General features: G+C 41.4%; 1 protein-coding gene across 4 annotated transcripts; it reads right to left on the bottom strand.

Moving 5' to 3' along the window:
- Positions 1–3,165: 3,165 nt before the first annotated feature.
- ZCCHC2 (zinc finger CCHC-type containing 2) lies at positions 3,166–44,761 on the bottom strand. 4 transcript variants are annotated; one of them, XM_069853542.1, is made up of 14 exons: positions 43,807–44,761; positions 30,716–30,827; positions 27,330–27,406; positions 25,629–25,700; positions 23,593–23,705; positions 21,586–21,680; positions 18,172–18,255; positions 16,427–16,484; positions 13,688–13,823; positions 12,173–12,237; positions 11,214–11,308; positions 8,399–8,527; positions 6,187–7,695; positions 3,166–5,164 (listed from the first exon to the last, which is right to left on the bottom strand). In XM_069853542.1, the coding sequence occupies exons 1-14, from the start codon at positions 44,701–44,703 to the stop codon at positions 5,097–5,099; spliced, it is 3,510 nt and encodes a 1,169-aa protein (XP_069709643.1). In that variant the 5' UTR covers positions 44,704–44,761; the 3' UTR covers positions 3,166–5,096. The 4 variants fall into 4 exon arrangements, with proteins under 4 accessions (XP_069709643.1, XP_069709642.1, XP_069709644.1 ...); XM_069853541.1 differs by having other exon boundaries at positions 13,688–13,826; positions 43,807–44,760; XM_069853543.1 differs by lacking the exon at positions 18,172–18,255 and having other exon boundaries at positions 13,688–13,826.
- Positions 44,762–60,948: the final 16,187 nt, after the last annotated feature.

The raw sequence follows: 60,948 nt of genomic DNA, 5'->3' as shown, positions 1-60,948 counted from the left end.
CAGGAGGAGTTAATTCTTAATGTTCTCTCAGCCATCAAAATCCTCTGTTTCAGGAAAGAAATAGACTTTAGAAATCAATAAAAAATGGCCATTTTAGATCAAAGAGTTCTAAAATGAGTGCACTAATGGTTAAAACACAGCTGTTCTATCCTTTTACCGAGTTGAGCACTTTTTTTCCGCCTGTGCTAGTGTACATTGTTTTATTGACCCATTCATCCAACAGTGACCCTTCACGCTAGTCAGGGAGCGCGTATCTGTATTAAAAATAACAGCTTTATTAGGTTCTGTCTCTTGGGCGACATGTTCCTGAGCATGAGACAGCCCAGAAAAATATCTGATCTGTGAACCTCCAGACTAAGTAGAGAGAGATAAACACAAGACATTATCCTGAAAGATAACTAGACTCCTTCAGGAATTAGTCTAGTTTGGGAAAAAACAGCGCTACCTGGTCCTTGGAAAGCATTCTTCATTGTATGAATACAAGTAGCTAGAACCACTTTAATGCTCAGTAGCTCTTAAGACACAGCTTAAACACGTGGCTGCAATTCTCTGGGTCTTCAATGCTCACAATGAGACCTGGGCTATTTTAGCTTTAGGTATTTGAATACTTCAGATCTGCATTTAGTGTGCTTGTTCTTTTGAGACGATTCGTGTGCTTTTCATGTGAGAAAATATAGGAACATGACAAAACCCTACAGAAAAACTTACTTATATGGCACAAAGACGATGAAACCAAGCTTCTTGCTGGTACCTCAGAAGCGCCCATATTTTCCACTGGTGGAGTTATGCTGCCACCTATTGTGAAGATGACCTTAAGAGTCTCCTTTCATTTTGCTAGGCAACCTTTGCAAGACAGAGAGAGAGACAGAAAGAGAGACAGAGAGAGACAGAGAGACAGACAGACAGGGAGACAGACAGACAGACAGGAAGGAAGGAAGGAAGGGAGACAGGAAGGGAGGAAGGAAGGAAGGAAGGAAGGGAGACAGGAAGGAAGGAAGGGAGACAGGAAGGGAGGAAGGAAGGAAGGGAGGAAGGGAGGAAGGAAGGAAGGAAGGAAGGGAGACAGGAAGGAAGGAAGGAAGGAAGGGAGGGAGGAAGGAAGGAAGGACCCTGTTTCTCTACTCTGAAGAGCTGCCGAGGCTCACAGCAGCCATGGGCAGAGCCAGCACGTGTTTCCTGCGACAGCACTCTCAGATATGCTCTTCCTCTTGTTAGAGGAGCACAGGACTATCACTAGTTAGTACCTGGATCCTGTTGACATAACCAAGACAGCAAATGAGCCCTAATATAAACTCAGGAGTACGCCTTTAGGACGCCTCCACTTCTTCCTCACAAGCACAAGTGGAATCCACATTCTCTTTATATACACTGCGCCTATTTCTAGCAGCCGCAGTTACCAGCTGTGAGCGGGACGGCAGCTGCAGGAGGCTCAGGCCAGCACGTCTCCAGAGGCAGCCACCACCAAAACTGAAACAAATTGTGATGCTGGTTGAGTTTTGCAGTTCTCAGTGAGTCTTTCTGCACCTTTACTTCCCATCCACCTTGGCACGGCACACATGCCTTCTGTTCCTTCACCTCTTCAGAGGATCAGCGAGTCAAGATCTAGGCATTAGGCCATCACTGCCATCCTAATGTCACTTAGCTAGGAAAATGGGGCCATCTATTCACTCATAAGCCAGAAGCACGCATCATCACACACTTACACTCTCATCTTTTCAATCCTGTCCATACCTGCCTCACCTTCCCTTTTTTAATTCCAGCTTCAGGCACCAAACAGTTTATACAAACAATAGGTTTCTGTCTGCAGCAGCATCGCAGCAGGCAATACAAACCAGGGGCAGTGCAGCACTCGGGGAGTCACCCCAGCACAGCGGGATAGCTGCTTTGGCCAACCAGCTTGCAGGACTTTCTCATTTGTCTTTAGGGTATTCAACATTTTCCAAGACACGTACCAGGAGAATCTCTCCCTTGAATCGCAGTTGCAGCTGAACCCGATGACCCAGGTAGGAGTGACGTAGCCAAAGAGGAGAGCTAGGTATGAGTGCCGTTAGGTCTCCAGCTAAACAAGGATCAGAAGAAGGGGGCCTTTCCTGCTGTTTGCTGTGCCAGAGAGCACACATTTTTAAACTTTTTAATTGATAGATCCAGCCAGAATCTATTCAAGTCAAGGTTGCTTGCAGCACACACAGATGGTGTCAGTCAGGCAAGCAAGAGTATCAGTAACTCAAATGGCACAGCAAGTAGCATATTTCATTTTCAAAGTAATACGATAATTCACGAATTCCTTGGATAGGTGTGCGCGCTCCCTTGTGTCCAAGAAGGGGACATGAGACACACAGAAATGAGAGCTGTGTGATGATGTTTGCGTGACAGCTGCGTTTCAATACCACCCATTATGGACTAGAAGACCCTATAAAGGTCCCTTCCAACCCCAAGCACTATTATGGGAGTTGGCTGAAGGGGTTGGGTTCATTGGCAACTTTGAAGCTTCCATCAGGTTACCTGGTTTTGCAGGAAGGAGGCTGTTCCGCAGAGTAAGTGGCGATAGTCTGTGGTCCTCAGCTCTGTAGAGAAGCTGCCGCTAAGCAGCAGGAAGAAGTGCTGTCTACACAGAGTGAGGTGACAGAGTAATTGGTGCCCTCCCTTTCTCAGGGCTACCCAAGCACATTCAGGTACTACTCTCCTATCAGACCCTTCAGCTGCAACCTGCACATTCCTAAGCCACTTCACTACTCCGACAACTCTTGTTCTCCTTCAATCTATTTTAGCACATGGATGAAAGATTTCATTTTCCAGTTACTACATAACTCTATGACACACAAAATTTGTGTTGCAGTCAAAAAAAGCATGTTTAAGTTAGGTTTTAGCCCAAATCCAGGAGCTATCAGAATATAACACAGGCTTAAACTGTTCTGAAAGAGCTTCAGTCAGAGTCCCGGGTCATCCTCTTGCTCTCAAGAGGCCTCTCTATCTAACATTAAGTTTAAATCACGAAACACTCTCTGCTTTGTCTTAGAAGTGACAGATTCCAACCAGAATGGTGGTTTGCCAAAGATTTCTGCAACCCCATCCCCTATACCCAGAGCCAGGGCATCACACTTATTTCGTTGTTCTCGCTGACAAAGGACAGCACTTGCACACAGGTACTTTTTTTTTTTCCTTTTTTTTATTGCTGTTAATTCAAGGAAAAAGGTTGCATAAAATCCAATCTCTTCTAGAAATATAAGTGACCTTTCCAGTACATTTCAAATATCAAAGTATATGGTAAACATACAAATAAAGAGAAGGTAACATACCTCCTATTTACAGTACAGTATTTTAAATCATAAAATAAGTTCCATAAAGTACAACTGGCAGGTAATTCACAATACAAGTCCATTGGTGGTTTAACACCCTCACTTCAACTCAAACGCAGTTCATTCATTTCAAGTGGTCCAAAAATACCCAGATCAAATAAAAATTTTAATCAAAATAATTTTCATTTACTACTTAAACTTTTTTTCTTTTTTAAATTAAAGCTTTCATCTACCTCCCACCCTGTCCCCCCCTCCCTCCCCCCCAAGAAAAAAGTTTCAAAATGTACACTGGTGCTATAAATATAAATGCTACCTATGAAGAAATGTAGTAATCAAGCTTTTTTTTTTTTCTTCAAGTTTTTTGTTTGTTTAGCAATTTATGAGATGGCTGAACCAAAGATTGATTTTATTTCATCCCTCTACCGGACACCAGGTCTGACTTTAAGAAAAAACATTTCTGCCATGAACTGTGAGGAATGCCAAACCCTATGGATATACAGTGGTAGTTGTTCACCGGTGTTGAATGCAGCAGTCAAAAAATACACTCATCTTCCAGATAACCTCAGTGCACTTTAGGAAATCAAATATTACCTGGAAGCAATTTAGTACATATATTGGCTTTTAAAAATAAAATAAAAAATACAGCAGCATTAAACTTACTTACTCATGATACTGACATGATTAATACCATCTTAACACTCATTTCAATCTTTCACATTATACCGTAATTACGCATAGTGGTAAATTGTTATAAAATAGTGACTTTGCTATTTGGTAGACAGGTTCTAATACTAATACCTGACTATTTTGTAGAAAACCATAGCTTTTGTTCAGTTTGAAATAAAACATTTACATTCTAAGTACAATGCAACACTGTAATAGTTTAGGAAAAAATATTCGATCAAGTAATGTTCATTCTGTGTTGACACGATGTAGAATAGCTTTAAAAAAGGAAAAAATGCTGTCAACTTTCATTACAAATGCAAACACACGGAGTACAACATTCATACCATTTTCTTCACCTTTGTTGCTGAACATACAGGCTAAAAAGCTACAAATGGAAGGAAAATCTGTCAATTTAAGCTCGTCCATTTTTTAAGATCTGTTCCAGTCCACACAGTTTCAGCCCCTTCCTGCTCTATATGTTTTCTTTTATTTGGGACTCTCAAGAGCTGTGTCTATGTATTATTATGAGATATAGTACACATACAGCATTGTGTGTTCCTTTGGACTCTCCTAACAGGACGTTTGAACATCTCCCCTCAATTCATAAGCATTAATTTAGAGTATGGGCAGGGTCTGTATGAACTGCTAAACACTCATGCAAGTCCAACGAATCCACGTGGACAAACAGGGAAAGAAAATAAAACAGCAGCATAAGAAGAACAGGGAGGGAGGGAAGGAGATTGTGGTGGGGAACATGACCGGGTTTCTTCTTTCACCATATGGCTGCTCCACCAGTGATGCCAGAGGTCAGAGGACTATTTTTTTTTAAAAAAATGCAGTAAACATTGCACATGTCTCAAGTCTTCAGTGCAAAAGCATGGTTCGAATGCTCTTTTTGATTGTTTGGCTGTGTGTTTGAATTACATGCATTATGCAAGCCTTTTGTAGAACCAGGAGGAGACCAGGGACTTGGCTTTCTTCTTTTGTACGGAACAGAGGTGCAAAAGCAATGAAAAATTCCAAAAGAATATAGAACCGGGAATGTCCCAAAACACAAAACCAACCCCCACCCTCCCACACACACCTTCCCCCAGTTTCCCAAGCTTCAGTTTAAGTAGGCAATGTTTACTTGTTTCAGTCTGCAGAATCCAAGGTATCATTGGAAGGGGGAGGGGGAGGTGCGTATCTCAGTCTGTAAGTGCCTAAAACAGGAAAGAGAACTACTAAGTCACTGCTCACAATTAAAATGGATTACAAAACCACTACAAGGTATCAAAATGGACATGCTCTTCAAAAGGCACTATCATCCTCCAGGCCCTTTCAAAGTAGGTCCTAAGATTTTATACAATTTTCTTTCATTTGCTGGCTAAAACTGTACGTTTTAAAAAAGGTATAGACTGCAGACACAGGACTTAACCTTTAATGGATAAAATGCAAGGAAAAGACGACCCCCATCAAGGCTGTTTCTTTCCTGTTCCAGTCCAACCAAACAAGTCAAGTCAGAAGGGACACAGGCCAAGAATAAAAAATAGTTCATGCTCTATGCAATCACTGTGTTTTCCCCATTCTTCTGGATGGAGAGAGAAATAACATAGAAGACTGAAGCCATTCTTTTGATTTTTAGTTCCAATTAGTTTCTGCCTTTTTGCTGCAACTTGCCTGAATAGTTAAAGTGTGTTTCCTTTATGAATTGTATGATAGGGCACAGAAGGATGGCTGATTGTGCAAAGGTAAGCTTTAGAAAAGTTAAATTATCAAATGCCCAGTCTGTTGCTTTGTTTAAATTCTCACAAGTTTTGAGAATCCACATTCATATCACAGACACTAATTGGTACCTTTCACTCTTTGCCAATGCTCTCCAAAAAAAAACACTGAACAGGAATGGAAAAACTGAAACACCATGCAAGCCTCAACATAACACCAAAACCAAACCAGTGAAAAAAGAATGACAATTTAGGACTGATACAGTTTGACTTCCCAGCTCCGAATCATGCCCATTTTCAACTTCACACCGCGAACCCCGTTCCCTTGCACTGTTCTACAAAATTTTCAGGCAGAGATAAGATACTTTGTGGTTTTAGAGCAGGTCACTAGTGCACAACCATTTACACAAAACATACACACGCACGCACACCTTTCTGCAAGACCAGAAACAGCACATTCGGAAAGGTAAAGAGAAATTGGTAAACTCAAAAGCAAGTCCGCTGGGAGTTATCATGATTACCTTGTTGACTGGCCTCCATGGATGACTGCTTACAGTCCTGCGCATAGTGTCCACTTACACCACAATTGTAACATGAAACGTTCCCATTCTTCTTGGGTCCCGACCCATTTGTGTTGGCAACTACGTTAGGTGCTGGATATACAGGATAGAACCTCCCAAATCCTGCCATCTGCTGCATACCATAGTTGGCTTGGCTCCCCATCACTGGGTCATGCATAAGCCCGTTTGCATATGGAGACTGAGGCAGGAAGAAAGGAAGTTGTGTTCCATTGCTTTGATGTGCTTGATTGAGGTAGCTGCCATTGCAAAGTGATGGCAGAGTGAAGAAAGATGGAACTCTGTAGACTTGTCCATGAAGTGGGTTATGATAAAAATAGCTATTAATCTGAAGGCTTCCATTGGTCCCACAGCTACACCTACGTCCACAAGAACCGCAGGGACCAGATCCCAACTGCTGTGGAGGTAACATTGTCCCGTTAGTGTTATTATTCCCAACAGCATTGATGTAGGATGTGCTGTCACTCTGTGCAGTGCTGTGTGTTAAAGCGGGGCTCGGGCTAGGGGCAGGGCCTGGCGTATGCGTAGGTATTGCGGGAGGAACAGTGGACTGCACCTGACCAACACCTAAACCAGCAGACTGGGGCGGTGAGGAAGTTGCTACAGTGTTTAGCACATTTGTATTCTGGTTGGGCAACACACTGGTAGCATGAGGGCTGCCTGGCAAAGCGTACGAAGCTGACGGAGGTGGCGGTGCTGCTGTGGAGAGACCAGCTGCTGGAAGAACTACCTTTAGATTGGTAGGTTGAGGGATTGCTCCTGGGTTTCCCTCAATGTGAGGCACCATTTGATTGAGTCCTACCACCTGGGATGCAGGTTTTGTGATGGGATCTGTAGTAGGAACTGGGGATCCTGGGAAACTACCTGGATTGTGGACTGGGATAAAGGCAGTATTTGGTGATCCAATACTTAAGTTTCCTGTCGGCTGCTGTGGTCCGTTAACTGTGCAACTTTCCGATGAACCCTGTGGAGAGGGTATTTTCAATCTATGTATAGCCAAATGCAAAGCAGGGCTACCAGGCTGGACAGAATGCGGAAGGAAAGTGGATGGGACTGGCAAAGGGGAAGCCATGAGCTCAAGACGTTTCTCTGGTTCACCAGTGGTCACTGGGCCCATTCCACCAGGAGGTGAATTTGCAGACTCTCTCACTGGCGAGACAGCAACAGGCGTGGTAACAAGCATTCCCATCGTTTTACCATCTGCAGATATGGGTGGTGGAACAACTGCTTCAGGCTTCTGTGCAGCGCTGTGCATCACACAGTGTAAGGCAGGCATGAAGGAAATATGTTGAAACTTTGCATTCAAAGGATCTTCTGAAAGGCTTCCATTTTCATTATTCACTGAAGAGATCTGCGCAGATGATTTGTTCATATTTGATGAACTGACAGCACTGTAGCCTGTAAACCTGGTTGTATTTTGGTTCCCAGAGTCCTCAGAATTGCTGTCTGTATCTGTAGAGAGAAAAGCATTTACCAGTCAGAAGAACAAATCTGAAACAATATACTGCCATCCCCTGGCCTCATTTACCTATATAAAGCTTCCCAATTTTGAGGACACAAACCATAGATACATCTTCCTGAATTAGAATAACTTTGTGATGATTTCCATTCAAATAAAGTTGGGTCTAACTCCATCATTTGCCTGTACCAAACTGCCTGAATAACACACAAGTCAAAGACACGGTAGCATCAGCACGTGTGAAGAGCAGGGCACAGATCAAATTAGGAATTTGCTTCTACCTACAAAGATGTCAACCCAGCTTATTCAAAGTTGGTAGGAGCGGCAAATTAAACTGTCAGTACAAAAAGAAGGGCCTCTCAGACAGGCCACAGATAATTTGATATAAACCCAGTCCCTTTCATGCCAAGGTTTTTCTCATTAATCTACTGCTGAAATTTCTCAAGGTCGCTATGCCACTGAGGTCAGAAAATCACTTCATGTACACAGTGATCTAAAACTCAATGGCATTTAAACAGGCCTGATATTTGCTAGAAGCCTTCAAAGCATCCAGTCACAAAACTCACAAAGCAAAGCGTGTTCTGCGGCTAGTGCAGAAATAAAAGCAGCTAACAAAAGTGAGAAACTAAAATTAATACAAGAAAGAGACTAATCTAGGAATAAAAAAAGTCCATGCACACTTTCCATAAATACAACCTCTGTCCTTTTCTTCTTCACTATCAAAGCTTTCCCTCCCATCATGCCGTGGACTAGAAGGAGAACTGTAACTTTCGGACGATGTTTCTCCACATGTATCATGACCAGATCCAGCGTCCAAATTTAGATCTAAAAATAAAAATTAGCATTTTTATTTTTAATCTCAGAATATGGAAGTAAAGTTATTTTGGTTTGCTCACATCACACGCTAGCTGAGATTTTGTTTGTTCCCACTTCCATCTGTCGCCTGTATTCCTAATATCCCCACTCCCAGCATTCAGGACTAGTCTTGTCCCTACATCTACCATGACTGAACCCTTGGTGTTAAAGGAGGTGACACCGAAAATTGATATTTATGCAGAGCAGTGAAAAGAATAATTACTCTTAAGTTTTTTGATGCTTATACCAAACTGTACTAAAGTACAATAATAATTTCCTCTAAATGGTAGTGATCAAAGCATTCCCAAAGAGCTGCAATGCTCCTTGGTCACATCAGCAAAGGCAGAAAGCAAACTCAGCAGGTAACATGGAAATAATAACATTTTCACTTTATTTTTTTTTTTTAAAGCAAACTGTATCAAGAAAACCTGTCTAAAGGAAAAGTAGTCAACTAAAAACAAATGTAATATTGTTTTCTAAATTCTGAATGGGATCATTGGAAACTCATTTGCAGGAAACCAGCTGTCAGAGTCGGTTTAGATGTGAAGTAGTATGGTCTGGCTTTCAATTTCAGCCTCAGAGGTAAAGGAGCAAGACAGATGCAGCTTGTCTCAGAATGTAGCCAGACACTAGCTTGGAGGAGGAAATTCCAGCGAGTCCAGAGAAGAGCAACGAAGCTGGTGAGTGGACTGGAGAACATATCTTACCAGGAGCAGCTGAGGGAGCTGGGGTTATTTAGCCTGGAGAAGAGGAGGCTGAGGGGAGGCCTTATTGGTCTCTATAACTACCTGAAAGGAGGTTGTGGAGAGGAGGGAGCTGGCCTCTTCTCCCAAGTGGCAGGGGACAGGACAAGGGGCAATGGCCTCAAGCTGCACCAGGGGAGGTTCAGACTACATATCAGAAAGAAAATTTTCACAGGAAGGGTCATTGGGCACTGGAACAAGCTGCCCAGGGAGGTGGTTGAGTCACCATCCCTGGAGGCGTTTAGAAGACGGGTAGACGAGGTGCTCAGGGACAAGGTTTAGTGGCAGACAGGAATGGTTGGACTCGATGATCCAAGAGGTCTTTCCCAATATGGTGACTCTATGATTCAAACTTACAGCTGTAACTAACAAGTGTAACTGTCTGAAAAACAAAAATAGGGAGGAAAAAATGGAAGAAAACATGACACAGTCAAGAGTTGACTGACTCAAAACAGTGTTTCAAACCAAACCCGGACAGAGACTCAGACTGCAGCATTAATTCTTTTTCTTTAGACTATGTCTCCAATAGGGTATCTCAAAAAACCATTTTGATGTTAGTACACAAACGTGCAGGTAGACAGCTCATCTCTGAGTAGGTCTTAATTGCTTCCAGCCTCTGTGGGTTGCAGTTTCTTCTTGAAGCGGCCTTTAACTAGCTAACAATATCAGACACAGTATCAGTTTCACATCCATGGAGTAGTGGGTAGGGAACAGACAGAACTCTTATGGCAAAGCATTCCTAATTTAGCTTTGCACTAAGTAACACAAAATTGCGTCACCTCTTCAATACTAAAATCACCAGGTTGGAAAAAAAACTGAGATCATCAAGTCCAACCATTCCTATCTGCCACTAAACAATATCCTTAAGTACCTCATCTGTCCGTCTTTTAAATACCTCTAGTGATGGTGACTCAACCACCTCCCTGGGCAACCTGTTCCAGTGCCTGATGATCCTTTCAGTGAAAAATCTTTTCCTAACATCCAACCTGAACCTCCCCTGGTGCAGCTTGAGGCCATTCCCCCTTGTCCTATTACCTGTCACTTGGGAGATAATCATCAGTTCATGAAAGCTCAGTGTGTTTTGCTTGACAAGAACAATAATCTATCAGAAATTTATGCGGCAAAGCTGTCCTGCAGAGCATGTTTTCTGCTTGTATAGCTCCTAGCTAAAATTGCCTGGTTTTGCTAAGCTTGTGAACTGCGAATTCTTAAAGTTTTAGTCAAACACAATTAGTAGAAGGTAACAGAAACTGGCCATAAAACATGTGACAATAATTCAGAACTGGTTCCACCTGGAACTCTCAAAGGTGAGAAAAGGTGAGAAAAAAGAAACCTTAATAAAGATTCTACCCCAACTGGCAGCAACAGCAAGACAAGGCACTTTGTAAGAGTCCTTTTAACACTTATGGCAGTAAGGTGACGCAGAAAAAGGCAAACTATTTGTCAAGTTTCTGTCACAAGAACTGAGTAAAAGAGAAGCAAGGCTGCAACTGATACTGGGAACTTAGAAAACATCAAGATGGCAAAGTCGAAGGGTAACACATCCCTTCAGAAATCTGTACTGAAGCTTGGAAACTCAGTTTACTAAAGAAGCACAAATATAATTTTGCCTTATAACTGATGTACACAAGTCTTGGCCTAGACACTGGATTTTGTTAGATTACTCAGATTACAGACATATCACTAGGATTCTTCCAGTTATGCATGAAAAGAGACATACTCTGAGCAACTGCATACAGAAGACCAGGCATTTTCTATACAGTAAGTCGAAGCACAGATTAGACAGCCAGCATGCTGACTTGCACCAAACCACATTTCAGATTCGTGATTCCCCCTCTACTGCAGAACAACGAATATATCAGCAAGGCTGGAAATTCTGTTTCTTACGAATAGCTTGGGAAAAAATGCATTACCTTTTGCTGTCCCTGTACGGATGTGCTGTGATGTTGCAACTCTAACACCGTTAGTCCTGTTATTCAATCGGCAGTCGGTTTTCTTTGCTTTCTCCCTGTGTAAATAATTTTTGCAGTTTTGTGTTCAAAATGCATGGGCACAAATAACAAACCATGAATGAACATATAATACCACTGTAAACAAAGGCAGTGACTCCAGGCCAGAAATATATATTTAATCCTTATAACAACAATTAATAAATAGGTAAAGGCTGTTAGTGCAATCTACCAGAAACTGAACTGCACGTAGTGTTATTTAACACTATGAATAAAGACTTAAAAATGAAAACACACAAAAAAAGCAATGCTGCAGCTGAATCTAAAGTCAGCTTTGAAAGCTGATGTGTGTAACGCAGTCCTATACCAGACTGGCATTTGACTAGAGAGTAACAAAATGACAGCAAGGCATCTTGGAAGCAGACAGAATTACTTAAGAGTGGAAGTGTTTTCACTTCCTCAGTGAGGGATTATGTAGGCCACAGGAAGTTCTGGAGCCCTCTGATGTGCAAATTATCTTCAATAAAACATTTCAGCAAGTTACCACCCTCCGCATAACGTTAAAGGCAGCTGTCAATCCTTATTTGATTACCAGTGTTCTCTAGACAGCTTTACACCGTTTAACTTGCAAATAAATATTAAAGGAAAAAGGTAAACCAGTATTGGTTAAAAACCTCCTTCTGCTCCTTCACATTTTTGCTGAATGACAACTGATACTTTGAAAAATGAATGCATACAATTACACTGTATATTTCAAGTTACTACTTTTCAGAAGACGAAGTAAGGATTTTTATGTACACTGGCCTCACACTATGCCAGCTTTTGTTCCACAATAGCAAAACAAAGCACTTAAATTGACTGTAGACTCTGTTTATCAGAGTGAATGCATTACATTTCGTTCCTGCATTACATCAGAAACCTACTTTTCCAGGTGTGGCTTTCCTTTCTTCTTGCTTACTGTAGACAGACTTCGTTTTTCCCCTGTATGCTAGACAGAAAATACAAAGATGCCAGTCAAACAACAGAATTGGTATCACAAGACTGCAAAAAAACCGTTTCTAGCCTGAAAGGTCTGGATGTCCAGGACTAGTGTGCTCACAGGTGATATAATCATACAAAGAGTACAGTGCATCCAGGCCTTTAGAATAATGCGTCTTGTCTTGCGTTTATGATGTTATTAGCAAAACACTCAGCAAATTACTAATTGTAAATATTCTGGAGATATCAAATTTATGTTTGCATGCTGTCTTTCCTCTTGAGGATAAAACCAATTGTATTTCATCACATACCCACTGAAAATGCTAATCATGAGCTTTAAAGGGGCTACCAAATTTATCGACTTATTTGATGGCTGGAGGGTTGGAAGTACGTGTGTGGCAAATTATATTGACATAATGACAAAGCAGGTACCCAGTCTTAAAACTGAATTCTAGGACATAGCCTAGAAGCACATAAGAAAAAAACAAAGCATCTGCATAACTCCAAGTATTCTATTGCTAGCTGCTAGTAGTATCTCATGTTTGGCAAAGAAGCAACATTTATGAAAACCTAGAAATCATCTCTGTACAAATACACTATATTTGGCCATACTTTGAATAGGAAGTAGCTTCTCTGCTCTGGTATATGAAATTTTCTTGCCTCAAGCTTGTGATATTTCAAGATTTGATACAGTCTACCATTTCATCTTTAGAAGGAAATCTCAATTCATTACTCTGCTTTGTGTAAAAATGAAACTGGTTTTGTTTACTTGTTATTCCCCGCATAATAAACTGCCAAATAGTGCATGTAGAACAAGATTAATATTAAGCAATTCTAACATTCAAAGTTTTTCAGATGTAAGCAGTGAGCAGCCTTCCTCCCCCCCAATTTCAGCTGATGATTTTATTTATAAATCTTCTCAACTATACTCACATCAAAATTGACCACTGAAGTCTCAAAAAGTGTAAATGCATCTAGCTATTAATTTTCTCTACAAAGATTAATACGAAAGTTACTTAGATAATGCAAGTAAGATAGAAAGAATATATTTAACACTTTTTCTCTACTGCAGTATTAATACAGCTTTGTTACTAATACAGCCTCTGGTTTGTTTCTTGCAATAACAGAAATTCCCCAGGCATTCTGAAATTCTCTCCAATGACAATAAGTTACAATAATGGGAAAAGTGTCTGATTATAAATGAACATTAGACTCCTTCGATTACTTAAACCTTACTGGGAAATTTTATTTACAAATTCATACACAGAACAACTTTATGAGACAGTGGTAAGTCTAAGAACTATATGGGATCTAATCAAGCTAAGTCAATAGCAACGTGAACTTTGACACTTATTTGTACAATTTTAGTAGCGCTCTTGATATTTTAAAGCTAAATCTAATAATGTCTAGCACAGTCAAATGTCTCAGAATATTGCTTTAAAGAGAAAACAGCAACACACCTGGTCAAGTAGGTCAGTACAGTGCTCTGGGTGCTGCTGGACAATGCAGCTTTTTCTTCTCCAGTCCATTACCCCGTTTTGCTCAGAGTGCTGTATGTTAAGGCTATCCAGTGAAGAACTTTTTGCACTGCTAGTGCTGCTGAAAGGAAAAAAAATAAATGATGTGAAAAAACTTGCAGGCTTTGCTACCAACATGAGCATTTTTGCATCACGTTGGGAAACTATGTTAGTTTGCTTTCAGAAAACCCTAGAATTGTTGAGAGATTTGAAAGATGTATGTTACAGGAGTTCTAGTGCTCTAAAGTTATATACTAATGATCTGAACATAACTGGAGTTTCATTTGTCTACTAAAATTTGAAGCAGAATTCAGAACAACAGTATTTGCGGAACACGGTATTTGACAGAAGAGTTTCCATGGATATTTCTGCACACAAAGTCTTTTTGCTTCTTTTCATACCAGATGTGGGGAAATTTTCCAGATAGAAATGTATTCTGAATTCATCTTGTTTCTTCCTTATCCTTAATGACAAAGCTGGAATTACTTTGTAATCCCTCTTTCAGAAAGCAGCACGTGGCTACTTACAGATCATACTGCAACTGTATGTGTTTGAATTTCAAAATGGCCATCTTGCTTTACCTTCAGGATTGCTAGTTTTGAGTAGTGCTGGGAAAGGGGAGTGGCATTTGGCACTTACTTGGAGTGTACAATGCCTTCCACTAAAGCTTCCCTAAACAGCAGCCAGTTAGAAGCAGTTATTTAACTAGATCTGAGAGCACTGGTCAACAAAGATTGCTGAAAAAGTGAGGGTTGTGACAGAGTCAGTAGGGCACGCAGGCCAGTAAACTTTTCATCTACCACCCAAAACCATGCCCTCCTACTGACTGGATGCCAAAAAAAAAAAGAAGGGGTTAACGCTTCTGAATTCTTATCAAGATACTATGCTGATAATTGAAAGTGCCTTTTAATTCAAGGCTGTTGACAAGCTGCCTTATGAAGGTTATAGCATATAAAATGTTATTCAGCTCCCATGATGGCAGAAATCTAGTTCACTCCAAAGACTTGCTAAGGTTCCAGCAGCTACTTACCAAATACCTCTGGAAATAGATGCTCAAACCACTTAAATTATGTACAACAGAATATTAAAACAGTGAGAACTCAAGAAGGTCCCAAAACACAGACATGAGCTCATAACTGTAGAGATATAAGCAAGGTCACTTTAAAAACTTCTGCCAAATGGCATTAAGTTAATCAGCTGCCAAATTTGCACTCATTTCATGTAAAGCTGCAATACTACTGAATTTTTTATTTTGTATGTCACATCTCATTCCTACAGGTAAGTTTTTTTGCACCTTTTCAAGAGTAAAGCTGCCATACTGAATAGAAAAGTAGATTTTTCCTGAAATATACCAATGCTATTTGAGATGAACTGCTCTTGACTTCAAACTTTTATGTATATTGAGGAGAGAAAATTTTCCTTCAGTGCCATTTCTTTAGAACCCAAAAATAGCAGGCACGTATTTTAAGAAGACAGATACATAACTCAAACAACAGAGGACTAACAGAGCTCTAGCAGTCAAGTAGGAAACACATTTTCCCCAGAAAATAACAAGTTAGCAAAAGTAGTTTCTATCATGGACGTTTGGAAAGGTCTGTCCCTGTCTTTCCTACCTGAAAGACAGATACAGTTAGCTTTAGTGTACTTTACTACACAATGAATAAAATGCAATTTCCAGTAACTGTATGTTAGCAAGTTTGGATCCCCCTCTTATGACTTCACAGAAGGCTGTATCCACTGACATAATCAGAGATCTTGTCAAGATGACATTCTACTGGAGAAATGTTAGTTGTGAGTAAGTAGGAGGATTAAAACACAAACCAGAAGCAAATCACCAAGTCTTCCAGTTGATAATTTCACAAGAATCTTGCCTGTTAAAGAACTGTGAATCTTACCCAGTGTTGTTTTGTGCTATGTTTACATTGTAACTACTGTAATTCCAGTTAATTCCTCCTCCGCCTCCTCAAGACAAATACATCTTACAGATAAAACAACACAAAACCCAACTGCAAAACCACAATAAATTTTCGATCTATTTTTTCTCTCTTAGCATAGCTGAAGTATTGCACAACCATGAGCAAAGATCTCTGAAGTTGCTGATCAAAATACATTAATGGCTGAATTCACATTACATATGTAATATATCTGAAAGCATATATAAACTAATTTAATATGGCTAAGAAGTGCTTCCACTTAGAATGGACATAAACCAGCAAGGTATACATGGCTTTGCTACTAAGCATGGGAAAGAACAGACTACCTTCTCCTGCAAAGTCATACTTGAAGCTACTAATGAAAAGCTTAACATCAACAGCACTGGAAATTTTCAGTAAACATATGGGGAGGTCTGGGGGGCACATGGGAAAAATATATGCAATACAAATTTACGTTACTCAGCTTATAAACACAAAGCAAAACATCAACTCAAGTAGTGAAGATTCACAAAATTTGAGAGAGTGTTCCTAGACCTATAGACTTAGAAATAGGATCTTTTGAAGTATTTTTCTAATACAGATTAAGTTAACAATGCCCTCTCAAGCAACAAAAAATTAAACGAGCACCCCACCCCAACCAATGAAAAACCCCATAAGCAAGATTCAATCTAGAAGGAAACATACTGTCAAAGCACTAACAAATGAAGTTCAGAAATGTAATGTGGCCACATTACATCCCAGTACCTACTTGGCAACAGGACTTTTTCCATTATGTTTCTTGTGAACTGCTGTGTGTTGCACTACATCTGGAAAAAAATAAACAAAACATAATTCCAACAGCAATTCTAATTTCCTCTTTTCAACCAACCCAACAAATTCTTGTTTCCATCCCTATAAGACACACAGCAGAAGATATCTTGTTAAATACGCTAGTCTTAATTTACAGTGCTGAAATTAACAGTTGTTACACAGAGGACAGATCAAGTTGTATAGACAGTGTAACTGAGACTCCCTACCTTCCATTTCACAGAAGAATGAAACAGAAAAATGAAGACTATAACAACTGTTTATGTTTATGTGTGACTAAATATCACCCAGTATGAATGGATGGAGAGAAGAAAAGATTCAATCAGCAAAGTACAGAATTTGTAATTTTTTATGAACTGCTAAAATTAATCTCAAAACTATGTCCCACATTCTGAATAGTGAAATAAGACAAATTTCATACAGAATTATTGCACTCCAAACCTAAAATTCACTATGCAATTAAAAAATTTACATTTGACCTAAGAAGAGATACTGCCTCAAACAAGAACTTTAGAGATACTGTCTACCCTCTTCTTTAATGCAACGGTTAAAATGTTAACAGCAACAGCAACTTTTTCTTGATTCCAACTGTTGATGGACTTGGCCCTCTTGGTAGCCATCATTTTGCCTGAACTCCCCTCAATGCCACAGGTAAGTCCGAATTATGATTTTTTGGGGGAAAAAAAAGTCAGTTTTTAAACTTTTGGTAGCACTTCACTAAAATGGCAGCAAGAGTGCTCTGAAATTCATTTGTAGTTTCACCTCATGAATAGATTTTTCTTTTTAAGGACACTATATAAAATACCATCTGAGCAATTCCTAAAAAATAGTCCAGGTTTTCTAAATTAGTGTGTTCTGAGCTTTAAAGAAAAATATGGTAATGATTTTTTTTTAAGAAAAAACTTTCTGTATCGCATATATGGATGACTGATTGCACGTAAGATCAACTGCAAGCTTCTCAATGTGTAATATGATAAGACTGGTGTCATTCTGTGAAAACTACTGTAAGTGTTTGGTGGTCCATGTTCACCTATCAGCCCCATTTCTCATCTGTTCCACTTACCAGAAGCTTATACTTGCTTGCTACTGAAAACAAATCAAAATGGTCTTGCCACTCCTTTAAAAATGAAATTACTAACCAGCCACTAGGCTGCTGCTTCTAAATACGAACTCTTTTCAGACTGTAATCAATAGCTTTCAGACTGTAATCAATGTCCACTACAATCCCAAAAAGTTAGAGTCCTAATTAACAGTCCAGAGTATAAAAGCAGCATAGGTTAAGAACAAGAAAAGGAAAACTTGAACTAAATGTTAAACAAAATTGGCACATTTTATGCAAAAATCTTGAAATGCTGCACTCAACCTCTAACCCTGGTAACTGAAAAACAGGTAAAGACATGAAAAGCTACAATCAATCTCTGCTCAAGTCAACTGCAAAGTGAATCTTCCTGGTTGCTCAACACAGACGTGAACTGCCTCTGAGCTAAGAACACTCTCAGTCCTTGGATTATATTGCAACCCCCTAAGTAAAGTGCTGACAGGATAAAAAAATTCTCCATTTACATAGCACATTTCATTCAAATCTGTCAGCTTTGTACCAACGAAGAAATCAGTCAACTGCATGATTTCAAAAACTGAGCGTGGTAAAATTTCTCAGAGGAGAACCACCTTTGAGTACACAACTACCTTCCTCCTGACTTGAAGCTTCTGAACTGTCCTCCTTGAAGTGTTCTGGTGCCTTAACCGTCTTCAAAGAGGGTTGTAAGTTACCTGCAGAGAATAAAGTTCACGTAGTAACTTTATACATCTTGAACAACTAGACAGTTCCTGAATGCTTGCACTAAAATGGAAGCTAGGGAAATGGAAGACTGAACTTACTGATGTGCATGTAGCAGTAATCTGCACACTATGTCCTTCAAAGCAGGACATCTCCAGGAGCAAAGGCTCTATGGAGACACTTTTACTTTGAAGAAAAGAGCGTACAAAACAATTTCAAAGCTATGGTACAATTTTAAAAAGGCTGATATTGTAATTATAGAATTAGAAATATTTCTACTATTGTGCAGTTCAGATTTTTTAATAATCTTTTCTGTGTTACAGCAGAAAATAGGAGGAGACCAGTAACAGTTACTAGAATCCTTCTGCAACAAGCTACACTCCTCCATTGTCAAATCATCCACTTGCCAAAGGAGACCTAATTTGGGCTAATGTCTTCTAGTGTCTTTAACACAGATTTCATGCACAATTTTTGCCAATTTATGTCAGATGGGAGAGGAAAAAGTAGGGGCAGTAAGATTTACAGTTTTGTTACAAAAATACCACTGCCATGCACTAAAAAAGGACTAAGTTTGGTAATGGATCTAACTATATTAGTCTACTCTTTCCCGCTCAAAAACTTCCAAGTTAGTCCATCCATAAGCTGTTGCTTAGGAGCCTGAAACATTGATAGGAAGACGCTTCTGAATATTGTCTTCATTGAACATATTAAGCCCCCAGAAATCATGCTCTAATAAAGTCTGTTGGAATCAAACGTCTACTCCAACTGTCTAAAATAACTAATGTTATGAACCAGGATTTTCTCTGCAATGGAACCATGGTGGCATAATTACACTTACTGAATATATTATTCAGTGTGAGACACCAACTATTACTTAAGGTATGGAGACCCCTCACTGAACACTGAATTTATTTCCAAATAGTTTTACTAAAAACATATGTAAAACACTCAAGTCCTTCAGAATGAATATTTTTCTACTTCCATGAAGAGGTATTTTTATTGCCAACTCTAAACAGAAACTAAAGACCAACTTAAGCTACAACTGCTTTGCCATCTATTAATTCTGCACGTGCAATTTGAGAACTATACTGACATTTTTCGTGAAGATACACTTCCTCCTACTCTCCGGACACTATCATCACATTCAAAATATGCCACCATGGGCTAAACTGCAATTGCAACTACTATCAAGACTTCAGGGAACCCAAACAAGAAGCCGAGAAAAACAGAGGCCATCAATAAAAAATTCACTATCTGCTTAACTGTGGTGATTTTGGCACTAAGCAGGGTGACTAACTTTTAATATTGCTATTAGCCTGCTCCATAGGAAATGTGATTGTGAGTTACTCTAGACAAGTCATCCAGTCCCTTTTCTCAAAAGGAAAACAATTATGCTTAAATTTATTGCAGTATTTGTCTTTATCAAACTTTTTCTTTATATTGAACTCAATGGCAGGGCCCTGAACCACACCAATGGCTCTGCAACCTCTATCCTTGCCCTCCCACGGGTTTTACCTGCCTGTGCTCAAGATCCAGTCTAATACAGTACAGTTTTGCAATTCTGGGTGAGACTGCTGGGAAAAGAACTGAGAGTCTCCTCATCCAGGGCCTCCATCCTTTGGCTTGGGAGTCACATTTGAACTCGGGTCCTTGCACAGATTGCGCTGCAGCCATGACCGTACCTGGCCACATACCTTGCTGATCCTGTTCTTAATTCTGACCTATTGACTTGTTGTTCTGCCTTCATCTCAGGCCTGTCTCACTGCTTTGGATTTGTCAGTTTATTACCAAATTCTTGTCTGCCTCTAGACCTAACCTCCCCCACAGCAAGTTAAGTACAGTGCTTTCTGTCTTATCCACCACAGAGAACAGATCATCCTCTTCACATTATGGCTGTTTGGTCTTTGAAGTTTGGAGTTTTTCCTCCTCTTGGGTAAACACCTCATCCTATCTGGCTAAACATCTCATCCTATCTGTTCCTCATCTTATCTGTCCTGCATTCTAGATCTAACAAATCCTCATGAAACTTCATGTACCAAATTATTATTATACAAATTATCTCCCATTCATGATTACAGTATAATCTGCAAGACTTCCTGCAGAACTGAAATTTGTCCATTTTACCCTTCTAATCTACCTACCCCACAGATAATTTCTGCCCTGCACTAACACAGTCGAGCCTAGCTCGATGGAACTCAGCACTGATTCTTTTTCAGCCTTTTTCAAATTACAATCATGTAAAACAATGCATTTCCAAGCTTTTCCCGCTTAGATGTAGTCTACAGACTAAAATATGCTAACCCTGTGCAGCATGCCTGTTATTAACATCAATATCTCTGGACTTTATAAACACTTCCCTCCCCATGCAGCCTTGCAGTACAACAGAGTTGTCAGAATTTTCACAGCAGTAAATTCCAGCCAGTTTCACAACCATCTGGGATCTCAATACCGTAACTTTTTCATGAAACTGCCATGTAAGAATGTCCCAAGTATTACTAAAACCAAACAAACAAAAGAAATCACAAAATGACCTACAGCCTCTCCCTTAATCAGAAGGCCTCTATCTGATCACACACACAATTTCAAATTAAAGTCAGTTGTCATTTCTCTATTTCCTTCCAAGCACTCGCAAGCAGCCTGTTTGAAACTCAATCAATTCCCAAGATCTTCTGCGAGTTCCGAGGCAATAGCCTCACAGTCAGTGCCTTAACTGTCACAGGGTATAACACGCACTGAATGACTAAAAGATTCAACAGGAGCAAAGACTGCATGCCCACATTCTAAAGCACCCTTACAGACGAGCTAGTCTGAGGTTGCACAAACACGTTTTATTACACAAGTAGGTAAGAGGTCCACCAAGGAAATCTCTGCAACGCAAATGCCCTGAACAAGATTCTGTAATGTTCTGAAATTGAGGCCACCCCACTTTTCATGTACTATGTACCCAAAATGAATCTTTGATAAAAAACAGATGTGATTTTTTTGGGTCAGCTCAAGCTTTTTTCCCAAATTTTAAGATTTCTTAAAAGGAAGAAGTCCCAAACTGTTCACATGTTCAATTCATAATTCCTATTTTAACAGCATGATGGTACCAAGGAGAAAAGTAGAAAGAAAAGAACAGAGGCTGATAATACATAGCACGTTCCAACTGTCAAAAGCAGGAGTAGTAGTTGCTGAAGCAACTATTCATTGGGAAGGAAGTCAAATATGACCAGTGGAATACAACGTAACATGAATACATAATTATATACACATAATTAAGCATAAAGGAAAAACAGCTTTTTGTATATAAAAGTCTATACAAGTATTAGGATATTTCTTACTGTGAGTGTGCAAAGATTCTGATGAAATTGATTGGAAGAAGTTGTATACTCTCTGATTCTGCAGAAAAGCTTGTGATGTATTTGAAAATAGCTGCCTGAAAGATAAATTAGAGTTGGTTAAACTGTAAGTAACATTCCATAGAAAGAATACAAAAATACATTACAGTAGCATTTAAGAGTGAAGTAGGTAGTTCTTAGTAAATCCAAACACTTCAACTTGCACGTTCAGTATAAACAATGTCAAAGGCTACGGTTGAGCTTTGCTGTTCAGTGCCAGTGTAAGGTCAGAGTACAGCCGGCACAAGAAACTTGTACAATGAATTTTTTTTTAATTTAAAAGGTAGGTGCTTTTGAGCCATTCCAATTCCAACATTTTAGCTGCCGTAATGTTTTATTGAAGAGGAGTTTTATCTGAGTCAAAAAAGCACTGGACTTTGTATTTTAACATTTAATTTCCCAAAACAACACACCCGTTTCTTAAATACACTTATTTGGTTACATACAAAGTCAAATACACCTATAATGTCAGTATTTGAGTTTCATTATTATCCCCAAGAGCAAAAGGTGGGATTCCCAATTCTACTCTGCACTGGTCTGAGTCTGTTCCCAAGAGGTCAGTGACAACTTTATTAGCTTCAAATAAGAAAATAAACCCAGAATTAATTGTTTTTACATCCCATACTGAGTTTTCAGTTCCTGCTTGCCAGAAAGCACTACTCAGTTCTATTTTTTCCAGAGGGGAAGTAGGGGAGAGCAATTTTTGGCAACTGGGCATATATTCAGGACCTCTAACTAAATACGTGTTTATGCTAAACCAACACAGTAAACAAATGAAATTTGCATACAGTAATGGTATAATCATGATATTATTCACTTAACACTTCAGTATAGTCAACTTTGCTTGCGATCTATAATAATAGTTCCATACTATAACAGGGCCAGATATGATCAGAGGTTATCCTCGTTCTGAATCTCTTGAGTTTCCAATTACTGTGCAGCGAGGCTTCACAACCTTCCTATATTACAGCTATGTTCTCTGCAGTCACCTTCTATTTAACAAGTTCATCCATTTGATACCACAAGGTTTATTAGCCAAATGTTATTTGCAGAGATGTAGTTTTCAGCTTCACAATCAAGCCAACAAAGACAAACAAATAATACTACAGATCAAAATAAAAGAAAATTGGGAAGACGAACGTTGAGGCACAGAGCAGCTCCCTATCTTCTAAGTAATTAGGACAAACCCAAAAGATCTAATATGCTTGGACCAGTGGCATATTCTGAGCAGAGGCTTGAAAAGCAGTACCCTATTCTTCAATGAGCACCCTAACTCAAGAGACAGGGCCTAGCCTGATAAATTTAAGTTCTTTTGAACAAGGTTGAACAAGCTTGTCAGGAAAGAACAAATGTAACAAGAGAGCTGTAACAAACAAAAAGAACAGGGAGGCCCACCCAAATTCACATTGCTGTTCCCTGTTACAGCATGCAAGCAACATGTCCCACATCCCAGCAAGCAGCCTCATTGCAGGTTATGAGGTATGGGCCATTTTCTTACAAATACATGACCTACATTTAATGTTATACACGTACTTCACTATTACTGTTTATTCTTTTCCAAATTCTGTTCTGTCACTCTATGCTGTCATAAAAATAGAATATATTCGCTTTGAGTTACTGTTTTTAATGTTTCTAAATATACCTTTGTGTAACAGAGGTAAGATGACCAATCTTCACTATATAATGCTGCTCAGGACAAATATTTTCATAACTGTGTAACTACTTCTAAAGAAGTAATCCATTATAGTTCAATAAGATTTTCAGTTGAAAGCTAGGGGGTGGGGAGGGGGCTGGGGGTGGAGTTCAGAGTATTTATTTCATCACTGCCTTCCCATTTTCTTTGTAAATGTTGTTTAGGCAGTAGAATTTCCACACTCCCTAAACATCACATAGTTTTACTTCAATCACTTTTCAGGTGATGCATTTCAGGTTATTTGCTAAAATACTTACCTGATAATGGGCTCAAGATCAGCGTGCCTTCGTTCTTCCCTCTTCTGAAAACCCTGATTTAGTGCTCTTAAAATAGTCTTGTCAAAAGCTTCAGAAGACAGTTCCTTTGGGAGCTGAGAAAAAGGTTAATGTTGAGAAACAAGTAGTTGACATTTTCAAGACTGTTATTTGTTCACCATCAGTCTTCATACCTTTTGGTATCAACAAGAAACTCTATTGTTCCTGTTTGAGTAAGGTAATTTACAGACTAAAGGTACAACAAACCATCATAATTCACATTTGCTAGAGGAACAGTTCACTGTAAAGCCTCCCATCAAATCCAGGTGCAAGATGGTTTAAAATTCTATTTGAAAGAACTACATTCAGAAATTTACCAATACTATGTTCTTTTCAAGAGTAATTTACAGCCTTTTTTTATTTATGTCTTTAAATTTTTCACACACAGAAAGTAGGTCTGAAAGTAACAAAATTATATAGTGCATTCAGGGAGGACTGAATGCACTATACTGCAATTACCACTTAGCTAGATTAAATTATTTTACACAAACAGGAGTATAAAGGAGATCGTTTAAGTTGTATTTTACGCTAGACTTCAGTGGGCCATACTGAGACTAGTCACTAGCAAGACCACCTCCAGTTGCTCTTAACACTGAAAATTCCTATGATAATTCATTATAACTGTGTCCAATGCCAGTATTACAAAGTGAGGTCTTCTGATGTTCTAATTGAGAACGCAAAATACCTGCTGCTAAAGAGCGTATCTCTTTTAAAAGAAAAATATTCTCTAGAACAAAGGTTTTTCCATTCCATTTACCACTTCCATAATAATGTACTTAAGAACATGAAAGCTGATCAAATTTGTTAATTTACATTTTTAAAAGTCACTTAATTCTGGGGCAATAAGAAGGACAGTACTATCGCAAAAATGCCGTTTCCTAAAGTTAAAAGCTATCGCTGATCTGGTTAACATCTGCCATCAGTTACGATCAAGCACTAAGTAATTTACACTAGAGTAGCATCTTCCTATTGCATATGTGGAATACACCCAATCCAGAGTGCCAGCTGGATATTGCATCCTGCTAATGGTACAACAGTAAAGCACGAAGTAATTATTTCACTGAATGAAGTGATACTAATAGAGAGACACTACGTCTAATGTAGATAATTGCTTAGTTGAATAAATAAAAAGAACTTTTGGAATCCAGACAGTCAGGTGCAGTTAGTATTAGATTAGTACAGTGCTGTAGCACCAGAAGCGTATTAGACATAAAACTAGAAAGAAGTGGTGAAAACAGCTTTTTTTAACTGACCCCTCTGGCTTTAATATGTGCCATTGAGGGACTCTGACTGAATTTGTCTCCAGCAACAACCATACATTTTTTTCTTTAAAAGTTTCATTAAAAGGAATTCAATTCCTTCTGTAGCTAAAGATTCAGAGTTACACAAACTCAAAAGGAGGCGCTTACTTCATTTCAGATAATGAGATAACTTTGTTACTACAAGTTTGTCAGTCCTTCCACATACGTGGCAAATTTCCTACACGCAAAGAACTTTTTATGCTCCGATTTTCTCAGATTTAACTCCTTGTGACAGTGAGTATGCCTATCTTTGTTCTAGTGAAGAATACAGCAGTAAAATTAAGAACTATTATGCTCGTGGATCTGTCTCACCGATTAATCCCAATAAATGATACTCTTGAGGTCATTCTAACAGGGACATCAATAAGCAAATGAGCAGTGCTTGTACTAAGAACTCATCTGGCAGTTTTAAGTAGTTAAATTAAAACTAAGAATAATTCAGATGAGCAACTATCTCCTCCTTGGAAATTCCCCAAACATTCTGCTCAGTTTCTTTATCTGTCAAAAAGCTCCACCATAAAATATACTATTTAAGTGTTTAATACAATTGTTAAGTACAAAAATCTAGTTGTATGCTTTTGTTTCTCTAATTACATTCCAGAAATTACAGATCTTCTAGACTACTTCTGAAGTTATAAACTCAATGCGTGAACACTATGTTTGTATTTCAATACCTACTTTTAGCAGGAATTCCTGAAGCTCCTGGTGTGTTTTTGTTACACATGTTACCGAAAGATCAGACCAGACCACCTAGTAAGGAAGGAAAAGAGAATGAGGAAAGTTTCTTTTTCCAAATATCATGCCAGTTAGCTGATCTTGACATTTCCATAAACCTGACAATCTCAATGCAAGAGTTAACACATGCAGTTAAGTACATACCAGGCAAAACAGGGATACTGGTGTAACTTCTTTAAAGACTTTTGCTAATCTTGCATGTACATTTTAAGATGACCTTCATGTTATTTGTGGCTAGAGTATGAACACATTCAGGTTACTGCGGTCAAGTCCCTGAAGATTACTAACTGACTAGGAAAGAAGCCAGGCAGGAGGCTCTGTAATTACAAGACCTGTATCAAACAGATATCATTCACTGCCAAAAGTCAGGTACCAGAGAAAAGGCCTGTTGGTCAGATATACTGGATTGAGCTCTCGCTGCCATCACCTTGAATCAAATCAAAAAAGGGAAAAAACCAAATCTCTCTTTGTTTCCATTAGTTCTAAAACAATTTTATCTTCTTGACTCTTATATGGTCATAAAGAAGTTGTTGTAGGGTATAATTCATAAAAAGTACTGCAAGTTACTAGAGTTACTCAAGTATCAGACAACATTTTGGCAAATGCTTGTAAAAAATGTCATTACCTTATCACTCTGACACAACATGCAAGTAATAAAACAGCACCTTCACATGCATATTTTGAGAAAAATAATGCAATATCAAATTTTGGGATCAACACATCAGTTTCCAGTTCAAATCAGCATTTTTTTAGGTCCACCTTTTCACAGGGCGCTCATGTCAAACGGCCAGTTACAATGTTTGATCTAAAACATTCTTTTATTTGGGGAAAAAAAGATAACATTTAACTCTGTGTTCAAATTAGTTACACCACCAGACTCGCATCTATTGGCCAAATGATTCATAATGTTAGTCAGTCCCTGCTAAGAAAATTACTACTTTGATTCAATTAGAACATCACCACCAACAGCCTTAGCAGCTATTATTTAACACCTACAGCCTTTAATACCAGAGCTCAATACCAAAAGTCTCTTTTCCAAAGTAGTAAGAAGCAGTGCTTTGGGCTTTTTAAATTCCCTCACTAATTGCTTTATATGTTGCCTCTGGCTCTTGTAATACATGAAGAATACAGTAGGTTGGCCTTCAAGTTAGCTGACTTCTTTTTTAGCTTGTTTGTTTTACCTTAACAAGCAAAGCAACTCCAGTTTTGTCAAAAGCCACAGGAACCCTCCTCTTACAGTAAACATTCATGAAAGAGATCTACAATGACCATATAACTCCAAGCAATATCTAATTGCAGACACAAGAACTGAGCTCCTATGCCACTTCAGCAAACAATCAACTAGATTTAGAATTGTTTGTAATGCTAACCCCGAATTAGCAATTGTCAAATTTCCTGAAGTGATGTCACACATTCAGCTATGGCTGGTATTTCACACCTTCCCACCTTATGCCCACAATTACTTAAAACACCTGATCTGCACACAGAATCCAGGACAATTATAGGGTAATTCCAAGACTCTCCAAAGACTCTAATGTAATTCAAAATGACCTTCTGAGCAGATATTTGAAACAAACCGTATATATCTGCAGTATATATATCACGAAGACAATTACTTTAATATTCGGAAGGTTATTCACTTACTTTGAACGTGTACTCCAAATGTTTGTCAGCCCTTTTTCTTGGTACTCCTTTCAGGGTTATCTTTTCAATGTGTACAGCTGAAAGAAAAACACCTTATTGTATATCAACTTGCGTAGCCACTCACCAGAATCACTGTATACTCTCTACAGATTCACACATACATGATCTTTCTTAGATGCTATTTTATTATAACAAACTGCAGGGGGCAGGTGGAGCCTTGTTCTCTACATGCTTCTTTGGCCTGACAACACCACCTTCATTACAGATCATGGGAATCTGTGCATTATCCAAAAGCTTATTTAGACTGAAAGTCACACAAATACAACAATATAACCACTGTAAGCAAAAAGACAATGAAAGGAAGCCAAACTGCATCTTTAATCCAGTAAGTAACAAGCACTGATAAAAGGCAGTGACAGTGCCTTCCACATCCGTGTTTCTGAAACATCCAAGTAGTAACGACAGCAAACTAAGGCAGAAGAAACACATTTCCAAAAGGCGCTTAGGTGGAAAGAAACACTTGGGGAAGGCCTGAGGGAGACAGAAATGAGTGCTAGCAAACAGAAAATGAAGAGGAGAAACAGAAGGCTACTACAGTCATACTTCAAAGAGTATCATCAAATTGAACTGAAAAGAAAGAAAGGCACTGCAAAAGTACTTGTTACTTCAACGTTCTTTTTCCCTTCGTCTAATCTACTCAGGAAGAGGCAAGTTCTATCTGTGACTTAGTAAGAAGCAGCACAGTACAGCTTTGAGGGTCTGGAGATTTTCTTGAGGGCACGTTACATTTTTCAGGTTATAGTCTATATAAAAATTCTCATATAGGTAAGATAGGCCAGCACAGAAGAAAAACTGAAAAGCCCAAGAATTAAGCAAAATTTTATTCCTTTACAAGCATGAATACATCTTTATCTGTAAAAAAAATTATTTAAAAAACAGTTCAACCAGCCCTACGCCATTAATGCTTCCTTTCAATGCTTTTGAAACTTTTTCTTTTTTTGGGGGGGATATGGGTGGTGATACCAGCTAATGTTTTCATTTCAACTGCATGTTTACATGGGATATATTAGTAACTACTCATAACAATTAAAAAAGAAAAATCAACCTCCTACAAATGTACGTTACTAAGCTTATTCTTCTCCGGAGATTAGCTAATCACCATTTCACGTACCTTAAACATCTTCAATGAATTTTGTTAAAAGTTACAATTAAAGTACCATTCCCATCAAACACACCAATTCTAAAAAAACCTAAACAATAGTAGTTTCCCATAAAGGAATAATAAGCCAGCATATAAACCTAGCGATAGTGTTCTTTCAGTAGTAAGACTGACGAAGACTGAGTTTGCTGGTGTATGCTGGGTGTAACCACCTACTTAGAAGTTAGAGGGCTTGACAAGCAGTTTGTTTTCATTAGTTAATGAAGATTAATTACTGTAAGCAAAGAAATCTGAGATGAGCTAAGGATGCCAGACAATAACATATATACCTATATACCATGAAAAGACGAGTGTTCAGCAACCGTAATTCCTACCTGTCTGGTATAGATAGAAGTACTATTAGAAAAAGGACTATGGCTAAACATGAGTCCTGGTGCAGTGAAGTTTCTTAAGGACTAATGTTAAAATTGATACCATCAGCTGAGTTGATATTCCTAAATTAATTACAAAGTTGATTCCCATGACTGCAACTGAGAATAGTGGTTTAAATTACATTTGACTAAATGCATACATTTAGCATATGTTATTATGGAAACTAACACCATTAACATTCACAGACAAGCTTCTTTACTAACGAGGTTGTGTTTATTTTAAACTACTGAATTTTAACAATGCTAAATATATTTGTCCTCACGTATAAAAAATTTTACTACACAATGTAGTCTTTTCAGATTCCTTAACTTCTTTTTCTTTCTGCTGCATACTAAATCATAATGCATGATACAACAGGTAATTACAGTGTTGTTGCTGCACAGCTTTAGTTCCACAGTTTCAATAGACTGCTTTAAAATTCTGTTTCCACAAACATGTTTTAAATATTCGCTAGACCAAGAAGAAAGTTTTGGCCGTACTAGCCAATGAGGAGTGTTACATCTCTACACCTATTTTGGACAAAACATATGCATTCAGGAAGATTAAGTCAAGCATGTATACACAACATTGCTTCCATTGTAAGTATAAGTTATAAGATTTCTAAAACCCATATTCATCCCAGCTATGAATAAATAAAATGTTTTATTATCAGTGCTACACCTAACCAAGCAAGGACATTTTTGTAGCGGGAACTCTTTCTATCACACGCCTACCTAGCAAGTATCACAAAATGATTCTGATCCTTCACTGTAAGTTCAAACTAAGATAATATGAATGACAAGAAAAGTTTAAGCTCTTTGCTAGAGTCAACTATTCAACTTTCCTGTGCTTCTATTACTTAATTCAAGAACATTGCTAAATACAGTCTCCGTTTTGTGTTTCTAATTTGTGAATATGAACACTTTCAATGGTGTAAAAGCATTTGAAATAGGTTTATTGTCTGTAATCTGCCACTATTTTTGTCCGTGTTTTTTGCAAGGAATTAAAACTCTCACATTGCCTGCCTTCAAACTGGAATTAAATCTCCACAGGAGAGATAATAAGACATTTATGATGACAAAAAGAATAGCAATAGTTTTCCCAGATTGCCAGCTTTTCACTATCTGCAGGTTACTGTAGACTAATTTTGAGTAGGCAAGTGATTTGCTCTTCTTGAAGGAGAGCAAAGGGTAAGAATAAACCTGTTTTCAATAATGCTTATTTCTTCAAAGACAAGAAACTGCTGGCACTTGCACAGAAGAGTTTTGTTTACACTCTGAAGCCTTGCTCTCATTTCCCCAGCAAAGCCAAAAGACGACTTACTTTTACGGAAAGCTTTTCGCTTCTCCAAACTACCGCTTCTACAAAACCTCTCAAAATGTGGTTTTTTTATTTCTTTGTTTGAGTTTTTTGAGACTAATTACATACAACTGAATCAATTAGCAAAAGCTGTCCATTGTTTCACAGCATCTTCATGTTTAGTTTTGCTTCAAAAATCTAAACATCGTTAATACAAGAGTGTTAAATGTTCCTATTTTGTCCTAAATCCCACCTCATTATTCAGGAGGAAGCCCATTTGCAATCAATTTTTGTGCATGTAGTCACTACTAGTTAGCACCTAACGAGAATGACAACTTATTATAATAAGGAAAAGACCACGGTGGCAGCAGAGAAGCTATTATACTTACTAATTGCTGCAGTTTTTCATTCAGATGAACAGCAAGACAGATGCAATATTTCTATAACTCTAGGTGGAGTTTAGCATTCAAAAAACCTACCTTCAAGTGTTTCTCAAAAGAATCCTCAGACAACTTACCTTCTCGCTGAGGTCTATGGGAAGCCATCGGTAATCCATCATGAGGTGCTGTGGTTTGTTCTAGCAAACTAGTCTCATTACTTGACATGCAGTCACCATGGGAAAAGTCATTCTAAATTGAAAAGGAAAAAAAGAAGTGTCTTAATAGAACATATATTATCAAAGCTTGCTCTAGACAACAGAAGTTTAAAAAAAGAAGCTCCTTATTTAGTATTCTATTGGGGAAAAAAAACGAAATTCTTGACAGTGGCAAAAAGGTGGTCATTAACCATTTCAGTTCTTATTTTTGTTTATTTAGTAAGTGTCAGCTATGGTCTCCAATGTTTCATTGACCTTATTCAAAAAGCTGAACAGGGTGGGGGACAGATCACGTGCTTTCTGGGTAGTTCAGCCTGGATAATTCAAGATCAGTAGCTCAGAACTTCAGTGCTCCTTTACTGCTAGTATGAACTAAACAAGTACCAACTTGTGAAGTCATCTACTCACTACACTGTAAACATTCTCCTCCATTATATTCATGTCCTATATCTTTAGCCTGCCATCTCTTCTATATAAGAAATCACAAATAACTGTTGGGCATGTGGTCCTAACAGTGACATTCATGCATCTCTTACAAACTAAACATTCAGAATGCAACCAGTTGCCACCAACGCCCTCTATTCCATTGAGAAAAGGACAGACTGAAAAGCTCACCTCACTTTGCATGCAGACTTTAAAATTATTTGCCAAGAATAACTATTGTTTTAATACAGTGCATAAGGAGGGGCAGAACAATCATACAAGACAGGTAACATGGACAGATAAGTAAAAGAAGAAAGAATAAACTGGGCTAACATTGACAACCAGAGAAAAGTATTAAATGAGCACAGACTTCAAGCAGTTTCTCTAGGGTAATGAGCCTAAATAATTTTTCTCACATTAGGATAAAACATTAAATGTATGAAGTTAGATATTCTTCAATGATTAGGTCCTATTAAAAGAACAAAACCAACCAGCAAACCTAAAATTCAGAAATGTTTTAAAACATCAGATGACTTCAGATGCAACTGGTTTTGCCAGCTGACCAGTATAATTCCATGTTTGAAGGAAATGACACATTGCCTTAAAAAGATATATCCAAAAAGAACCAGGAAATACTGGAAGTGAGTTTCTGGATTAATCTTTGTCACATCAGGCACCCCTACTTATCTGTAACCAGTAGAACATATGAGCTTAGCAAATACCTAAATCCTATCAATATGCAAATGCCATAGCTAGTGATAGTAGCAGCACCAGCACAGAGGGAGAGAGAAGGTCGCTCTGTTAGTGCCACAGATCAACAAATACTGTTTCTGTTATGCTCTGGAAGCTAAAACAGAGGGTAGGTCACTTGGGAAAGCTTACAAAAGAAGATAAATAGAGGACATTCAATGAACTACAAATATATAGCAACTGGTCTGCATGAAAACTAGAAGGCAACTAATTACCTATCTTATTAGCATCTTCATAAAGCAATTAAAATTCCTGGGAGAAATGGATACTTTCTGGAGTAGACACATATTGAAAATTCAAAGTCTGTTTCTTCTCTCATTGGGAATGAAAAGCATCACTCCAGTGATGAAAGACCTTCGTAAAAGATGGGTAAAGGAAAACCACAAATCTTTAGACAGTACTCTTTTTTTCCCCCCAATACAGAAAGCATAAGTTTCTGGAAGTAAGTGCCAGTATATACATCATCTATTTTTTTATTTTCCCCCAGAGGACTTGTGCAACACGATGGGACAAAACATCAGCTGAGTCTTGTTTGGACCCTAAGACCATGTCACAGCAGGCAGACCAGAAAGAGGAAACACAGAGGTGCCAAAAGACATCAGAAACTCCTTGCAATTTGTGAATGCTTCAAATAACTTCCAGTTCAACACATGTAAAAACTAAAGATTGCATCATCTTACTAAACCACCATTTTACATCATCTACAGTGGGTACAAACTGTGGCAACGCTCATACATTCAACTCATTCAGGATCCAGTAAGTAGTTAGGCATCAATCTAACTTTCATCAGTCACACAAACAGCAGCTCACAACCAGCAAGCAAACATCCATGTGCCTTCAGACTGCACTGCAGATGGTCTGAGGAACTGCATGGTGTTTTAGCTGTCTCATCTAAATCAGTGCAGTTTGTGTTCTACACTAAGTGTCAGTAATTTCAGGTTTCAAAGTAAACAGTTTTAAAATATAGAGCATGCTTTGTTTCCCCAAGATAAAACTCACTCCAGTCCTTAGTCACTCAGTAAACAACCTCAGCAAACTTAACTGATCAAAACAATATTTCACATTTCAAATATCTCATAAATTATGAGCACAATGTCAGACATTGAATATAGCTGTATATCAATCAGATCGCATTTTACAGTGTAAGCATATTTCCAAGTGTAAAAAAAAAAAAGGGAATAAAAACAACAACCCACAAGCATGGTCTGGAGTGAGCCACATTCACATCTCATCAAAACTCCCCTTGACACTGTTTTGTCATACACTTCATAACAACTGTGGACATAACCAAACACAAGGATTCCACTTTTAGTGTTAACTCCTGGTCATGCATTTTTCACAAAAATGTTAGCACGTGAGCATTAAAGTTGCCTTGTTAAAACTGATTCATTTAACATTGTCCATAAAAAGCTACACTACTATGATTAACTGGCTGCACTCAAACTACATAAGCTAATGAGTTTAGCACATACTTTGGTATGAGAGTCAATATCTTCCTGACATGAAATCAAACCACTGAACCAAGATTTCTAGAGAAGATCAATGTCAATTCTCTGGAAGTTAGGTCTTCCTTAAAGTACAGTCACACGCTTTGCCAAAAGCAGCTTTGATATCTTTTCTTTGTACTGCATACAGAAGACGACAGGCATTTGGATTAACTCTGACAGAGGCTCTCAAACTATTCAGTTTGGTTTGCTTTTCTAAGATGTCTTTTTCCACCTGTGAAATCATGATCATAAGAGCTGAAGGCAGCACTTCTTTCATTTTAAGGAACAAGTTGAGAATTCGAGCTCATCAATTACCTTTTTTATTTTTAAATACACAAATGGATCCAAACCAAACTGAACTTAAAGTCAGACCTTCTTTTGCTTTGATTAATGGAAAAATAAATTACAGTCTATTCTAATAAATAATTGCTAGTTAGGAAGTCAAGGAAATTGGGAGCAGTATTTAAAAGAGAGGCATGGAAATAAGAATTACTTTGAAGATGTATTCTTTTCAGTTCATGCCAAAGGAGCATTGAATACTGCTGGTACACCTCCTAGCACTAGAAAACTGCTTCTCACCTAGCCATATACACAATCTTTGTAATGTATTCAAATGTATTCAGTGTTCAAATATTTTTGCAGAGAATTATTCTAGAATGGTTACTTTTCTACCCATGGTTACTTTTCTACCCATTTCTACCCATAGTTCTGTACCAGGCAAACTACATCCACATTTGAAGGTTCCCTGCAACTGCAAAACATTATATGGTTCAAACCTGTACAAGTCCAGACATCAATGATTTTATAAGTCCATAGTTTATTCACTTGAAAAAATTCTTCACCTAGAAATTCAAACTAGTAACATGTACTGCGTGCAGTCTGTAAATGACAGCTTTCACAGTACACAGTAGAGTGCAGCAGGCCAACAGTAGGGTAATCCAGGGCAGTCATAGCTTTACCTTACAGCTCACAGCCTGCAAGGATTGCTTCCGTGCCAGCTCCAGATCCTATCTTAAGCTGCATTAAAACTCTTCACTCTTGTTAGCTACTGTGACAGTCCCACACCAAACACTTGCAAGTAACTAAAATACACATAAAAGGTCAGAGCGGACAACTCTATCACACAAGTGAGTGGGAAGTCAAGACAGTCCACAGGGCCAATGAACATTCAGAGTGACATGGTGGGCTGCCACCTGGTGCCAGTCACACCACAAACACAAGTCCTTTAAAACTGGGTATGCTGCTGAGGAGTTCCTGTTGATGGTGCTAATTGTGCAAGTCATCTCCTGTCAATGAATGAAATGTATTCACACAACACATGCAAGCGTAAGCTTAATTCTTGCATAAGTCTGTCACATGCAAGGATTCACTGCAGCTCATAGTGCTAGTGCTAATGATTAAAATAGCGAAGCAAGAATGTGGGCAGCCCTAAACCAGTTGACAGATAATTGACTTGCTAATCACACAGATCTTGGTGATGGGCTAGAGGATTACCCACATTTATCCTTGAAAGTGAAATGAGCTAAGAGAACACTCTAAAAAATGTCTGGTCTCACAATTTAGACCAGAGTTTTGTATCAAAGACATCTTTCCCCATATGGCTGAAATCAAGAACCATATTAAGAAAACAAAAAAAAGCAGCTATCCCTAGAGATGTTTCTCATGACGGTAAATGGGGAGTCATCTGTATAACTACTGTATGTGAGCTTAGCAAATATCAGCTAGTCTATGCATGACAGATGTCCAAACTCTACCTTCTTAATAGATGGCTGACAAAAAAAAAATGCACGCTGGTATTGGTTTGGCAATATGTAATGAAATCTATTATTGGATAGCCTTATTGTCATCATGAGCAAGTGACTGATGCACATGAGCCTTCTCATCTTTAAATTGTTCATATGCATCAGCTCCAGTGACCACTAATGAAGGAAACCTGCTTACAGCAGCTGGACAGCACAATGAGTTCTACATGCCCAAATAGGAAAGCTTATTTTTCTGAAGACTTCAGTATACGTGCTGTTATGGACGGCACTACTTAGCCTTGCAGGCTGTGCAGACGTACACTGGCACAGCTCATTCATTCATGTACAAGTGGCAACTGGCAAACAAAATCAGATGAAGAATCAAGATCTAACACGTGATCACGAGTTATCAACTATAGTATCTGTACCTTAAAGAAACTTGAGTGATATCAGAATAATCATTAGTAAACGTGGTGCCAAATACGAGACCAAAGCCATGATTTGCTCAAAACAATCCTTATAAGCAACCACCCTTACTGCTTCACAACTATGATGCACAGAATCATAGCTACACAGCTCTATTAGCACCACAGCTAAATATCACCTCCTAAGAAGTAACAATCAGTTGAAACTGCATGTGTACTTGAGAGCTGCTGAACCCTCCCTTGAATACAACGGCAGCAAAGAGGAAGCCTTGCTCAAAGCTGTGCACAACTATACCCTGCACCCTATCACGTAATCCTTGCTATTGTTTGGATATAGGCATAGAACATCCATACCATTCAATACGTAAGTGGAAAAAACACTAAGTTATACCTCAGTTTGCAAGCTCTGGTCTATGCAGTGGGACAGTCCAACTGATCTCAGATGCAGAGAGCTGTCCTACAAGACTAAGAACAGGATCAGCCTCAAGATCTAAGACCACAAAGATCTACCAAATTATCTCTCTTTTGGTCACAGACAGCAAACAACTTACATGCTTCCTCATGAACTTATCCTTTCACATGCAGATTCAACCTCCAGAACAATAATGCTTATTCCATGTAGAATCACAGGCTGAAGAAATGGGGAGACAGCATGTGGGGAGGAACATCAACAAGCAACACACAAGCGGGGGTCCAATGAGCTAGAAAATAGCTTTGCAGAGAAAGACCTTTATACATAAAAATGCATATAGATGCATACACCTGAAGGGAGGGTGCAAAGAGCCAGGCTCCTTGCAGCAGTGCCCAGTCACAGGCCTAGCGTAAATGGGCACGAAGTGAAACATCGGAGGTTCCCTCTGAACATCAGGAAATGCCTCTTTCACTGTGAGAGGGACTGAGCACTGGCACAGGTTGCCCAGAGGGGTGGTAGAGTCTCCATGCTTCGAGATACTCAAAAGCACGGTCCCGGGCAACCAGCTGTAGGTTGCCCTGCTTAAGAGAGGGTAGGGGGATGGACAGGATGACCTCCAGAGGTCCCAGCCAACCTCAGAACCTCCAGTTCTGTGACCGGATATAAAATCCCAATATATGATATACACAAGCTGGACTGGATGAACATACAGTTCAAATGGATAATCTGTAACTGCCCTATTAACTCATATCTATTAAGCTAGACTGCATAGCAAAACCACACAGTTACCCAGGAGTATTTTAAAGCCTATTTGTTGAGTGAAACTGTCTTAAGAGCTCACCTGTAAGAGGCAGTAACACTGTGAAGGAGACAGAAACTTTTTGAAAAAACAGCAGCTGATTCAGGCAGGAAAAGCAAACCATATGACAGCTTCGACAACCACGTATCAACCAACTTGTATCACTGTGAAATCATGACAACATTGAGATGAAGGGCATACCAACCTCTTACACAGCATTAACAACTTCAGCTATCAAGGCCTCTGGCAACTACACTCAAAGTATCAGACACATCAGCTGCAGCAATGGTTTACAGTGCAGGGGAAATAGCGCACCTTGTGTTTGCTAGGAACACAGGGCATTCTTTCTCTAAGCCCCACCAGCACCTGAGCTTTTAACTGTACTTCAAATTCAGTTTAAGTGGATTTTAGTTTAAGTCCAGCCTAGCTGGCCTGTGACAAAGTAAAGAACTTGAAGCTAGAGCCAGCAATGCAAGCTTAGACATTACTGCATCACCAACTGGTTGCTCATCCAAGAACTTTGTACAACTTCAGTACCATTACAATTGCGTGTAGATTGATTAAGAAGAAAATTACTTGAATGTATTAGTGTAGACTGACAAAAATATTATTCTCAAAACAGCCTAGAGTGTCGGCAAGATTTAAAAGACATTTGTTCGTTAGGAGTAGTTCACTGAAGTGCAGTTAGTACTGAGAGAAGGCAATGTCTTTGTTACTACTTTTAGCTACTGGCAGAGGGTGATGTGTCATTTTGTCCAATTTCTGAACTCAAGAAGTCTAAGCACCATAGTTCAAAAGTATTCTTTCACGTTTAGCAGTTCCAAATAAAAAAATAAATATCTCTGGCATGTTTTCATCTCACTCCTACGACACTTACCAAGGCATTAAATCTCCATTACTAGAAGTCTATTTACTTTCTTCTCCCAAAAAGGACAAGATTAAGAGGTTAAGGAAAGGCAAGAAGTTCATGAAGGAACGTAGTTTCTAGCTGAATGTCTAAGGTTGTTCTCTGCAAGCTTTGGTCTTTAAAAGTATAAACCCTTAAGACTTGGAAGGTACTACAGAAATTCATGACATATTTAATACTAAATGTCTACTTTTCCTTCATTACAGTTAATGAAGACTGAACTGTAGTGTTTCTAGGGCAGCTGTCGCTAGACATTGATATTGGCAAGTAAGTGAGGCTACAGAGATATAGGCAGACAGAATCCTGCAGACTTCAGTGGTTTCATAGACACAGCCATCTTACTGCTGCTGTCTGCATCCTTTTTTGCTGCTCTTTAGAAAAGAGCAGAGACTCCTCAGTACTCCAAGTCCAGTGAGATCCTGCTGTCTACAAAGAAGTCAACACCTGGCAACACTGAAAACCAGACCGCAGCTTAACAACAGTAATCTAAGTGCAAGCATCAGTAAGCCATGGGTTTATTTTCAATGCCCTTGGTGCTCGCTAAATTTGTCGGAGAAGAAACTGGCATGGAAAGCAGGGAGGCTGATTATCCCTGGTATAAAAGGACTGGGCAAGGCTACAAACTTCTCTTGTAAACAACTTAGGGCAATGGAAGTTCTTACTCTGCAGTTTCCTGGAGTAATAGCACGGACATTTAGATAGAGGCCTTCCATTTTTGCGTTGTCTTTTATCTAATTACGACCTCTTTTCTAGAAGGCTTCCAGTCATGTTTCCGGAAATCCCAAATCCTGCTTGGAGTCAGAGAAATCCCTGTTCAGAGACTAGTGCATTGGGCTCACCAAGGGAGGCAGAATACAAGTTTTGCATACTGAGATAAAAAGTGAAACATTAGTACTTTCCTAGAACGAACCACCATTTACAGTTTTCAGACTCTGAAGACACACTTCTCCCTATACTCAACTCTATAACACTAAATAGAGTGCACTGCAGCTTTGAAATGGGGTTGCTCCTGTTTTTCTTCCCACAAAGCTCTTAGAATCTAAAATAAAGTACTACTACCCTGTTCTGCTGCAAGCCACTGAGGATCAATTATAAAAGCACTCTACTAATTTGCAGACAAAATATCCTATAAATAAAAGCCTCCTAAGAAAAACACCCTGTAAATAGAAACTTTGCTTTGCTTGTAAGTAGAGACTTTCTCTGTAAAGAATTCTCCAGCCAGCTAATTATAATACTGTTCAGTAAACCATTATATCCAGGAGATTGCCTATTTCAATAGAACCTTAGTTCTATTACTGTCAAGCATGCCTGATTAAATGTTCTACTCCCTAACGAAAGTCACATTTATTATGTTAGCATATACTCAGACCTCCTTCAATGTCTCAGCATTCTGATCTCAGATCTTGGATGGGATGGAACAAGATAGGCAATAAAGTCAAATACCTTTGATAGTGATGCACTTACTACGCAAATATAATCAACACAAGAATTAAACTATGTGTTCTGTTAAACTAATATATACAGTGGTATCAGCAGGCTCTGCACATTAATGCTTGCTTTATGATTACAGATGTGAACACTGCCCATTTATTCTTATACTTCAACTTTAGATTCAAAGTTCATATTCTGCACAGTTTAATGTACCAATGACTGTTTTCCAAAATGTGTTATCTACACCTTCATTTAAAAAACAGCAAACATTATCACGTGTTTCTACCTTAAGTAAAAAAAAAAAAAATTCAGAACACTTTCTTAGAGAAACAAGTTCATGCACTTACAAGGTAGTCCTACCTCTGGCCTTCCCCCTCCAACAGTCCCATCTTCTAACAACTTTTGAATTTATCAACCATTTCCAGCTAAATTTGTTATTATGCATCACCACAAAACATTAAGTTCTTACAGGATCATTGAAGTAGGAGGCCAAGAAGAGCATTAATCCTATTAATCCTTTGTCAAGAAACAACTTAAATGTGAGCTCAGTGTTATCAGATGGCACAGATCCTATCCAGAAAACATAATCCCGATCACGGGTAAAAAGCAAACTGCCTTATGTTCTAGTAAATCACCCACAAGTTCTTTGTAGGTCAACCTCTCAAGCTCTGCTGCTCATTATAGCTACATGTTGTAGCTCCTGGAAACCTCAAACCAAGCCATTGTTAGATACACCACGTGCAATTACACAGTCCTTGCACTAAGGAATTTGTAATGTAAACTTGACAAATACGCAGCCCGGTTTAATTCCAGGTCTTAACTCTATCACCTCCGTAGGTTATTTCACATCACCTTCACTTGCCATAGATCCATATTATTTCACGCAAACAACAGCTCTCCTACCACCTTTAGGCTGTCGAGAAGACACGAGCTGCGAAAGCCCAGAAGCGTTAAGGAAGGGAATCACAGACCGGTTTGGGAGAACCACGAAGGTCACCTGGTCTGAGCTCCTGCAGGAAGCAGAGGCACCTTCAACTAGAAGTTGTGGAGAGGAGGGAGCTGGCCTCTTCTCCCAAGTGACAGGGGACAGGACAAGAGGGAATGGCCTCAAGCGCCGCCAGGGGAGATTTAGGCTGAACATTAAGAAAAAATTTTTCACAGTAAGGGTGATTGGGCACTAGCACAGGCTGCCCAGGGAGGTGGTTGAGTCACCTTCCCTGGAGGTGTTTAAGGGACGGGTGGACGAGGTGCTGAGGGGCATGGTTTAGTGATTGATAGGAATGGTTGGAGAGGGGACAGGATGAGAGGGAATGGCCTCAAGCTCCACCGGGGGAGGGTCAGGCTGGACATCAGGATGAAATCTTTCCCGGAAAGGGTGATTGGTCCCTGGCAGAGGCTGCCCAGGGAGGGGGTTGAGTCCCCTTCCCTGGAGGGGTTTAAGGGACAGGTGGACGCGGTGCTGAGGGACATGGGTTAGTGATTGATGGGAATGATTGGACTCGATGATCCAGTGGGTCTTTTCCATACTGGTGATTCTATGATTCTATGACTCGATGATCCGGTGGGTTTCTTCCAACTTGGTGATTCTACAATTCTATGATCGGGTCGCTCAGAGCCCCATCCACCCGACCTTGAACGTCCCCGGGATGGGGCACCTACCACCTCTCTGGGCCACCCGCGCCAGGGTTCCACCACCCTCAGCGTTAAAACTTTCTCCGCAATACCCAGCCCAACCCTCTGCTCTTTTGTTTAACACCACCGCCCCTCGCCCCGCTGCTACAGGCGCTGCTAACAAGTTTTTCCCCCTCTTTCCTCCGCTCGACCCACGGCGCCGCCCGGGCTGGGGGGAGCGGGACTCGGGGCCCGGGGCGCCGCTGGCGCGCGGCAGCGCTCGGCACGCGCCGCCACGCCGCCCTGCCATTGGCGGGCCGGGAGCGCGGGCCCCTCGGGGGCGGGGGGCGCAGCGCGGGCCTCGCGCCGTTATGCAACGGCGGGGAAACCGCCCTGCCGCCACGTGACCGGGCGCCGCCGCCGCCATCTTGAGTGGGGGCGGGAGGCGGCGGCCACCATTAGTCCCCGCGTCCCCGCCCGGGAAGGGCCGTGCCCCCAGGGAGGCGCCGCCACCGACCAGTCCTCCCCGCGAACAAAGCCGGAGGCCGCCGCCCCGCGCCCCGGTTCCCCCGCCCCCACAGTTAACGGCGAGGGGTCAAGCCCTTCTTCCCAGCCCGGCCCCGCTGACCCCGGGGCAGCCGAGGAGAATTCAAAGAGGTCTTTACGAACCGTCCCGGTTCGCGGAGCCCTGAAGGCACTTAAATTTCAAGTGATTAAAGGAGGACGAAAAGCCTGCGTTCACCTGACGGGATTTTAAATCGAGGCTAACTGAGCAGTACTGCTGCGTTTTGCCAGGGAAGTTCCTAACCCTGCTGCTAACTCCATGTCCTCCGGCGTCTCATTCGCAGGCGTCCCATGAACGTGAACTGAAAATGCTCAGCGGTCCCTCTGTTCCCTTGGCAGCCATTACTTCCCAGATGTGGTTTTGCTGTATTTACAATTTAACCATTAGAAAGGAAAAAAGCCCGTGGAAGGGATGCCACCTCATCCCTGCAGCAGAGTAGGGAATGTGTGACATGCATGTTCAGCCAAGCTGACTCGGGTCTCTCAGCGTGCCCCGAGGAAACAAAACCCCCACAGCTTGGAAAGCTGCTTTTACATGGAAGCCAGACTGCTGCACAAAACAGACTCTGATACTCGCAGGTCATGAGAGTCTGATCTCCTAACGCATCTGGTGGGACACACTGAGCGGCTGTAACTACCATGCCAGTTTCAGGCAGGAAGTGCGTTTCCAGTTATTAGCACTTCAAACCCAACAAGAACAGTGTCCAGTCTTACCACTTCCTGCAACTCGATCTCCTCCCTAAAGATGCACTTCCAGGATTCATTTTGGGATACAGCTAGACTTGATGCAGGTCAATAAGCCAATATAAACACTTTGTGGACTTAGACTGCAAATTGGTTCTGATTTCAGCACCATAATGTCTACACCACCAGTTCATGATCTGCCATATGTGCTTTGGCCTTAAAACGATACAAGCATTTACTTAAGGTATTTGGAGGCTTAGAAAGTCATCCCTGTCTCCTCCAAGTTCTCCTCAAGAGCACAGCCCATCTTTACCAAACAGAAAGAGGGACCATTCCTTTCCTATGGCAGGCACCCTTAAAGTTTCCTAGGAGTAAGCAAACACAGAAACAAAACCTCAACCCTTAACTCTTCTGTACTTTTTTTCTATTAAGTACCTGATGAAAACCCGATGTGTTCAGTTGAGCAGCATTAGGAGCACCTCTTTTCCAGCCCTTTCTCCCTCTGGATGACAGGCCATCTATAGACCAAAAACTGCAGATCTCCAAGATGACGGATTGGTTGCACAAATACAGGGCAGACTTTAAAGCCAATGCTTGTCAAGCAGGCAGCAATGAATGGCACTGGGGTAAAACCTTAGTTTAAACGTAGCTGCTGCATAGGAGAACACTTCAGTGCCACTCACTGAAAGCCTTCATTTGTGGTGACAGCCACCTTCTAGCAACAAGTGGCACATCTGCTTTCAAGATGTGCTTTGCTGTTCCCTGACAGCCACCCAGAAAACCAACTCCTCTCTGAACAGAAGCTCCAGTTCTGACATTTTAATTTGCTGCTTTAGCAGAATGATTACCACTTCTTCCCAAACGTCTTCAGCCACCTTACTGAACGTGGCTTTTCAGAGAACCAACCTTATAGCCACTGACCCCTGCCTGCTGCCCTAACCCTTGCCAATTCCAAGCCTAGGTCTCCATATTTTTTTTTTGGGGGGGGGGGGGGGCGGGAAACACGGGAAGGGAGGGGAGGAGGGAAGCGGATGGGGGATGAAGACAGGTTCCACCTGAAAATTATACCAACGCGTTCTGTCATTGTGAGCCTGTAGAGACAGCTCTGTTAGGCCGTATGGTTTCTATCCAGCACTATGACTATTTTTCACAAGTTTAGCCAAGCTGTCGCTTGTACGATGCAGAAGCACTCCACATTACAGTCAGGCACTGGTACCACAAGAAATTCGTACTAGAAACTGCAGCTGCGGGGGTGGCTGGGGCCTACGCTGCCGGGGGCTGGGGGACACGCTACGAGCGGCGCAGCAAGACGGGAGGGGCCTCATCCCCACGGGGGGGGGTCGGAGAAAGACAAGAGGCCGCCCCCAGCTCCTGGAAAACGGGAAGGGGGAAAGGATGGAGGAGGAAACGGCCCGACGAGGCGGCGCAGCGGGAGGAGGCCGGAACGCGGCGTTACAAGGGGGCCTACAAGAAGGCTGGGGAGGGACTTTCTGCAAGGGCACGTAGCGATAGGACGAGGGGGAATGGTTTTGAATAGGAAGGGGGAAGATTTAGATTGGGCATTGGGAAGAAATCCTTCACCGTGAGGGCGGTGAGGCACTAGCACGGGTTGCCCAGGGAAGCTGTGGCTGCCCCATCCCTGGAAGCGTCCAAGGCCAGGTCGGATGAGGCCTCGGGCAGCCTGGTCTGGTGGGACGCATCCCTGCCCGTGGCAGGAGAGTGGAACCGGATGGGCTTTAAAGTCCCTTCTAACCCGATCCATTCTACGATTCTACTACCTGGGCCCGGTGGCGGCCAAAGCCCTCCTCTTGCTGGTCCCCGCACAGGGCCCTCCGCAGCCGCTCCAGGTGCTCCCGCAGGGTGACCCGCTGGTGGAAGGAGAAGGCCGGGTGCAGCGAGGCCATGGTGAAGAGCAGGAGCAGCTCCTCCTGCGCGCCGAAGCCCAGGCCCTGGGCGGCGGGGAGGCCGGGCTGCCCGTTCTCCCCGGCTCCGTCCATCACCACCACCACGTCCTCCTCCTCCTCCTCCTCGGCCCCTTCCTCCGGGGGCCGCCGCGCCGGGCAGCTCTGCAGGATGGAGTCCACCTGGGGCAGGAGACGGTGGAGGCGCCCGGCGGCCTCGCGGTTCTCGGAGCCCAGCAGGGCCAGGTACACGATGAGCTTGGAGCGCACGGCCGGGTCGCGGAAGTCACCGAGCTGCCCGGGGTCGCTGAGCCCGTTGGCCTTGGCCTCCGAGTCGCGGAGGCAGTGGTAGTCCTTGCGGGCCAGGTCCTCCAAGCAGGAGCCCAGGAAGCGCAGCTCCAGCGGGTTGCACAGGTCCAGCAGCCCCACCATGAACTCCAGCCGCTGCGCCGAACCCAGCACCAGCCCGAACCACTCGTACACCGTCTCCTTGTCCGTGCGCGCCGCCGCCGCGCCGGGGGCCGCGCCGCCTCCCGGGGCCGGGGGGGGCGGCGGGCCGGGACCCGCGCCCGGACCCGGGCCCGGGCCGTGCAGCCGGCTCGGCCGCTCCAGCCCGCACCCCCTCCCGACGGCGGCGGCCGAGGGGGCCGCCCCGCGGGCCCGGGGCAGCGTGAGGGGACGCTCCGGGCCGGGCTCCTTCAGCCCCGCCGCCTCTTCCGCCGCCGCCGCCGCCTTGTGGCTCGTCTGCTTCAGGGGCAGCTTCATCTTCAGCATCCTCGGCGCGGGGGGTACAAGAGCATCCGACGCGGCGGGCGCTCAGCACGAGCCGCTCATCCCGGTGCCGGCGGGGAGGGGAGGAGGGAGGGGGGGAAGGCGGCAACGGTCCCGCCGTGTGCGCGCGGCGCGGCGCGCGGGGGGGGCGGGGAAGGGCGGGCCGCGCGCGCGGCGGCTCCCGCAGCGCCGGCCCCGCCTCCCCGGCGCGAGGGCGGCCGGCGAGCGAGGCCCCGGCCGGCGCGGAGCGAGCGAGCGAGAGCCCCGAGCTCCGGCCTGGGCGAGGGGGGACGGAGCGGGACGGGGGGAGCGGGGGCGGGGAGCGGGAGGCGGATGGGGGGTGGCGCGCAGAGCGCGGAGCGAGGCTGGGGGCGGGGCCGAGCGCGCCTCTCCGCCTATCGGCGCCGCCCGACGTCAGCGCGCTCGGCGGCGGCGCGCGGGGCCCGCGGGGGGGCGGAGCCTCGGCGGGGGGGAGGCGGCGCTGGGCGGGGAGCCGCCCCCCCTCACCCACCCTAATTCCCATCCCTGGGGCTGCGCCGCGTTCGAGCTTGGGGGTTGAGTTCCCCGCGGGTGGGAGCCGCTCAGCACCTCGCCCAAGGCCCCTCGGGAAGCGAGCCTCCCCGCCTCCCAGCTGCGAGGCTTCCCTAGGTGTGCCGTGTGCGCGTGGCTGGCTGGGGTGCCCTGGAACAGGCTTCCCAGGGGCGCAGTCACGGCACCAAGCCTGACAATATTCCCGAAGCGTCTGGACAACGCCCTCAGCCCCATGGTGTGGATGTTGGGGTTGTCCTATATGCAGGGATAGCAGCTGGACTCTATAACCCTTGTGGTTCCCTTCCAGCTTAGGGCATTCTGTGATTCTCTGATTGTGTAATGCGGTTTAAAATGCTCCTATCATAAGGTGTCTCATTTTTAAATTGCTACTGTTCCAGTACCATGTAGCTCTCTACCAGGGAGTTTTACATTAGGGAAATACAGGGGATATTGCAGAAATAAAGTAACATGGCTTAGGGATGGTCTATCATGAAATAGCAGGCTTGCTTCATTCTCATTCCCTCTGTTCTGTTCCCAACTGTTGCGATCCAACAACGACAGAAAGCCTACGATTACAACATTAAGCAGTGCTCTGAGTAATCGGTTGCAGTGCTCCTTGCCTCAGTTCCCACACATTTACAGAGAGTATATTTGAAAACAGAATCAAGCCCGTGGCTTGCAGAACAACATAGTGAAGAACAAAATGTGCTTTAATTACAGTTATGCAAAGCAGCATCCCTGAACTGCTTATAGCGAAGAAGTATGAATTGCCAGTGCTAGCTTCCCCTTATCTATTGGTCCAGAAGCCGATGGTGCTACATGGAAGAGCCTGCTTAAAAAACAACACAGTAAATGTCACACGTTATAATGGTCTTGTACGCATCCCTCGGATTAGCCACAGAGCAGTCTTCAATAGTGGGTAAACCACATTCTGCATTTTTATATATATGCAGCAAGTGAATGTGCTTTATTTTTTAAAAAAATTAAAGTAATAACTAGTAGGTAGCATATGTTAGGTTTATATGTTCCTAATTGCTGCTCGATCCTCTTCCAGTAACACAAATGGATTTGAACCTGAGTCACTGCAGCTCTCGCCATTCATTAGCATCACAGCAGTGCTGTCACTGTTGTCACAGCCTTTTCCAAGATGTGTGGCTTCAGGAGCGTAGTGTGGAGTGGGAAATGGTTCGAGTCCTACCCTTTCATCCTGATGGCCAGCAGTTATTTGCTGCTCCCAGGGGCAGGAAGGTGAAGAACAGAGACAAGAACTCTCACGAACACCTTTGATTCTCTTTTATTTTATGCTCTGCACTGACTAGAGCCTGGCTGGACCTGTGAAGCATTCCAGATCCCTACAGCTATAAGTCAAAGCAACTATCAGAATACTCTAGGATAATATTTTCTTACATTGTCATTATGAAGTAGTAATTCTAGAATTAAAGCAGTTCCTGTCATATTGTCGCTACGGCTTTTTTTTCAATGAAAAATTACCATGGCTGTCTCAGGGGATGTGCCAAGCTGGAATCGTGGAAGCACAGACACTAGGCTTGAGGTTTCTGCTTAGTAATTAAAACTGAATTTAGTAATTTAGTCTGAATAGCATTTGCAGGATCAGAATTACAATGATTGGAATGTTAGAAGTAACAATTCTTACCTTAACAGTATGATTCAAATAAAACGTGACATAGTTCCAAACAGAAACACCACAGAGAGTGAAAAAGGAATTTCATTCTGGGGTAAGAGGAGGAGAGGGATAACAGGAAGAGACGGGATGCTGATCCATTAATAAATCCACAGAGGTAAGATAAGTTGTGTATGCATGTGGGTAGTGGTTGAAAGTATACCCCCCTTGTCCAGAAATTATTTGAGCCGATCCCTATTTATGATAGTTCACAAGCTCCTACTTAGTTTCACAAATAAGCTTATAAATGTGATTAACTCAGCCCTTCATAATTTCCCCTTTCTTAATGGCTTAAGCTATGATACTTGAGAAAAACAGATTTGAAAGATGTTAAGGCAGGAAAGAGGGAGGGAAATGAACAAAAAGGAATAGCATGAGAAAGCAAAAAGAAGACAAAGATATTCCAAGTGGAATCAAAGTATTTCAGTAGCTGAGGGAAGTTGCAGCAAGAGGAAACAGTACAACGTGGAAAGAGAACTGAAACTCTAGTGCTCAGGAGAAATGAAACTGAAACTCAGGGCTGTGAGTGGAAGAAGGATGCTGTGGGGAAATGCATGAACACTGACAAGCTGGCACTACTGAAGAGAATTAAAATTAGCCAGGGCAGCTGTCCTTCAGGGTTTTTTTAATCCACTTTTCTTTGAAAAAAGGATAGCTTGCATAGGTCTTTAATGGCTGTCAGGCCCACAGCCATGCTGATTTAGTGTGAGCGCAGTACAGAGCCTTAGAGGGAAAAGAATGTCTGTAATCTCTAAGTCAAAAGCCAGATGAACTCTGATGCAACACAGAGCAGGCAGAGCAAAAGGCAGAATGGTGCTGCCAGCTTGGGAGTCCCACACCCCCACTCTGGGAAGTGGCACCTGTCAGAGTACGGGAGCGGTCTGGTCTCACACCCCACTTGAAGGGCCAGAAATGCACTACGCAGAGGAAGATGCTGTGCTCAAGAGTCACCGTTGCCACAGCTGGTTTTGCAGTAATAAGACTGGTGACTTTTCTGAGTCTTCCTCCACCTGCTCCCTTTTGATCTCTATATCATAACCCTTGCTCAAATTATCAATGCTTTGGAGCCTCCTGAGTGCATAGAACCTTCATCACCAATCTGCAAGCGTGGTCATTATTGACAGATCCCTCCATGGTTGATGGAGGCTGCTGACTCAGCTTTATGCCTAGCTTTGACCTTCTCAGTTTGGATGGATAAACTGTAGAGAACACCAAGACGCAAGCCAAGAGCCCCCGTTTCTTATACTTCGTGTATCACCACTCTTTGTACAGGAAGCCACAATGTGTCTTGAGTATAGCAGCCTCCCTCACTAAGTTCTTACAAAGAGGTCATTGGCAATTTTGAGGGGTTTGTTCAGCAGGTCTACAACTATTCCATATATATATATTTCATATAAAGCAGTATATAGATATATTTCATATATATCAAGATACATATATTTTTTCTATATTGATACTGTTCCCCAGCTACCGTTTCTGCTATTAGTGTTTTCACTTTTACAAAAAGCTGTAACAAATGCTCAGTGAGGATCTTCGCACGGATTACTACAGGGTAGAAGATATGTAAACAGAGAAACAAAAAGCTTCCTTTCCTCCTTTCTTCCCTTTCCTAGACTGTTGGAAGATCAACTGCCTCTCTGTACAATGTTTGCTAATGTGTTTAATTCACTGTCAGCAGTGTAGGCTATTGTCAAGTCTCTCAGCCAAACTCCCAAGGCATAAGGGAATCATTTCAGGCAATGTCACACAAATGTCGCACAAAAAACAACCTGGAAGGAAAGATAAATTCCCTGATAAAGCTTTGGAGCAATTTTGCTGACTCATGATTTGCTGTTTATCTCATGATAGCTGGCATTTTTTTGAGTATCTTGCCTTTTCTGAAACAGGAGATCATTACCTTTTAGCCCTGAGACCTAGAAGAATATAGTCTTGAGAACATGACAACTTGAAATTCTCTAAAAATAAAACCTGACAAATCAATAGGTTGTTACTACTTATTCTTTTATTCTTATTGCTTTGATGTGTTTTGAATGTTTGAGCTGGTTTGTTCTTTCTTTGAGCCTCTTTTTCAGCGTGAGTTGAACAAGCTTATATTTGAAAACTAAAGATATGTTTAGGATACTATGTTTTTTCAATATGCATTCATGGAATGAAGACAGACATTTTTAGGACTGGTAAAACACAGAAGATGACTCATAGTCCTAATTGTGTTAGAGTCCTGTGCAGGAATAAACATACAATTTTAAGCACAGTTTAAACAATTTAAACATAGTTTTGGATTTGAAGTTACTGAAAAATAGGTTCAGTGTAGGCAGAGGATGTGTTCCCAGGATTAACTTCATTAGGAAAGACTATTTCTAAAGTCAAAGTTGTTGGTTATTCATTTGCAAAGGTCACCATCTATCCCAGGCCTCTTTGGCAAGCTTGCTAATAAAGGTACTATTACGAAATGTGGTTGCAAATTTCAGCTCACCGTTCAAGGGAAGAGGAACAGAGGCCACAGTCTCTTTTATGTAACTGTCGAAGGTGAATTATTACTATTTTCAGCTGTATGCAGCTCAGAAGAGTGTGAAAGATGGAAACATTACCAAGCTGCTAAGACAGGCATCCTATTTCAACCTGTGGGCAAACGGAGCGTGTTGTTTACCTGCATGGAATTCCAGCGTGTGGTACACGTGGCAGTCTGTATCTGTTTGCTTTTCTCCATGTGTAACAATAAATAAAAGTTATCAAGAGAATTTAAGGAGAATTAAGGATAGAGTAGCACTGGGATAGTCTTATCATTTGGATCTTCTGGCCGACAGTTTCCCTGCGTGATGGAAATTCTCAGTGGTATTCTACTATCACAGAGCCCAGCCTGCACTGATTCAGCTCATGCTGAGATCAAGCTGGTGTAAATTGTGGGGTGCCAGGATACACATGCCCAGAACTGAAATTTTCACAGAAAGCTACTCCCTGATCTAGAGAACAATTCAGTTTTGGGAAGGTAAAGCAATGAGATTTCCAACAGCATTCGGCATCAGGCTTTCTAATATTCCAGTAAGGACACTGGTGAAATGCTGGTGGCTCCAGGGAATTACAGGTAAACCATTACTGTGTGCTTCCACAATGAGCAACACACAAACTCGTGCACATGAACAATCTCCACACACAGCTCAGCTAACACCGGGGTTTTGCTGCATGGGGAGTCCCACTTAAATTTGACCATTAGGCAGATGACCATTTAAGTACATGCCCAAAACAGTCTCTTGTCTAATAAACAGTGAAGTACATTCTTAAGCGTAAGGCAGTGAAATTTAAACACCTACACAAAGAAGAAAAGACTTAGGCCACTTTAAGCATCTGATGAAAGTTAATTGAAATCTGTTCTGAAATAAGGGCTCACAGGAGGAATGTGGGTGTGGCTCAGGCGGGCAAGAGCCAAAAGCACCAGGCCTGTCTGATATTATTAGTCATGTATGTGATTATTATGTATGCAATGAGCACCCAGGAATCAAACTCTCCCAAGAGGTTTATTGGCTAGATAATTTCATAACCTCTACACTTGGGCCAGGAGGACAGCAACCTGCTGATCAAACTGTAAGGAACCGTTGTATGCACTGGACATTCTTCAGAGCAAAACTCTTACCAGTATGGACTCAGAGGTACTGGGGGAAGAAGCACTACATCCTGACCTTTAAGATGTGCAATCATAGTCACAAAGACCAAGGGATGCCAGCATAAGCTGCAGAAGAGTCATGAGTCACTTGTGAGATTTGTGCTGCAGAAGGAACACATTATCCCTTCGCTCTGCTGGTAGTGCCAGTCTCCTTCTGTCTTAAATGATCCATCTGCTGCTGCCCAAATTAGACACACAGTTCTCCCCATCACAGTTCAAAGCAGTTGCTGTCAGTGCTCAGAGCGTGGTGTTCTGTGTAGCTCGAACCTTCCTTAGCATCTTACCTACAGCTGAGGAAACCCCTTCCTACCAAGTGGTGGCTTATGTCCCATTGACACCCTCAAAAGAGGAACTGTTCATGTGACTGCCAGAGCCAACTTGTCAATGCTGTGACCCTACAGGTCTTTGCCAGCAAGCCCAGCTGAAGGATGAAAGGAGAGATATTCCTTGAGTGGGAGTTGTTGTCATAAGCCTATGGATGAGATGGGAGGTCTGGTGGAAAAATGAACACCTTAGCTCCACGGCTCGCAGCATTTGAGGTGTAAGGTGGTCAGCAGCTACTGCTCATTTGACTGCTCATTTGTCTTCCTCTCCACACACTTTGTTTGGCACAGGGCACACAATGTCGCTGTTCAAAAAAAGATGAAGCTTCAGGTCTACTTTTTACACCATTGCGCTTTGTTTGAATCCAGTGCATGCACAGACCTGAAAGTAATGCAGTTGTTGCACACGGCCATTTAATTATTTTAAAGTAGGTTGTGAAAATATGTAATTCCAAAGAAGAAATCTTCACTTTCCTCGTCCCTTCTCTCACAATATGTGTATGTGTATTGAGATGTCAGTAGTTCTAACTACCTTTCTTTGAAAGCTTTCCTATTTGCTCTATGGGGATGTCCAGTATTTGGTTCAGTTGTGAATCCCTGCTTGTAAATCAGGAGTTCTCAATTTGGCAATCTCTTGGGAATAAAACAAAGACTTAGAAATCTCCTGATGGGTGGGTGTTTTATGCTGGAGGTTTTTCCGTCTTTCCACTTCTGAAGAATGAATAGATGATGATGAAAAAACCCCAATGATGGAGGGCTTAAATTGGAAAACATTGGAACTGCACAGTCCACAATGCAGCATTCTTATCTATCACCAGCTTTATCACCTCCCAGCGAAAAGAAAAGTTATTCAAATGAATAACTGTTGCAGCCTTTTGCGGGATCCCTAAAAAGGCACTCCAGCTCCTTGGGAAATGTTCTGTGCCTGCATTTTAAATAATTTCAAGAGTTTAACTTTTTACCTATTTGATTACTAATGAGTGTTAGAAGCCAGTTGCAAGATAATTTTGCCAAATTCTTTTTTTCTTTACCATTGTAAAGGCTCTCCAGGGATTGCCCTTTTTCAGTCCTCAGTACTCTGTTTAAATATTTCAAAAAAAGATCTTTGAAATGTGAACATCTAGTGTGGATATGTAGCTTAAATCTGGCATCTAATGAATTCCAGTGGGTTCTCAGCTCCTTCAATTCCCCTGAACATCATGCTGACTACTTTAAAAATTCTATTGGCCTAGAAGCTTATGTATTTTAAGCATTTAGAGACCATAGTAATGAACATGAGAGAAAAGCCAAAGGAGTGTGACAGAGACGTGAATTTCAAACTGCAAGAGCCAAAAAAAGTGAACACTTCCTTTTCAATGAACTTGCAACCATAAAATAAAAAAATAAAATAATCGTCAAAACTGATTTGAGACATGCAGCTTAACAAGAGGTTTCCTCTTTCTGTCTCTGAAAATGTTTGTACTTTTTTGCCATCTGCAAAGTGCTTTTTGAACGTTGTTTATTTAGTCTTAACCCTCTCCTGTGGGACTGGTGGGAAATTAATGCATTCCTTTTCAAGGTGTAGAAGTTGAAACAAACATGGTTAAGCCTCATAATTTAGGAATTTATTCCCAGCAGATGCAATCTTTTCGGCAACTCTACCTTCAGGAGTGATGGCTGGAGGAAGTAATTGGAGAGGACAAGAACTGGGAAATTAGAAAGTTTCTAGAGGAAGAGATCTTTAACGGTGAACAGAGACCAAGGAAATAAAAAATGTAAATTGGAATCATGATCAGGAGTGGGAGCATTTGGAATCCCTGTAAAATGGTTGAGAGGTAAAAATCTGTGGGGCAGGAGGAGGTGAAGATGGTGCCTCGGAGGAGCATGCATGCTGTGAAGGAAGCGAAGAGCGAATCACAGCCTGCTTGGGGCTGTGGCACTAAACCTCTCTTGTCTCTGTCTTCCTTTCTCCTGTCTGTGAAATGGACCTAATACTTAGACAGATTTCCCCAGGGAGACGTTGAAAGAACTGTGGAAATATTGAACAAAGGAAGGTGTTTAATGACACAAATGAGAAATGCAGCTGCACCTTATTTTCTCTAGTTAGCCAAACACTGACCGACCACCATTTACCATTGCCCCTACAAAGACATATATACCTAGTATACACGTTTTAGCACTGTCAGTTATCTTGTTTAGTCTTATGTCAAAGTATTTGCTTGCAATAAGAAACCACAGAGGCCCAAAAAGCCTCACCAGTCTGTTTGAAGAATACACGCTTACCCTCTTGTGCCACGTCTTCGGAACAGTAGTGTTTTACTTGTTGGCTCCAAGACCTAGTAGGCAATGTCTAATAGCTTGCTTTTCACTGACTTGTCTTTCCTGCAGCCACCTCAAAGCTTTAGCATGAGAAGCTTGGCAGTATTGGTCCATAGTGTGCAATCAATTGATTAGAAATACAACTTCACGAACTTTGCCAGTGAGAGAATGTGAGACAGTGCTCCTAGGTGCTCAAGTAGGCCAATTTATCCCTAAGCAGTATATGACCTTTCAAAGACGATCTGAGCAAAAAAAAAAAAAAAAAACAAAAAAACCCCAAACCAATAAAAGAAAAGCAAAAAACAAGAAAGAAAAAAAGCAAAGCATTTGAAAATTATACTACATTACCTTCAGTACAAATTAGAGAATTATTTCAGACCTGAAAAGTATTGCTTTTCAGAAACCAAATTATTTGAAACAGATGCCCTATCAAACTGTATTGCAAGGGGGGAGATGGGGCAGTAGAATTGGGGCAGTAGAAGCAGGGCATTACGTTAGGAATTCTATATTCCTAAACTGAGTTGGCTGACCTTGTTAATGGTCAACATGAAGATCTGTTTTACTGTACTGTAGCCATGCAAAAAGGAACTTAAAATGGCAGTCAGATGATTTGAACCAGTGAGAATATGCAACAAAATGAATTTTCACTGAAAAATGTTGTTATGTCAAAATTGAAATGATTTGTAGGGATGCATTAGTTGTGATGAAATTATTGATAGTCTCAGAAAATAGCATTACCTTCTTACTGCTGACCAGAACACAAACAGAAATAAAACACTGGGATTTTTCAATCTTGCAATAGATGCTTCAACACAATTTTGTTCTGTTGAGTAAAAATCATTTCCAAACCTAATGTGCTTGGTAGCACATTTTCGGATAGTGGGAGGGAGTTCTTGTCCTGGGGCTAGTTACAAATTGTACTCGTGTCTTCTTTAAAGCCCATTTACATGACGACAAGGGTGCAAAATTGCTGTTGTATAAATGAGACTGACTCAGAATATGGGGAGCATCTTCTCAAAAGAGGCTTGCATATGCACCCACAGTGTAAGTATCAGATACTGTTTGCTTTTATGGATGCTGCTTTCTGTGTCAAGAAGCCTATAAAGAAGACCTGCCTAAATGTCATCAAAGGAACAGCTAATAAAATAAGAACCGTTGAAAAGACAGAGCCTGCCCCATCCTTTGGATCATCATTTTACATATCAGAACTCCTGTCCTTCTGGAAAGTCTTTAGAAGTAGCAAGTTCTGAATACTGTTTATTCTATAGGTATAATAGCGGTGTATATTTTTGGTGGAAAATGCTGCCTATTAGCTTCATGCTGTCTTTAGCATAAGGGAGGGGAAAAGCCTTTCAAAATTTCAAACTTCACCAGAGGGAAAAGTAGCTGACAGAGAAGCAGGCTGCACCAGTTAGAGGAGGCAGTTATGGAGAACAGGGTTGCAAAAACAGGGTTCGCTCCTTGAATACTGTGTTCAGTTCTGGGCCCCTCACCACAAGAAGGATGTTGAGGCTCTGGAGTGAGTCCAGAGAAGAGCAACGAAGCTGGTGAAGGGGCTGGAGAACAAGTCTTATGAGGAGCGGCTAAGAGAGCTGGGGTTGTTTAGCCTGGAGAAGAGGAGGCTGAGGGGAGACCTCATTGCTCTCTACAACTACCCGAAAGGAGGTTGTGGAGAGGAGGGAGCTGGCCTCTTCTCCCAAGTGATGGGGGACAGGACAAGAGGGAATGGCCTCAAGCTCTGCCAGGGGAGGTTTAGGCTGGACATTAGGAAAAAATTCTTTACAGAAAGGGTCACTGGGCACTGGAACAGGCTGCCCAGGGAGGTGGTTGAGTCACCTTCCCTGGAGGTGTTTAAGGCACGGGTGGACGAGGTGCTGAGGGTCATGGTTTAGTGTTTGATAGGAATGGTTGGACTTGACGATCCGGTGGATCTCTTCCAACCTGGTTATTCTATGATTCTATGAAAAAGAAAAATGCAAACCGGAGAGGTTTCAGCCACACCAAGTGAGACAAAGTGGAAAGGCTGTGAAGGAGAGCAAGGTTAAGAAGGCGTCACAGGACAACAAAAGCTGCCAACTAGTTTCTAGTGCTCAGGAGAGAGGCCTGAGCATTGCTCGCATCTCGCCTATCCACATGCCTCAGCTGTATAAGGGTGCAGGACAACAGTGTCAGCTGCTGGTATTTTCCTGATCCCACTGCAGATTGGTTCAGGCAGCTGAGTGAGCAAAAATATTACTAGTTTTTTTTTTTTTTCAACTTGGTAATTTCAGTTTTGTATCCATTAATTTTCGGCTCTGCTCTTTGAACTGTCTCGCCATCAGACAAGCTTCATGTTGGGGAAAAGTGAACGCCTGGATGGAACTGGACTTGTTCTAACTCTGACTTGGGGCTGCTTACACTGCACTAAGATGTTTTCTAAGCCTAGGGTGAAATCTTCAGGCTTGGGTCAGTGTTAGTTGCTCTAGAGCTATTGCTGTATGCCAGGAATATCTTCGTGTTCAAAGCTTGTTTTTCACAGAAACCACCAAGCAGACATCACAGACATAATAGTAATTAGATATCATGTTTGAGCTTGCTTAAACTAGCTATTGATTTGGCAGAGACCTCATCCCCTATTAAACATACTTTGAACTATTCAATCTCTATTTTCAATGTTCTCTGCTTAAGTCCAAGCAAATCCGGAGTCTTTCCTAAATTCCATCCCACCCACAATACTGAAAGATCAGACGTCTTAAAATATTTTTATTTATGCTCCCTTTTCAGAGACATTAATGGAAGGGTGTGGATATAGGGAGAATTTGTATGTGCTAATATACTGGTCAGTTATCCTGCTCTACTTAAAGACCTGCAAGAGGCAGTTACTTGATTTAGACAGGTTATGAATGCATTGCCATTCTGAGGCATCCATTCCCTTTGCACTAGCACAGTAAACATTGCATCCTGGTCTGAATAATCATTTTCATCTGCCAGCAGGCAGGGAAGAGGCTGCTCTGACACAGTAGTGCTCCAGTGGGTCTCAAGACCAATCAGTTGAAAGCAGGAACACTCACTGATGTGAGAAGACTGGTAGGAGAAATCATCAGGACAACGTGACATGGATACACATCAAAGAAAAATGTAAACTAACTGAACAGTTGGACACAGGTAATGGATATATCCCACAGAGCTGAAGGGTGAAAAAATACACAGGGCAGAGGCGTGGGATACTATCCCAAAGTTGTTTGGTCCCAAACATTGTTTTTCACACACATTTTAGGCAGCGTAATGTGAGCCCGTATGGTTGCCACCACTCACCTTTGCTAGTCTTTACTCTGGTTATTGACTGGTGTAAACATAAGTGGTTACCAAAAACACACCGCTAATCCATCAACAGCATCCAGAAAAAAGCATTTTATGTCCCTACAAAATCTTCTATCATAAGATCTTTCAACACATTGCAAAGAGCAATATTGTAAAGCTCAGAACATCTAAGTCAGCTGAGCTTTTTTTTCATCTCATGTTGCAGATAGCAAGTTGAAGTGCTGAGAGATGGTAAATGCCTGGTTTAAGCCACAGAGGCTTGAGCACAACTCATACCAGTAACTTCCCAACTTGGACTTAGCTCAGTATAATCACAGAATCATAGAATGGTTTGGGTTGGAAGACCTTAAAGATCATTTAGCTGCAGCCCCCTGCCTTAGGAAGGGGCACTTTCCACTAGGTCAGGTTGCTCAAAGCCTCATCCAACTTGGTCTTCAGCACCTCCAGGGTTGGGGCACCCACAACTTCTCTGGACAACCTGTTCCAGTGCCTCACTGCCCTCACAGTCAAAAAAACTCTTCTTAATATCTAATGTAAATCTCTGCTCTTTCAGCTTAAAATCCTTCCCCCTTGTCCTATCCCTACACTCCCTGATAAAGAGCTCCTTCCCAGCTTTCCTGGAGGCCCCCTTTAAGTACTGGAAGGGAGAACAAAGGAAGGGAAAGTGAGAACCCTCCTTCCCTGATGAAATAGCTTGAAACAGGAAGCAAGAAAAGAGAGACACTTTGACCAAATTTTAAGCTTAGTTTTAATTTAGAGTAAGTAGGTAATGGGAATATGAAGAACTGGATAATTAATTGGAGTGGGAAGCAGTGAAGGAAGGTTAACTAGGGAGAGGTGGTGGAATTAAACTGATGAGATATTTTCTGCCAGATGTAACAATAAACTGTCCAACAAAAGCATAAAAGAAATATACATGGTGTGACCGGAATACATGCATATATGGCCTAGATTTAGTCATGTTGCCCCAGGCATAATGAAAGCAACAACGATGTGGCAGTGCAGACTAACTGAGAATTGAATGACTGGCGGAGGCTTGTTGCCTCCCAGTACATCTAATTCCACTTGGTACCTGAGAGGAGGCCACCAAACAGCTCCAGGTTGCAAAGTCGTTCGGTGTGTACCTACCTCACAGGTCTTTGCAGGACACTGCAGGGCCAGGAGCTGCTCTTGGAAGTGGGCCCAGATGTTGATCTGGCTGGAGAAGTACTTCACTAGGTTGTGCTGATGAGAAAAGCCAGACTTGTCGAACTATTAACAGAAATGAGTGGGTTTTTTCCTGTCTTTGAGAAAGAATCCTTGCCTGTCACTTTTAATTAGCCAAATTATAGCTGTCATTGTGTTCTGCAGCTTATTAAATACAAGGAGTCTGCTTCAAATATTATGGGGTAATTAAAGAGACAGTCTTGATAAGATCCCTTCTTTCAAACAAAAAATATGACTTCTCTTCTATCATGACACTTCACTAAACCAACTGTTTTTTCACCCAAGCTTGTTTTTTCCATGCATTACACCTTTTCAGTTAAATTTAAGTATTTTAATAGAGTGGTGCTCCTCTCAGGAAAAAAAAAAAAAAAATCTATAGATGGACAGGTCTCTGCTACCAGGCATGGTGGTCTGCTGATCCCTCACTCTTAACAGGCAGGATGGTTGAGTGCTACATAGCTTTGCCTCAAGTTATCTTGCACATAATGTCTTTATATTCTTTCATCAAAGACATACAACCAGGTACTTCTGAACTGGAATTTACCCTCTCTTGCTGGAGTTTATGGAGCTTTGATTACAAATATGGCACACACAACTGGTGTCATTTTTTCTCTAGATAATTATTTATCTGTCTACTGGAGGCACCTGTTGTACAGGCTATAGTTCAAATACAGTGTATTACAAAAATAGACTACCTTTCCACACTGATCATAATTTTTCTTGATTTGCTCTTGTTCTAAAGAAAGTACAGATCCAAGCCTACCTAGACTACAAACCATTCATACTAAAGCATACATTTATATACAAAAAGCATAGGAATAGACAGTAAATTAGAGACTTATATGTTTGAATTCTATATTAAAGTCTTGTTCCAGCCACAACAAGAGTTCATGATGGATAAATTTCAACTGTTCTTACTCTTTGTAAATATTAAATTCAGAAAGCCTTTGGGAACTCAAAGGTGTGGATCTCATTGTATTCGGCACAAATTCAGAACAAAGGGATCGTGAGTTTACAGCATAGATATAAGGCCTGATGCAATGGAAAATAAATGGGGAAATACATGGAGTCAATGAAATCATATTGATCTGTGTGAGATATGCTGGTCTCAGCACCAGGGGGCTTAGCCCTTAACTTTTTTTTTTTTTATCAGCACCAGAAAAAATCAGGATGCTTTAAGGTAGCTAGTGAAAGCAGTTAATAAAATAGGCTTGTGTGCTCCTTCAGTGCACCCCATTAAAGCAAGAAAATTGGCATGGAAGACAACCTGATAGAGTTCATTTCATTAACTTTTTAGAAAGTGGAGATGGTGGTGTCTAGTGGAGAACAGCTCAAGGGGCTGGCCCTTTTGGTGGGGATAGGGACGGTGTTCAGAGCATGAGCACAAGAGATAGCAAGGAGAAGGAGAAAGGAGTCCAGAGTCAAAATGAAGGAGGAAGGCCAAGTCGGAGCAGTTAGACAGAGAGGTGGAAGATGGATAACATATGGCAATAATATTTGAAGGGGTTAGAAATAAAATGCTATGCTGTTTAACACAGGAAAAAGAGTACAGAGGAAAGAGGTCAGTTGAGCAGAAACTGGAGGGAAGCTCAACTCTTACAGTATCTTTGAATCTAAAAAGGAAGATTTACAAGAAGATGCATGTGGGGATGCTAATCAAGACTTATTCTACATTGCATAAGATCCTGGGAGCATTGTAGCTATGTCTGTGTGTGGCACTCTCACCCCCTGTATCGCCAAAGTTTGCCCAAGTTCCAAGTACATTTCCAAGGCTTGTTATTAAATATAAGCATATTGCTTACTCTTACTTTCTCTTGCCTTTATTAATACCAAGTCATCCTGGAAAAACACAGTTAACTTTTCTGAAATCATCAGCATGCTGGTTTGAAATTTTAGTCTCATTCAAGTCCTGCTATGTGGTTAAAAGATGGGCCATGTGCTTCTAGTTAAAGCAGAAGATTGTGTCCTACCTTCAAAGACACACCATGCTCAAGTGTCTGCGTCTAGTGCGGCAAACTAATATGGGGCAGCAAATCTGAGACCTATACAACACTAGCCACTCATTTATCAGTCTTGCAACCGTTCAAATAAGATACAGACTTGTCAATAAAATACATTTCAATTTAATTTTCTCCAAAGCAGAAAATTAAAAGAAGAACCCCCCAAAAAATCGGTGCGTGAATGTCTATCTGCTAATTTTCAAAATGTGCTCTTATTTATTCTCTGGTTTTCACTGATCTCTGGTGATAAATGTGCCAGCTGAGAGAACTTAGTTCTAAGAGACAGTTTTTCTTCTTTCTGCCAAAAATGATCAGGTTTCTTTCATGAGCCATGCTCAGGAGTCTTCAGTCAACTTGAAATATATCTCAGTTCAGGGGATTATGACCAAATTAAACACAGCTTTGGTAAAAAAAAAAATTTTTTTAGGGTCTTTGGAATGAATTTTCATTCCTTTTCTGTCTAAAACACACAGGTTTATTGACAGCACGTGTAAGTCTCTGAAATCCCACTCAAGTTTCTTACTGCACCTTATTACAAATCCCTCCTCTCTTCTTTCTCAACCAAGCATCTCCCTGCCTGCCTGCTTTCTCTTTCCCCTCTTTGCTGCTGCTGGTGAACCAGCTGCTGTTCCCCCTGGCTTATTTCCTGCTGAGCCTCTCTTTGGCCATTTGTGTATTTTCTGACTGTGAGCATCTGTGAGTCAGCTCTGTCCCATCCCAAAGGGCTGAGAATCCCTTTTATGGCATAGGGATTAGTTCAGTAGCAAATCCCAAAGAGCAACTGATTTAAACATTGTTTAATTAAGGGAAAGTGCTTCTTTTAGCCTGGATTTTGTGTATCCGTATACTCCAAACACACACTCTGTGGCTGAAACGGCTTGATAGGGTGCACAACAGCACGCCGTATTTGCTGTGTGAGTACTGACACTTTTCATTTAAGATACTGGGAATGACAAGACTCTGTACTAGTGCTTCCCCATTTGCATACTAGTACTTCTGAGTGTTCAAATGGGGACTTCTGAATTTCCCCTGTGATTGACATATATAAAGCATGGGTACATGCTGAAAAGTAAACACACATCAAGAACATATTTCTATGTGCTTGATTCATTTGTTGTCTTTTTTCTCTCCTGTAATGAAACATCCTAATCTGTTTAAATCAGGAGAGTCACATTTTAATGTGTCAGATAGCCCAATATATAAAATAATGGATAATTGGAACAATGATTATACTTCAGTAAATCAGGAGCT

Source organism: Phaenicophaeus curvirostris, chromosome 3 (genome assembly GCF_032191515.1).
Source record: "Phaenicophaeus curvirostris isolate KB17595 chromosome 3, BPBGC_Pcur_1.0, whole genome shotgun sequence".
NCBI classification, from domain to species: Eukaryota; Metazoa; Chordata; class Aves; order Cuculiformes; family Cuculidae; genus Phaenicophaeus; species Phaenicophaeus curvirostris.
The sequence above is the reverse complement of the archived record's forward strand: the minus strand, read 5'-3'. Positions and strand labels throughout refer to the sequence as shown.

Coding starts and splice junctions, on each gene's coding strand:
- ZCCHC2 (XM_069853541.1), bottom strand. CDS start 44,703: ATGCTGAAGATGAAGCTGCCCCTGAAGCAGACGAGCCACAAGGCGGCG. Junction 30,828..43,806: donor TTGGCCGCCACCGGGCCCAG/GTAGTAGAATCG, acceptor TTTTCAATTTAG/AATGACTTTTCCCATGGTGA. Junction 23,706..25,628: donor TTCAGGAATTCCTGCTAAAA/GTAGGTATTGAA, acceptor CCTTTTTCTCAG/CTCCCAAAGGAACTGTCTTC.